Source organism: Fusarium coffeatum, assembly GCF_003316985.1.
Source record: "Fusarium coffeatum strain FIESC_28 chromosome Unknown BRIP53273_contig_63, whole genome shotgun sequence".
Taxonomy (NCBI): Eukaryota; Fungi; Ascomycota; class Sordariomycetes; order Hypocreales; family Nectriaceae; genus Fusarium; species Fusarium coffeatum.
Window position 1 is genome coordinate 1 of NW_022157859.1, and position 68,564 is coordinate 68,564.

The 68,564-nt window shown below is 48.8% G+C and overlaps 17 protein-coding genes across 17 annotated transcripts; 3 read left to right on the forward strand and 14 right to left on the reverse strand.

The window, feature by feature from the left end:
- Positions 1 to 496: 496 nt before the first annotated feature.
- Positions 497 to 1,165, reverse strand: FIESC28_02934 (uncharacterized protein; the record flags this gene model as incomplete). Its single annotated transcript, XM_031157083.1, has 3 exons — positions 497 to 660; positions 714 to 860; positions 916 to 1,165. The coding sequence occupies 3 exons, from the start codon at positions 1,163 to 1,165 to the stop codon at positions 497 to 499; spliced, it is 561 nt and encodes a 186-aa protein (XP_031018792.1).
- A 1,423-nt stretch (positions 1,166 to 2,588) lies between these two features.
- On the reverse strand, positions 2,589 to 3,950 carry FIESC28_02935 (uncharacterized protein; the record flags this gene model as incomplete). Its single annotated transcript, XM_031157084.1, has 1 exon — positions 2,589 to 3,950. One exon carries the CDS (start codon positions 3,948 to 3,950, stop codon positions 2,589 to 2,591), a length of 1,362 nt encoding a protein of 453 aa, XP_031018793.1.
- Positions 3,951 to 5,460: 1,510 nt separating this feature from the next.
- FIESC28_02936 (uncharacterized protein) lies at positions 5,461 to 6,859 on the reverse strand (the record flags this gene model as incomplete). The annotated part of the gene is made up of 2 exons (XM_031157085.1): positions 5,461 to 6,663; positions 6,716 to 6,859. The coding sequence occupies 2 exons, from the start codon at positions 6,857 to 6,859 to the stop codon at positions 5,461 to 5,463; spliced, it is 1,347 nt and encodes a 448-aa protein (XP_031018794.1).
- A 1,465-nt stretch (positions 6,860 to 8,324) lies between these two features.
- Positions 8,325 to 9,912, reverse strand: FIESC28_02937 (uncharacterized protein; the record flags this gene model as incomplete). Its single annotated transcript, XM_031157086.1, has 3 exons — positions 8,325 to 9,491; positions 9,544 to 9,651; positions 9,748 to 9,912. The coding sequence occupies 3 exons, from the start codon at positions 9,910 to 9,912 to the stop codon at positions 8,325 to 8,327; spliced, it is 1,440 nt and encodes a 479-aa protein (XP_031018795.1).
- Positions 9,913 to 14,743: 4,831 nt separating this feature from the next.
- On the reverse strand, positions 14,744 to 16,195 carry FIESC28_02938 (uncharacterized protein; the record flags this gene model as incomplete). Its single annotated transcript, XM_031157087.1, has 1 exon — positions 14,744 to 16,195. The coding sequence occupies one exon, from the start codon at positions 16,193 to 16,195 to the stop codon at positions 14,744 to 14,746; it is 1,452 nt and encodes a 483-aa protein (XP_031018796.1).
- A 4,956-nt stretch (positions 16,196 to 21,151) lies between these two features.
- FIESC28_02939 (uncharacterized protein) lies at positions 21,152 to 21,628 on the reverse strand (the record flags this gene model as incomplete). The annotated part of the gene is made up of 1 exon (XM_031157088.1): positions 21,152 to 21,628. One exon carries the CDS (start codon positions 21,626 to 21,628, stop codon positions 21,152 to 21,154), a length of 477 nt encoding a protein of 158 aa, XP_031018797.1.
- A 4,769-nt stretch (positions 21,629 to 26,397) lies between these two features.
- On the reverse strand, positions 26,398 to 27,487 carry FIESC28_02940 (uncharacterized protein; the record flags this gene model as incomplete). The annotated part of the gene is made up of 2 exons (XM_031157089.1): positions 26,398 to 27,189; positions 27,251 to 27,487. 2 exons carry the CDS (start codon positions 27,485 to 27,487, stop codon positions 26,398 to 26,400), a joined length of 1,029 nt encoding a protein of 342 aa, XP_031018798.1.
- Positions 27,488 to 27,971: 484 nt separating this feature from the next.
- On the forward strand, positions 27,972 to 28,773 carry FIESC28_02941 (uncharacterized protein; the record flags this gene model as incomplete). The annotated part of the gene is made up of 3 exons (XM_031157090.1): positions 27,972 to 28,054; positions 28,388 to 28,635; positions 28,694 to 28,773. The coding sequence occupies 3 exons, from the start codon at positions 27,972 to 27,974 to the stop codon at positions 28,771 to 28,773; spliced, it is 411 nt and encodes a 136-aa protein (XP_031018799.1).
- A 505-nt stretch (positions 28,774 to 29,278) lies between these two features.
- Positions 29,279 to 29,698, reverse strand: FIESC28_02942 (uncharacterized protein; the record flags this gene model as incomplete). The annotated part of the gene is made up of 1 exon (XM_031157091.1): positions 29,279 to 29,698. One exon carries the CDS (start codon positions 29,696 to 29,698, stop codon positions 29,279 to 29,281), a length of 420 nt encoding a protein of 139 aa, XP_031018800.1.
- A 786-nt stretch (positions 29,699 to 30,484) lies between these two features.
- FIESC28_02943 (uncharacterized protein) lies at positions 30,485 to 34,952 on the reverse strand (the record flags this gene model as incomplete). The annotated part of the gene is made up of 2 exons (XM_031157092.1): positions 30,485 to 34,634; positions 34,690 to 34,952. The coding sequence occupies 2 exons, from the start codon at positions 34,950 to 34,952 to the stop codon at positions 30,485 to 30,487; spliced, it is 4,413 nt and encodes a 1,470-aa protein (XP_031018801.1).
- A 915-nt stretch (positions 34,953 to 35,867) lies between these two features.
- On the reverse strand, positions 35,868 to 37,093 carry FIESC28_02944 (uncharacterized protein; the record flags this gene model as incomplete). The annotated part of the gene is made up of 2 exons (XM_031157093.1): positions 35,868 to 35,915; positions 35,969 to 37,093. The coding sequence occupies 2 exons, from the start codon at positions 37,091 to 37,093 to the stop codon at positions 35,868 to 35,870; spliced, it is 1,173 nt and encodes a 390-aa protein (XP_031018802.1).
- A 2,485-nt stretch (positions 37,094 to 39,578) lies between these two features.
- Positions 39,579 to 40,238, reverse strand: FIESC28_02945 (uncharacterized protein; the record flags this gene model as incomplete). The annotated part of the gene is made up of 1 exon (XM_031157094.1): positions 39,579 to 40,238. The coding sequence occupies one exon, from the start codon at positions 40,236 to 40,238 to the stop codon at positions 39,579 to 39,581; it is 660 nt and encodes a 219-aa protein (XP_031018803.1).
- Positions 40,239 to 44,671: 4,433 nt separating this feature from the next.
- On the forward strand, positions 44,672 to 46,006 carry FIESC28_02946 (uncharacterized protein; the record flags this gene model as incomplete). Its single annotated transcript, XM_031157095.1, has 1 exon — positions 44,672 to 46,006. One exon carries the CDS (start codon positions 44,672 to 44,674, stop codon positions 46,004 to 46,006), a length of 1,335 nt encoding a protein of 444 aa, XP_031018804.1.
- A 181-nt stretch (positions 46,007 to 46,187) lies between these two features.
- On the reverse strand, positions 46,188 to 46,916 carry FIESC28_02947 (uncharacterized protein; the record flags this gene model as incomplete). Its single annotated transcript, XM_031157096.1, has 1 exon — positions 46,188 to 46,916. One exon carries the CDS (start codon positions 46,914 to 46,916, stop codon positions 46,188 to 46,190), a length of 729 nt encoding a protein of 242 aa, XP_031018805.1.
- A 1,298-nt stretch (positions 46,917 to 48,214) lies between these two features.
- FIESC28_02948 (uncharacterized protein) lies at positions 48,215 to 48,796 on the forward strand (the record flags this gene model as incomplete). The annotated part of the gene is made up of 1 exon (XM_031157097.1): positions 48,215 to 48,796. One exon carries the CDS (start codon positions 48,215 to 48,217, stop codon positions 48,794 to 48,796), a length of 582 nt encoding a protein of 193 aa, XP_031018806.1.
- Positions 48,797 to 56,032: 7,236 nt separating this feature from the next.
- Positions 56,033 to 56,489, reverse strand: FIESC28_02949 (uncharacterized protein; the record flags this gene model as incomplete). The annotated part of the gene is made up of 4 exons (XM_031157098.1): positions 56,033 to 56,136; positions 56,214 to 56,230; positions 56,298 to 56,404; positions 56,472 to 56,489. The coding sequence occupies 4 exons, from the start codon at positions 56,487 to 56,489 to the stop codon at positions 56,033 to 56,035; spliced, it is 246 nt and encodes an 81-aa protein (XP_031018807.1).
- Positions 56,490 to 64,898: 8,409 nt separating this feature from the next.
- Positions 64,899 to 66,810, reverse strand: FIESC28_02950 (uncharacterized protein; the record flags this gene model as incomplete). The annotated part of the gene is made up of 3 exons (XM_031157099.1): positions 64,899 to 65,116; positions 65,525 to 66,433; positions 66,495 to 66,810. The coding sequence occupies 3 exons, from the start codon at positions 66,808 to 66,810 to the stop codon at positions 64,899 to 64,901; spliced, it is 1,443 nt and encodes a 480-aa protein (XP_031018808.1).
- Between the last annotated feature and the right edge of the window lie 1,754 nt (positions 66,811 to 68,564).

Genomic DNA, 68,564 nt, shown 5'->3' on the forward strand with positions numbered 1-68,564 from the left:
AAAAAAAAAAAAAAAAAAGTAAAAAGAGGTCCGACGTGACACGCTTTCTCTTTCCTCAAACTGCCTGCCCCCCGATTATCTGTTTGTGATTTTCTGTAAGAATGCCTCCCCACGCTCCCTTTTATTTCCCCTGTCGCGTCACTCCAATTCTGTGCATAAAGACAGGGCGGTAAATTAAAGCAAGATATGATAACAGTCGGGTATTTCAGCAAATTCGGCGGTGTTTGGTGAGGAGATTTGAGGGTTGGCGTAGATGAGTCCCCCCTGAGAGGAGGGCTGCAGTGATCCAGAGGGTGATGTAGGCGAGATATCCCATTCCTTTCCCAGCGCTGTATCAAACATAATGAACGATTGGTGGCCGCCGAATGTTGAGATATCGGAATCGTGGAGACAACGAGGGATCGGGACGGGAAGAAGAGTTCGGGATCGATCGGGATAGAATGATTAGAAAGTCCTCAAGGGTGATACACCAGACAAGAACATCATGGCTTCTCGTCTACTTCTTGGCCGGTGTAGGAGGAGCCTTGACGTTGTTGCTAAGCCACGCCAGACCTTCCAACAGACCCTCACCTGTGGTAGCGCAGCTAGGCACCACGTACCACACCTTATCCTTGAGCTTGGAGAGCTGAAGAGCCTCGGTAACTTCCTGAGGCTTCATAGCTGCGAAACAGTTAGCGCGCGCGACCTTTGGTACAGAGGCGATATGAACTTACCCTCTGCCAAATCTTGCTTGTTGGCAAACACAAGTAGTAGACTGTCCTTCATCTCACGATCGTTGATGATGCGGTGAAGTTCTTGTCTAGCCTCCTCCATTCGGTTCCTGTCAGACGAGTCGATAACGAAGATAAGACCCTGCGTTCCTGTATATCCTCATCAGTACATCACCTCCTTGAACTCTCGAAAGCTATAACCTACCACTAAAGTAATGTCTCCACAGAGGTCGAATCTTGTCCTGACCACCAACGTCCCATACGTTAAACTTGACGTTCTTGTACGTGACAGTCTCGACATTGAAGCCGACGGTGGGAATGGTAGTGACGTCCTGGCCCAGCTTGAGCTTGTACAGGATAGTTGTCTTTCCAGCAGCGTCGAGACCGAGCATGAGCAGGCGCATCTCCTTGGATCCGAAGATCTTGCCCATCATCTTTGAGAATTGACCGCCCATGATTGCGGTTTGTATGTGTGGTTTGGTTTCGGAGTATCGCTCGTGGGGATGGGGTGATAACAAGGGAGGGATTGTATCGTTGGTTCGTTTTTCGATCTGTTCTCAGCGCAATTCTGTCAGCCTCGTCTTTTCTTTTGATGATAGCAACAAGGCCAAAGCTTCCCCGGGGTAGCGGAAGAGAGGGACAAAGAAACGACGTGTCAGTTCCAACGGTGTCGTTGTTGACGGCCAAAGAAAGGAGGCTCTCGCGAAGCTTTGTCTGCCCTTGTACCACACCCGTTTGTCTCTGAAAAAGAAGATCTCGTACATACACCTTATTCGCTTCTCGCTCTCGCTCGCGGGTATCGGATCGTAGGATGTGGTTGTTTATTTTGTTTTGTTTAGATTAAGCGGTTTCGTAATAGTTTCCCTTTGCCTGGGGGTTCAAGGTTGGGTTGTAGGGGGAAAATATCCGTAGTGTAGTAGCGTTGTCAAACAAAAAATGGAAGAGACAAACTGACGTGACCTGACCTGGACCTTTGGGGTATTACAGTAACAGTAACAGTAACGAACCAAGAGAGTCAAGTCAAATGGATCCCATCAAACAATCTGTTGTTACAGTGGTATAGTACAATCACAATCTCTACTTTTTTTCTCCCCCGTCAGGGGAAACGGACAGGACCAAGCGAAAGCGGCATGCTTCCTTCCATTCTCCGGAGTGCACAACTCACTCTCCCTCTTTCTCCCCTGGACCTGAGCCCCTCTCGGTCTAGCGTCCAGCACGGGGCAACCAGGCGGGCGGGGACTTATTGATAGCCCAGTGCTGCTACTGGGCCAAGTCACCTTATGACGAATGAATAGGCCCCTGAGCCCCCTGCCTGGTCCCTGAAATAAGATAACGGTAGACTGTAGTGTAAGGTACGCGACCCGCTTTCTTAAATGGCCTGGCCTCAAAATACAGCCGCCATAAACAGCCAAACGGTGGGTGGCAGCAGGGTGTCAGAAGAATTGATCGTCATAACCAAGCATAAGAGATGAAATAGTTTGGTTATCTTATGGCAATTTAGAGAAGTATTTAGGCTACTTTATTTTAGTAGTATAAACCTTAGAGGACATTTCTTCTGTTACCCACCTGGTGGATACCTTAACCTCCGAAGTAATAACACATGCGCATATCAACAAGGTAATAATCATCAATGCTTGCTGTCATGTTTATAATAGCGCATCTATAGTCTTATAAGTAGACCTGTTTCTCGGATCTCATAACGTCCGCTACAACGTTCATTAAACGAACAAACGCATAGTCTATATATATCCCGGAGCATAACGCGGCAACTCCTCTTGCAAAAAAAGCCTCCATCCGTACGCCCTCGTATGACTCTCATCACAGCTTTACCCAGATGCAGTCACGTACCCAGGTGCAGTTATGTTTAGCCTTGGCAGACTATGCTCTGTACTCAATCACAAATCGCCTCTCAACCTGCTGCAGTGTTGATGAGTCGTTTTCCCCTTCGAACTTGAGATTGACCTTGCCATCATTGTCCATGCTGTGAACCTCCGCTTTATAGAATGTCGTCGTGTTGGGGTATAGCGCCAGCACCACTTTGCCCGACTCCCAATCTTTGAGTGTGGCAGCCTGGCTTTCAGGTGTGATGGGAATCATGCTGCTGGCACTTGATCGATACTCCTTCTGTTTGCTTTGGTCTTCAGGCTCTATATCGAGGACCTTGTAGCGTCGACTTTTGCCTTCACCCATCACCTGTGCAACTTCACCCAGGATCCAATCTGATTGTGAATCACCACTCAGTGCCTTTGGTTTGAATGCGACTGCGTCGCCTTTCTGAAAGACAACTTTGGACTTGTTGTTCCCTGATCCGACACCGCTACCCACTGATCCCTGAGGCTCGACACTATCGGCCTTGGGCGGCATGCTGTCGCGGTCTCGTTCTCTTTCTCTCTCCCGCTCACGGTCTCTGGCTCGATCGCCGTATTTCCGCGAATTCCCTCCAATAGGGCTTGGTACGGGTGAGTCACCTACTCCATCAAAGTCGTAGAGTGAGGAGGCTGCTGCTGTAGTATCTCGGGCTGCCCTCTTGCCAGGCCCTGCTGTTTGCGCGTCCTGTTGTTCCTTGGCGTGCACCACGGCACGCAACACTTTAAGCTGCTCGATTGTATTTTTGAGCGATGCCATGTTAGCTTCGGAATGCTTCACCCCTGTCCGACATAGCTGCTCCATTTCCTTCAATGAATCTCCGGGGATCTTTTCCAGCTCCATGGCGCCAACTTTCTTATCCATGTTAACAAGCTCAGTAAGACTGTCGTTCTCCGCGTTGATCCCCGAGACAATCTCCCCCACTTGACTTTTACACAGCTCCCAGATTTGCACTTCCTCTCCGTGGGTATTGCCATTGTTCCGGTTGGACGCCCGCCCGCTGCGGTTTCGTTGTGACATTTCGCGATTTTGGCGCTCCAGTGGCTTCACCGACTCTGGGCGCGGGGTATTGGTTTCACTTCTGCCCGGTGACGACCGTCTGGGCGTGCCCACGTCCGAGGTAATATCCCGACTATGGTTCTTGGTCCTCGACTTTGACGGTCGGTTTGGTGTAGAATCTCTGCTCGAAGGATCCTGTCGCTTGGAGCTCGATCGTTTCGGCTCGGGAGTATTGGAGGATTGCCGCTCTTGAAAGCTATTCTCTCTTGAATGAGTACCACTTCGTCGGGGCTTGAGAGGGATTTGGTAGTAAGGGCCGAGGTCTTCTTGGAGGTTCTTGAGTTCGTCCCGCGCAGGCTTCTCCCTGTTAGCCATCCTGCCCCGATACCACCCGCCTAAACAGAATGTTGCGATAAGAATCAACCCGAGGAAGGAAACATTTCAATGATGACAAAAAACCAACAAAAGTAGATGCGGAAGCAAAAAAGAAGCCAAGAGGCGTGCTTTTGGGGATATGCATACGGAATTCATCAAGAAAAATTGACTAACCTGAGTTTAGAGAGGCCCGAGTGCTCTCACAGGCCGAGGTGGGCAGAGGCGGGATGGTATGGGGAAGGAAAGGCGACTAACACAGAAGGCGCGTCGCAGTCGAGAAGTGATCGGCGGGGGAAAGAAGAAGTATTATTGTCGAGTAAAAAGCATTAGTACATGTGGATGTTAGAAAGATACTTTGCTGCGTCAAATAAAGCTTAATCGGGCTTGCTGGGTAAGCGGGTATCGTAGATCGTGTCTGTCGTGATGGTGCATGGTCTTTCTATAACAGTCGAGAGGCTGATGATTCAATGTTAAGCTCCAGCCTCCTGCGGCAGAAACCATGGAAGGCGGTGAATACCCCGGTCGGTAACAGAAGCATTGTCCTCTGAGGCTTAGGTTGCTAAAATAAAGTAGCCTACGTGCCAGTCTAAGCTAGCATAAAGTGACCAAATAATTCCGTCTCTTATGCTTTTGGGGCCAATTCTTCTAATACCCTGAAGACACCTGAGCTGGGATTGACCATTTGGGATGAGAGCTTCTACGCCTAGCGGGGTCGAAACAGCAATGGCTGCAGGTGGGCTGTATTCTACAGTGTTGTCGTCCAGTAAGGGTAGGAAACGTAATTTTTTCTTGAAGCATGAGGCTTCTTAAGCTTTATGCGTATTGCTTGCTGTTAGAAACGAGGGCTCAAATTGCCATGCAGATGGGTATCAGAAGAATCGTCCTCTAAGGCTTAGGGTACAGAAATAAAGTAGCCTAAACGCTGGCCGAAACTGACATAAGATGGCCAAAAGTATTTCGTCTCTTATGCTCGGCAGTCAATTCTTCTGACGCCCCGACGGCTGCCCTCTCATATGCTTTTGTGTTGATCAGGGTTAACCTTGGACTTGTTGTCGTCTGACTTTTGTATCTCTGTGCTGAGCCTTGGTCTCAGTCATAGGTAATAGATGAGATGTAAGAGACTCCTCTTCACCATAAGACGCAGTCGCACTTCAGGCATAACGAGAATAAAGCATTTTACTCAAGAGGAACAAAGGCCATCATAGAAGCGTTACTTAATTAAAATATCTACCACAGCCCTGATCTCAAACACCAATTTGCACGCTCCCCCACACATTTATGCGATCGAGGAACTGAGATTTCCCCTGCCGCTGTTGGTCGCCATGATTGCTCGCGTGGTTGTAAAGGGTCGTCCTGGGGAAATAGATCGCACCCGGAGTACTCGAACCGCGAGTCTAAACGGAGATGACTGAATGAAGTCCGTTTCTTGAGACCTTCAAGCAAACTTTCACCACAGCCCCGATCTCCAACGCCAATCTTCACGCTCTCTCGCACAAGCCAGAACACCTCTCTATAGCTTCTGTTTCTCCGAATCATCAATCTCACAGAACGCCTTGAACGTCGTAAACTCATCATCCTCTCCACCCTCAGACTCAAGCACCAGCTCAGCGCTGGCTCCCACGAAGTACACATAGCCCTCCTTCATCTCCTGAACCGTAGGTCCGACAGAGATCTTGCCCTTGCCGCTCGTGCAGATGACAATGCTGGGTCCGTCGATCTGCTCAAAGGTGGCTTTGGCGCCGTCGCCCCGGAGAAGGGTGCGCACCACGCTGAATTCTTGAATAGGAGGATCGTAGAGTAGTACTGCTGAGCCGGAGCTGTAGCCTGCCCTGTTGAGTGTTGCGTAGGGGTATTCGGTGGGTCTCATCTTTTGCTCATCGATGGGTGCGAAGTTGTAGGTCAGCATGTCGACCAGAGTTGAAACGTCTTTGAACTTGGGTGTGAAGCCGGCACGGACGACGTTGTCGGAGGCGGCCATGCACTCCATGATGTCGCCAGAGATGTAAGCGTGAATGTCATCAGCGACCAAGAACAGAGCCTCGCCGGGCTCTAGTGTGACGAAGTTGAGGAAGAAGAGCACAAAGCAACCAATGTCATCACCGAACTCGCCGTGCGTTCGCTTGACAAGCTCAGCAAGCTTCTCACCAGGAGTAGCAACGACACCTCCGCCAGCGAAATCAGCACCCTCCTTCTCAGCTTGCTCAGCCAACTTGGGCATCTGCTCAGCAATATCCTCCGCGGAAGAAGACATAAGCGCACCAAAGACCTTCTTCAGCAACTTCTTCTTCTCATCCGTGACACCATGCTCCTGATCCTTGGCCACCTGCGCAAACTCCTTGGCAGCATCATCGCCTACGAGCGCGCGCAGCGCAGGTACCGTGTCGAGGAAGTGCACGATCTCGGGGAGGGGACGGAAACCGCAGAGACCTTCGAAGGGTGTGATGGCGATGGCCATCTCTGGCTTGTGGTTGTCATCGGGGTAGTTCTTTGGGTCGCGAGCGTGAAGCTGTTCGGCGAGCTTCTTGTTGGGGTGGGCCTGGATGGAGAGCGCCTTGGCTATCGAGAGGACCTTGAAGAGGAAGGGAAGCTTGTGGCCGTAGTGAGAGGAGATGGTTTGGGAGAGCAGTGACTGGTTGTCCTCGCAGAGGTCTAGGAGAGTTCGGCCGGTTTCGAGATCTTTGGAGGGGTTTGAAGGGTGAGTTCCCATCCAAAGCTATAAGACGAACTGTCAGTCTGGTTCATACACAGCTCATGGAAATGCTCACCTCGGCGTATGGGGACTCAGACTCGATCTTGAGGTCATCAGAAGGCGTAGCAGCTGCGAACCGCGCAGCGGCAGACTCGTTACCCTTCTTTCCCCAGGCGTACGAGTTGACACCGCATTGCAGACGAATGAGAGGAACGCGCATGTTTGCAAATTGAATTCGACTGAAATTGTAGCTGTATATCGTAGAAGGCGCGTAGTCTAAAGTTGGTCTAAAACCTCAAATCGCAAGAAAGAGGAACAGAAAAATGGTATCAGTGATTAACTGTCAAATTGGAAGAAAGATGATGACACAAGCCTCGGTCTCCAATGACGGAGTGGAGGGGAATTATCAGCGATCACATTACACTCTAGTTACGTTACCTCACCAAAACTTCAGCGGAACCCCGCCAGTGGTGCAGTTCAGCGAATGTCCCCTGTAGCTCTACCGGAGTAGCGCCGCTTCTACCCCGCTGTGGGCCCTGGAACATCGACAGCCAGTTTCCTATTCTGGGTGCTTTTGAACCATGTGATCGTGAGGCTCATTACACGATATCAGGGGTTTTATATTGCAGCTGAAAGTTTGTAATTTACGTTAATGAATATCCAATTATTATGCTCGTATTGCGTCGACTACATCCAATAGTTCAAATCACATGTCATGATCAAAAACTACCATGTAAAGATATTTTATTTCGGGAGCAAGACTGGTAAGTCGTGATGCTCAAGAGATGTGTATTTCATGTACAGGTGCGTCGTCGTAATCTTGGAGATACGACGTTGGCTTTCTTGCTCACATCGAGTAAAGCCCATTCATAACTCCTTCATTATCCATCCCATTATCCTTAGTCTCAACACCATTTTTCGTTGTTGCCAAAATCATGTACAAACAGACTTATGCACCAAAAGAACACCTGTTAACAGACCATAAACACCCCCAATTGCCCTGACGCCAAAGTCTAAAACCTCATGGAGAGTATCAGGGCCCCAAGCTGTACGTGTCGTGTAGACACGTTGACAGCTGCGTAAATTTTTTGCTTCTCCCCGTTGTACCAAGACTCCAAATGGACAAAGTGCCGGATATGAATCCCGAGGACAGACGCCAGAGTATGTCAAAGATAGAGCAGAGCAATACTGCATGCATACTTTGACGACCAACCATGCAATAAGATAGAGAAAGAGAGATAGGAAGAACAGACATAGGGAGAGGGGGAGAGGAAAACACACTAAAGGTGTCGGAAGAGGGGGACTCAACCGCAAAAGCCACAGTGATACAAGACCAACGCTCAACTTGCTTCCCCGTCAAACGCTGTACTCGTCGCTGTCGCTGCGGTACAATGGTTCAGTGCATCGTGAACCAAACCTCCACTCTTGGTTCGAGGGTTCATTCCGAAAGCGGGACGATCGAATAGTTCATCCGTTTCTTGTCGTGACTGATAAGCGAACCGCCCCTTGTTCCGATCACGACATGTCCTTCGTTTTCGTGCCTTATGCGGCAGTAAGGCAGGGTCAGACCAGTAACAATGCTTGACGCTTCTAAAAAGTCAAATCTCAAAAGACACAACACACTGCAACTCCTCAGGCCAAAAGGCAAAGCAATGTACAGAACCAACAAGCCCATGCTAGAGACGTCAAGCTCGTAGCGACCCCGCACCCTTGCGGTAGTTGACTGTAGCATTGTCTGGTCCAATGTCACTAGGCAACATGTAGGCTGCAGGTGAGTGAGGCAGATAAGACGCAGCACCGTGGCCCAGTGAGAAGGATCCCAAGCCGCTACCATTGAGATGTGGCAGATCATACCGGGCACTGGACGAAGCGGCCGCTGCTGCTGTTACTGCAGTCGTCGTGTCCGTATAGCGGTACGTCATGTCGGGCCCGGGACGCAGGGAGTCGGTCGACGCGAACAGAGATGCATCCGAAGAACCAGTATGCGAGTAGTGATCATTGCTTGAGCGACCATACTGAGAGGCCATCGCAATGGGAGGATACGAGGGCAGGCAGCTCGAGGTGGATGCCATGCTGGAGGACTCGTAATTCCCGGTCGTGTAACTCGACGTGGGCTCGGAAGTAGAGCTTACAGGTGAAGTGTCCGAGGTCGAGGCTTGGGATGACTTGCTGCTGCTATAGATGGAGCTGCCCGAATCGTGCTTGTACAACGATCCAGTCGAGCTGGACATCGAAGACCGACCCACTGGCATGGGAAGTACCCTGTCGCCCATGTTGACGCCCGCTGCCATGTTCTGCATAGCAAGGCCCTTAGAGTCTGCCGCCAAGTTCTGGTATCCGAAGCTCTTGGGTTCAGGTACCATGTTTTGATAGGCAAGGCTGGTCGAGTCGGTCGTCACCGGGGCTGGTCGGTGTACCAAGCTCGTCACATTATTCCCACTGCTGTATGCGTAGTCTGGATCCGTGTCCACACACAGCGCCGACTTGCCAGACGTTCCAGAGGCGATCCTATAGCTCATGCTGTAGTCTGCGTCGTGCACGGCGGATGTGTCGTGCACAGGGTAGGATTGTGGATACATGGCAAGACCGTAGCTCTGATCATCGGCATATCCATTACCCCAGGGAAGGGGACAGTAGGGCTTCGTCTCGTACGCAAGGTTGGCGGGAGCACGGTAGGCGAAAGCTTCACCAGCTTCACTGGTGTAGGCTGGTAACCCATCTGGGTCAGAGAGAGGGTGAGTCGTCACAGGCACAGACGAGATAGCAGAGCTTCCTCGGGCCTGATACTGTCGAGAAGCATCAAGGCTGTACGTGAAGTTCTCTGTCTTGTAAATTGTTTCCGTTGATGCCACCTTAACGAGTGTAAGCCATAGCCAAGACGTCTCTTCTTATAGTCAAACATACCCTGAGAAACTGGCATGGTTCGTAGCCTGCATTTTTGCAATTCGTACAGGGTTCTCCAGTACCAGTATCACCGCTGCAGCGAATCTTCCTCTTTCGACAGCGTCCACACTGAATCTGTTGTTAGCCCGCTACACAACTATGTAAGTCTCACACACACCACACACACCAGGTAAGAGTAAGGGATAAGGAAAGTTATTGACATACTGCTACTGCGATACGTTTTCGCTGAGGTTCATCCCTGTCGCTCATGATCGTTCGCGATTCGGTATGAATGGGATAACCAGTCCCTCGACGTTCTGGATAGGATGGATAGATGTTCATCCGAGTTCCGTATCGTCGGACGACTGGATAACAGTCTGGAGTGACCATTGTTTGTCCAGTGAGAAAGGCCTAGAGTAAAAGCGAGAGACAAGAGTCTGTATGAGGACTCAAGGGATGTACTGATCAAACTCCGTCATCAAGTCAAACAATCCCTAAGTCGACTGAACAAAGTTTTCCTATCGTTCAAGGACAAAGCCTGTGGCTGACAGCCGTTCCCGGTTTTCAAGCACTCGTCCGTCGGGACTCTCGGTAAGGAAAGGGGTCTATCCAATGATAGATGAGGCAGTTGGTGTCGATGCTCCGGATAGTCAAGTCAAAGATTAGAATTAACGGTTCTTGTCAGCTTCAATAAGGCAAAGTTGCAAGCAGAACAAAGATTAACAAGACCGGAAGAAAGAAGAGATCCAAAGACCACGATATCTGCAGTCGTGGTATCTTGTTATAGTCGGTACTACTGACTTATACCTGGCCTGGCCACTTGTATGTCGTTTGTTGCCCAAGCGTAGCTACTACATGTCTTCCTCCAATAAACGGCCCTAATTGTTTGCAGCACACAGGTCCACCAGAGAGTGTTGATCGAGGTACTCCGGTGGTCCATTCCTGTATGATGAAAACAGACCCCTCGTACAACAGATGCCAGACGTTCTGAAAGCCTTTTTCAAAGTTCTGGCCGATACGTAGCATTGTATGGTTGAGATAATCCCAGTTATGCGAGGGTGGGTTGAATGACTTTCTGCAGGGTGTCTGCATCATTTGGTGGGAGTATTCATTGTCTCCCCCCACTATGGCGAGCAGATACAAACGGGCTCCCATCCCGAAAGGGAAACCCAGATCTATCGATCGGTTTGAGGCTTTTCCCCAGAATCGTATTCAGATATGCAGATTGAGTTGGTGAACCAAGACCAATTCGAATCCAAAACAAGCACCGAACGAGGAACGCCTGGCTTGTAGATGTTGAGACACAGCTTATAGACCTGACCACTTGAAGTATACAGTTGAGGTTGCAGTTGCTCTGCCACACTACACAAGATTTGAAGCGAGACTTCGGTCGGCTGTGCCTCTTGAATCGCTAACATGACAAAAGCCGAGATAGAAGACGACATTGTGATGCTCATTGTTTGCCAGCCGGCTCTTGTTCCTGTCTTGGAAAAAGGAAGCACCCAAACAACATGCAAAGGCGAGGCCGCCTAGGGCCGCATATTAACAAACGGATTTTCCTTAAACGCAGTTATGTAGACCCCACAAAGGATACAAACCCGTGATGGGCAGGGCCAGGCCAGCAAATGCAACAACGAGAAGCTTCATGACTGACTAGTCATGCAGCCTTCGTCAAAGTGGAGGCGCAGGGATTCCCTTCGGCTGTGACATAGTGCAAAGTCTCTCGTCAAGAGATGCTGTAAATTCACTGCTTGTGTCTTTGTTGTGTAACAGGCGTGTCGACAGAGCTCGGTCCAGAGACTCATAGTATCTTACACCAAGCACAGATGTCTTCACCTTGGAAGATCTGGGCCTCATTCCCTTGTCATGTCTTGTCTGAATATGTCTTGTGCATGGATATTCAACCCATGTTCTTATCATCGATGAAGCAGCAGAATACCCGGTACCTGGGTGGTGGTGGACTTACAGGCCCTTCCTTGTTGGTGTGGGCGGCAATATCCAAGCTTAGATCGACGACGATCTCGGTAAGCTACAAAACCAACGTTTCGTCAGCAGACAAACATCTGCTTCAAAACGTGGCCAAGCAAGCTTCCAATGCTATCGCCATCCTTGTAGACTTACAGGCGGGGCTGCGGCGCAGAAACTGACTGGACGCAACTCTCAAAGGATGTTCAAGTCTTTGAGCCACCCATTGACCAACATGAAAAGCAGGTCATTGAATTCCCCCTATGTCGAGCAAGCTTCAGAGTAGGTAGTAATAGGCTTTCTTCCCAACGACCCACTCGACGTGCAGACACTTCGTTTGCAATGCAGTCAGAGTCAAGAGCTAGTACTGTATAATGATATACAGTACATTCCCAGCACAGCAAACGGTCATGACTGAGAGAAGAGCACACCGCTGTATTCCTCAATGTGCAGAACGCTACAGAGTAGAGCCACAGAATTCCCCTTGAGACCTGCGGGACGGCCCCAGCCGCCGTTTGCTGATGCGTCTTAGCAATGCAGTATGCAGGACCAAAAAGCAAAGAGAATAGCCCTCACCGCACTAAATGACATCTAAACGGTGCAATTGGTGCGAGAGTAAATATAGAACCAGACTAAAGCACCCGGCTGCCCGTATTGAAAACGGCCAAGAGAAATTATTGCAGAAGGATATTGGTACATGTCGCAGACGCCATGTAAGCCGATAGGAGCAACACTCCGCTAAGATGCGTCCAGAAGAAACAAATCCCTGACGGCACGTCGATAAGCAGATTTTCGGTAAAAGCGCCACACGCGAACCGATCGTTGATGCAGGACATCGCTAACTAGATGAGAGGATATTGTTTACTACCCGCTCCCATGGCGTCAAACCATATCTGTGTGTCTTGCAGGTATCCAACTGAGAGTCCTAAAGCACGCTTTCCGCCAAGCGAGCGTCCCAAATTCTCTCTTCTAGAACATGCTTTGGCTTGAATGGCGTCGTTCAGGTACGCGATGCGCAAACAATTAGACACATTCCCTTGAGAAAACAATGCAATCTAGCTTGGCGATAGTTCAACCTCAGGACTCGTTCTGTGCGAAGAAATCTTTGACTTGACGAGACAACTTAGACATAATTTGAGATATGTTTCATTGCGTAGCTGAGCCAAGCAGCCGTCCTTTTGAGTCGGGCTTGTTTCAATGGGTTCCATAGCAAGCCCTCTCGCGTCCAGGATCAACCAGCTATCGTATTGAACCTCCATCTTCCCTCCCCGGCTGCATACAGCGAGAAGACTAGCCTAGTCAAGCAGGCTCGCTCCTCTTTTCCCTCCGTTTTTGCCTCGTGCTCATACCGTTACCCCACAACATGTGAGAAAACACTCCGTCCCCAGTCAAGGGGAGACGGTCCTTGATGGTACAGCAAGCGCAGAATCCAGGCGGAAGATTCTTTCAGGGTACATCCCGAATAGACATGCTGGCGGCCGAACTGTCATTAAAGGATGTGACGCTTGTAGATGCGAGCTCCCGTTGGTGTTGCATATAAGCGCACGCAATTGGTTGAGAGGTCCAGGGGTCTCACCCTGAGAGTCTCTTGTGACGCTTAGAATCACAGGCAAAGGACATGGATGACCAAAACGCTTTTCAGCTAGGGCACTATGCCCGTGATAGCATGAAAAGATCTGTAACGATCCGCAGGGGAGCTCGATTTGAAGATCCGGGGGTTAACACACATGCAAAAGAAGGTTCTGAAACCGTTTCTTTATCCACAAAAGGAACATCACCAGGCCACTCGGTCTTGATAGATTCAATGTCGCTTCCCGCTCGACTGAAATCGCAGTCAAAGCTGACGCCATGCACTGAAAATCGTCGACAGGGTCTTCGGAGCTTCATAGTCGTACATCTTGAGGGCTCTAGCCTCAAAGTGGCCATGCTTGTGGCAAAAGCGTCGGCGTCACCACATAGACGGAATTCAGGTTGACCAAGCAAGCCCCAACTCCTTGCTACTTGAACGTAGCGAGTCAATCTTAGAGGCAGGTATCACCAAAGGTACAATGATGCAACTGTCAGAAACAACATTGCTTCTAGCCCGGCCATCGGTGTTCGAAGCCCGTAATTCGTGAGATTGAAGATATCGGAATACACTCTGGTGTAGCATGACCAATTGTTCTTGTCTATCGATACCAGTGCCGAACCCAAGCGATTTGAAAAGTGAGAACTGATATCCATCGACATACCCTTGTCATCAGCCCCGAATCTCAGCCCAGACTCATCTACAGAATCTTTGCCGATTGAGACAGCTCAGGTGACAAGGCTTAGGGCTTGACGCCTGTCGATTATCCCAAGCTCGACCGCATCACGCCATGCGCGGGGCCGTACATTAGACTTCGATGTGGTGAAAAACATGGCGGTTTCACCCCCCGGGTGCCTTACGCAGTCGACCTTGAAGTTGTGTCCGCCGATGTCTCTGGCGACAGAACAGGAGCAGTAACCGTAGCCGAGCATGACGGGTTTCTGAACCATGTATAGACATTAGTTACAGCCTTCTGTGCTCGAACAACCAGCTCTCCAGCTAGCTCGTACAGAATAATTATTCGGACGTAAAGCCAAACATGCTGTGGCGTGCTAGCTTGCAATATCTGGTCCCTGTTGACGAGAGTGGATTACTCCGCAACAACCGTGATCTGTTGAACGTCTCGAAAGAGAGCTGTCATGTACGACAACATCTGAAGCATTGGGGAAACAGTAGGGATGCCGCCGGCAAGCGATGCCATGACAGTCTAGAGATGGGGGGCCCTGGAGATCTCATCCAGAACGACACTTGTGGTCGCTCAACAGCGGGAGGCAGATCCTCTCCGCCGTGAGTGCTTGTCGGTCAGATAGTCCGGAAACGTCGCTCATGAGTAAATGTACCCAGTGGGGGCTCGGCTGAACAGTCCACATTGTCTCCCGTTGCTTGTAGGAGTAAATAGATCTTCCGTTGAAGGACCGTAGGTGAGATGAAGGGAATTTTGGTGCTCACATATCACAAAGTAAAGAAAGAATTCAGGAGAGACTCGCCTTGATGGCAGCAACTGTCAGACTCGTGTTGTCAGGATATTCCATGCTCGTGTAATGCCACACAATGCAGTGTATATGATATTAGTTGGCGCATCCAGACCATAAGAAGTCGGAATGCTTGCCGTCAAAAGTTTTACGCTGGGCAGTGCCACTTCTGTGGGCGTTGTACTGCTGTATTCCGTTTCGCAATCCACCGCATCCCTTATCTTCTGGGCCTACGGTTATAGTCATCCCGACCGTATCGATCCCCTTCTCTGCCTCGGTCTCGATGATCGCGGTCCCGGTATCGGTTTCTATCTTGATCGTGACGGTCCCTATCTCTTCTATCGCCTCGACGATCGTCTCTTGGCTTGTGATGACGGTCCCGACTTCGGTCGCTTGGTCGCGGGCTTCGACTTCTACTTCGTCGGCGTGATGGTCCTCCGTCACCTTGTGGTCTTGGTGGTGGTCCATCCTCCTTCTCCTGCTTGGGTCCATCCCGACCTAATTTGTCCTTCATCTCATCTTCGTAGACCATCTTGTAGTTACCACCTGTGGCCTTTTCACCCTCATTGCGGTACTGGCGACGCTTCTCAAGCTCGTCAACACCTCCCCAGCCGCCTCGGCCTGCATTCGTTCTGCGTTTGTTGTTGGCATCCTTTCGCCAGACATCGCTGAGCTTGCTGACACTCTGAGAGAAATCCACGTGAATACGTCGGTCGTCAATCAGAACTCCCTGCATCTTGAAGTAGGCGGCTTCGCAGGATGCCTTATCTTCGTATTCAATGAATGCATATTGTAAGCTGTCGCCCGTCTTTGCGTCTCGAATGACTTCACAACTCAAGATCTTGCCGAATCGACCAAAGATGAGTTCCAAATCTTCGTCTCCGGTAACGGGGTTCAGTTTGCAGACGAACAAGACGTTCTCGGGAGGCTTGACTTCGGCAAACGGCAAATCTCCCATCATTTCCAGAGTGAGAGCTTGTGCCTGAGCCTCCCGATTACGACGTCTTCTCTCCAACTCTTCTTCGTCGACATTATCGTCTGCGTGCAGCGCTGCCTCATCCGCGATTCGAACGGTCTTCAATTGCTGGTCGGTAGGGGGAGGGCTTGAACTCGGTTCTCTCAAGCCAGGCGGATCGGCGTATGGATCGTCTAAAATGACGGTGTGCTTGATACGAATGTCGATAAGCGGGTGACCCTTCTCGTCCACAATCGCCTCGTTGATCTTGTCCAACACCTCAAAGCCTTCGACGACCTTTCCAAAAATCGCTGCCTTTCCATTTAGGTAGTCCGTATCCTCGCCCAATGTGATGATGAACTGTGAGCCCGCAACACGAACATCAGGGTCGGACTGGAGGGGCGCCGTGGCCATGCTAACTGTTCCCTTCTCCAAGTGTTTCAATTTGGGGTGGAAAAAGGCTGGGAAGGTTCGTTGCGACGGGTCGCCGGATACGTGACCCCATATCGAGGAGCCTCCATCAGAGTCTTTCGAGAGAGGGCCGAGGGGGTCGCCAGTTTGGAAGGAGAAGTTCTTCTGGACGGAGTGAACAGGAGAGAAGTTGTAGTATTTGACCTTGCAAAGCTTCAGAAAGTTTTCGCATAGCTTTGGCGCATGATCGACCAAGAGATCGATAACAATATCGCCAGAGCTGGTCTCCAGGAGAACCGACATCGCGGGCAATCTTTTTCTTTGTATCCACGCGGCAAATACTGAGCAGATATGCGATTGAGAATAATACGTTCGTAGGGAATTTGTCAAGTGTGAAGTCGCGGTCTTGAAGAATCAAGGAATGAGGTAACCGTCAGCCACTGTCGCGAAGCTTCCATTGAGAGATGCGACTCTAGCTTGGCGCCACGTGTGGCGGTGCGTATTATATAATCACACGATGGCTTCAATCAACCCAGACCATCAACGCTTCAGTGCAGGCGCACGGTCAAGATCTTGTGCTCCGTAATCCACTGGTAAATCTTGCTTGATTGATAAAATGAATGGATACTACAAGTTCTACATCCTTCAAACATCTCTCCATGCCAATGATTTCTTTGTCATGTTTTTGACCATGTTTCCTGCACATGCTAGGTATGGTACAACACAGGAGATCCATCGTTCTCCAATTGCCGACTCTTGCATTTCAAGAGCTATAACTCAACCTGAAACACTCTCTAGCGACCGGCGTCTTCAAATATATTGATTTCTATCTAGTCCCTTTCCGTCAAATCCCCACCGTGCGCGCCTTTCACAGGGCGATCAATCACCAGAGCCTCAACTACTAGTGGGGACTTACATATACGACCTAGGAGCGACAAGTGCAAACAATATAAGAACCAGAATAAAGACGAAGAGCAAAAGTGATAGCTGACCCGACTTCGTGTCAGCTTTAGACCAGGAAGTTTCTTTAATCACCTTGAACAGAGATGCCAATGACTTATTTTGTAGAACTCAGTATCTCTAGTCCTCCCACAAGAGACGACTTAACTAACTCTTGTGCCCACGGTACTGGAGGACTGGGTCATCATCACCGTTCTCATCCCCCGTTCCCCGAAATGATAGACCATACTGTAGCGACAACTCTCAGATGAAGAGAGAAAGAGTTTTCTGCCGAGTTGGACTCGGACTTGTTATTTATATGCGTCTGGATTGAGAGTTTGACCCACTCCAAACTCTTGCAAATGTTGTTGATCAGGTGAGTCACACAGTAGACTTTGAGCAATGTTTATCTCAAGGCATTGCACACAAATACTGCTTTTTCAAGTCATTACCTTTCGTCCATCCTTAAACTTTGAATGAGGACTGCAAAGGCATCCATGGATAGATGTAAGTGAGGTAGCGCCCCACCTCCACACTGCGGCCAAGAGGTGTACCCACTGCCATTTCGGGCAATCGGGTGGGGCCGCCAGTTCGATATAAAGGGAAGGCATCACCATCACCAGGACGCTTTCCTCACTTTTCTTTCCTTCCACAATGTACCAGAACAGGCCAGGTATAAAAGAGAAATAATAGAAAGCTTTCAGTATACCCAATGATGAGCCATATCCCAGTAGCGACGACTTACGGGCTTGTATGCCCGCCTGGTGCTAAAAACGCTAGGAGGTCCATAGGGAGGACCGTATCTGAGGGACGACCATGACAGCGGAGTTGGCGAGTTGGCGGTGGTCGGGGGCTTCGGCCTCATTTTTTGCTGATTCTATATCTTTTTGTTTGCATGCTCTGTTGCAATTGTTTTATGGTGCTTCGTGGACGCCATCGACTTTGCAGTGTCGTCGAGGTACCGTGTACTTCGAGGTACTTGTTCTCATTCTTTCCCAGATGGCTCAGTGGTCATGTCCGTTCTTTGCGCTCTGGCTCAAATGAATGTTCAATTACAGGGTTCACTGTCTAAAGGCACAGAAATCAATGCATTCTGAGTTCCATCGAATCGGTTGCATTTAAAAGTGCATATCTAGAGGAGACATGTGGAAAATTTTGGCGAATTCTCGACCGGTGGTTGTGTTACACGCTCAAATCAGCATAGGTACGCCCATCTATAGCCAAGATATGTGTGGGCGGAAGTACCTCGTCTTGCGACCGGACCGTACGTACTACGGTCAAGAATGAACATCAAAGTACAGTCGTCCTTAGGGAGGACAGCATCTCTCGTCAAGTCAGGTTCTTGACATCTTGCGCTTAACACAGGACGTACTGGAGGTATCAAGAAAGATATTGATACCGCAAGAATGATCGAATAGCCTACAAACCGATAATAGGGCTTGAGTTCACATGGCATAGAACAGCCACTGCATCAATTTTCAGTTCCAGTAACGGATAGCCGATTTGGCGAAGAATGTTAGATACCACAGACTTCAAGCATACCTATCTACGGCAAAGGGAAGATGTTTCTAGGAGCTCTGTAAGTAGGGTATAAGTCGTGTGGTGGTCCTCATTGGATTGTGATGGATGTATTGGACAATCAGCGAAGACAATTCAGAGAACCGAAGGTGCTAGACTGTCTGTTCGATGCTAGCAATTGAGGGTCACTATATGGACCTAAACTACTCAGCATAGCTTATACTTTGAGTTTCTACTCCCAAGACGTGATACACAAGTGGTAGGTGTAAATCAGGAAGAACATTACCCATATGCTGTGTGTATCTGGTTCACCCTGTGGAAGAATACAGTGTGAGATATCCCCAGAGCCTCATCCAAGTACACCTCTTCCCGTGAATCCAGTGGACCAAACCTCCAGTTTCGAATCCTTGTTTGACTCAATCAACGTCAGACTCGACCCGCAGTTAAAGTACAATTCTCCGTAGTAAAAACGTCAGAGGGCACCGGACCGCTTATATGACGTTCAATCCACAAGACCCTTAATCCTCTGTTCCAAAGAAAAAGTTTTTCTTCTTTTTGTCGCAAACAAAAATCATGATTCTGGGGTTACAGTATGCGTGGTACCTTGATGATCGACGGGGAGCAAAATGTCCGGGAGCATCAACACCAAGACACATGACCAGCAAGGATTATTCTTTATCAGGGACACAGACGCATCTCATTGGGAGAGTGAACTTCTGGAATAATAATCCTGGAAGCTGTCAACATCATTCCCAACGGCGTGGATCTCGATGGGAAGTAGTTGCCTGAAATGTTTTATTCCCGCTACGTCATATTGGAATCTGGGGTTTGACAGCTGGGGATAGCATCATATTGAGGAAAGAAATCGCCGATGCCCTATCACATATGGCGACAGAGTTCTTGGCTCAGTGGAAAGCAGTCGTCTCGGAGCGTCTTCCGTTCGCCGGATCGACAACTGGAAATCATTCCCATCACAGCGGTTTGTGTCGCGTGCTGGTGTTAGTGACGTCTCGGGTTGCGACGTAGCAGAAAGCATGAGCGGGAGCGCTAGGGAAGACTTCCCGGAGGATGTGTCAAACCTGCTTTTGGGGATATCATAGTTATTTCATTTCTACGGTTGAGTTGACAGAAGGATTGGCTGCTGGTGATAACACTACCCAATGACACAAAGGCATCCAGTGACTGTCGTACAGTGAATAGCTTACCTTCTTCAATAAGCTTAAGGGCAAGTCTTCTACTAGCGTTGAACTTGGCAGTTCGTCAAAGGGATGTCAGTCCACCATCATGACGCTTCAATACGAAAACTTTTACAGCTTCACGATGCATCAATGACTATCCAGCTGGAGCTTCGTCCCAACCAAAAGTCAAAGCTCAAAGACTCTATCACCAGTGATGTAACACATTACTACACAAACCACCATACTCACCCTACAGCATCATAACCCGCTTTATGAGATCGCCTCCCAAAAGCCCGTGCTGTAGATGATCGAGAAAACCTGCTTGTCCATTAACGTCACTGTCCCTGACGGTTAATGCTACAATACCCCAACAAAACACCACGGCTGCTGCAGGCAGGCTCATCTTGACCGAAAACGCTGTTGACCTATTGTAGTTTACCTTTTCTCGGTCTGCAAATCCTTGTCGATCGATAAGCCTGGACCGTTGCGGCGGTGAAGTTGTGTGTGTATGTGTGGTGGTGGCGAGTCGCAAACTCCCCGATCGTGATCGATACAGCCAAATCGCAGTGGTAGTTCATATCAGAGACATTATTTTTTTCACCTTAGCGCTATCAAAGCAAACGGTTTGTGTGTGTGTGTGCAAGCGCCCGGGCGCTTAATGACCTTGCTCTCCACTAGGTTAGCGAGTGTGCAAGAGATGATCTTCATTTCCCCCAACGGGCTTCTGATGCAGCAGGGGGGGCAAAGACGATCGCAACCCAAAGATTATAGTGGAGTAAAAGACGCGTGTTGTCTCCTCTTTCTTCACGAGCGGGGCCGGCCGACATGATATTGGAGGATAGAGACAAAGGGTTCGGGGTAATTAATTCTAAGTTGATGTTTTGCATATTTGGAGTTTTACATTCTTGGAGGTTGGGAGTGTTACCCCAGGTGATTGATACCCGGAATGCATTCACTTTAGATAAAACATAAGAGAGATTCAAGTCACAAGGAATAGAGATGAGAAGAGACATGTGTTTGTGGTTGCGAAATTGCATGTATATGCATTGACGTTCAAGCTAATTTGACGCTGTCGCTAACTACTGAGACCGAACTCCTCTTCTCGGGAGATCTTCATGAAAGATAAGAATAGGTAAATAAACTTGTGGCGTTTATTGTGGCCTCGTATTCCAGCGTGGCTCTTGAAGAATTGTAAAAATGAAAGGGTTGGTATGTAACAAATAAAGCCACGGGATGACACCGTGATATGCAGATATGATGCTTTCAAACACCATGAACAATAGACAAGAAATGAAGTTTGTAAAGTTGGGTATGGGCGAAGAAAAAGAAAACAAAAGAACCCCCAATGATTGCGCTTTTCCAAACAAATGTTCCTGACCTTTAGCCAATATTGTGAACGCGAGCTTCTCTCTTTTTTTACTCTTCCCGAGCTCGGATCAATTTCCATAACGCCTTCGCCAATGCCAGCCAAAGCAATAAACCCGAATAATTAGAATTAATGAATGCCAAGTTTGGTTTGTGTGTTGTGGAGGCGTATGCGTTGCCACCACTAAACAGTCATCAATCCTTTAACACGACGACTTGCATATTGGCGTGTGGATGATGTTATACATGCGTTACGAGTCTAATCGCCTGAGCTTCTGCGCCTTCGGCCGCTGCGAAGCTCCTTCTCAGTCTCCATGAGTCTTGTCTGTACCCATGTTCTGAAAGCCCGGTCGGCGCGCACGCTGCTGCAGTTGAGAAGCTCAGTGAGGGTGCGCTTGATACTCTCGTTGACTTCGGAAAGGCGCTGCTCCTCGGCAGAAATCTCGTAGATGGTCTCCTCGTCGGGAATCGTGGTGAGTTCATTGTGGTTCTCCCAGCCGCTGCAACGGGCGTGGGAGCGCGAGTGGTGACGGCCACTTCGGGAGTGCCGCTTCGGCGAGGGTGGTAGGGAGAGCGATGATGATGAGGATCGCGTTGGTGAGGTGGATGGTGAGGAGAATTGAGAGCGGGTGCTAAACTCGGGACGGATCTGGTCGAGGCGATCGCAGAGTTCTTGGTGTTGCTCTGTTAGAAGCATGTACTTCTGGAGAGCCATGGTATATGGTTGCGCAGCCATCTTTGTTGTTGTGGAATACGAAGCTGGTGTAGATAAAGAGCTTGTTGATGTTGATCGGTTGTGCCCGGAGAAGAAATGGGGTCTGACGTCTAATGACGAGACCATCGAAGCGATTCTGTTGTTGATAGAAAGAGGACGAAGAGAGTTAAGGAGTTTCGCGATTTACAATGCTGTCGCGAAGCAGTCAAGTTTCGGGTATTCCGGTTTATAAAAGAAAAAAGTTCTTATGACTCTTTCTTGTGTATCGAAATGCAGTGACTATATGTGAGATGTAGGTACTGTATGTCGATCGTCGGATGATACGTCGTGGTAGCTCAAGGACCAATGTTAAGCTGGTATTGGAGACGTGTGGGTGGTATGGGGGGTAACTGCAAGGTCCACGATGCAGTACGAATTGGTAAGTGATGAGATAGTATGTAAGACGAGATAGTATGGTCTCTCAAGTGATGAATGATAAGGATATAGATATGGGGGAGGATAGGATCAAAAGAAATGTCGACGGGGGTGCGTGGTATAGTTATAAGAAAGTTGCTTCCCGTCACGATAAGAAATAGTATGATGATGCTACGGGGGGCATTGGATGGGAACAAGGTCAAGGCAGGGTGTGCTTCATTAATAAAGATATGGATCCATTCACATTCACACTCCCAGAAAAAGAATGGACACTGGTTAGGTTAGTCTAGTGTGTACGGGAGGGGTCAGCAAAATAGATTGGACTGAATTTAAGAACAAGATTGGGGACAAGAAAGAATGTACAGTGTACGTGGGAAATGAAGGAGAAGTCCCAAGTGTCAAGCAGCGAGTCAGCGCCAGGAACAGCCATGTCTGGAAGTACACCGGTACAAACTCTGGCTTCAGTTCCCTCCCCTCTTCTAGTTGTTCCCCCCTGCCCTAAACTTGACACCCCTGTATATTTTAAAGCCCTTGCTTGTCTGCAGTAAGTTTGGTTTAGTTCTTACTGTTTGTTCTCCTCACTTATCTACTGCAGTAACTGTGACTGTGTTCTGTCTATCTGATGTAATTATTCTGTACTCTTGATAGTCAAGTTACTGTTCCTTGATGTGCCTTGTTTAGACAGGTTAGCCCCAAAGCCACAGCGAAGGGGGGGACCACTGTACGGCCCCTTCTATTGGGACACCAGTAAACCTAGGCCTGAAGCCTGTCCTGAGCCTGAGCCTGGGCACAAGCTTTGATGGTGGATCCTCCGGGCGATGTGACGGGATGGGATGCGATGGTGGGTGTGAATGTGAATAACGCAGCCTTTTTTTAGACTGTCCATTCAACACAGTGCACTTCTATCACAATTCCATTCGATCAATTCTCACCGGGTTCAGAACTGGGTTGGGTTACTTTGCTGAGTTGTCGTCCGGCAACTTCTACAATTGAGACATTCACATCCAGATGCGACGAGTGGCGTCTAACCGATGTCTAACCCATGTTCCAAAATCTCAAGACAACATGGTAATATCTCATCATCATTTAAGACAAAATATGAAAATTTTATATCTCTCAATCACCCCGATTTGGGTTCGATTCAACCTGAAAAGAGGCCCTTGCAAGCTTCCTTGATAGCGCACGTAGTCAAAGTGGATGTGATGGAGACGTTCGAAACCCGGCTTTCACGATACTTCCCCGGCTGAGCCCGGTCTGGTCTACGGAGGTTGAGCGAGGGTAACAGTAACAGAAACAGTAACAGAAGTGAGAGATATCTTGAAGCATACACGATACAAGTTTAATTCGCTTGTTTCGCACAAATATTGGTTCTTGGCGGTGTAGTTGTCTCCCAAATAGAGGGCATCACCCGAAGAGTTGTTTATCTACAGTACTGCTTACAGCCACCAAAAATGTTCTAGTCGTGGCGTCGGCGGTTGTAAATGGGCACCCGTGCTGTGGCGATTGGTGTTGAGTTCTTAGCATTGGCATTCTTAATCTTTGCTCTAACTACTTTCTCACCCCCATGTCCCCATCTCCATCTCTGTGCGTCTTTCCCCTCGAACTGCAAAAATAAAAAAGAGCTTGGCTCTGGGGTCACCGCCTGACCCCACGTGCAGGATACATCTGCAGCCGGTGAAAACAAGAATTGCCTGATAAGTTAAGAAGAAAAAAAAGAACGTTGCAGTAGCTCCAAAATGTGAGGGTCAGTCGTGATTATGCCATCCGCACAAGAGATATCGAATTGGTACAGGGTCTGCACTGTGCCGCTGAGCTGGGGTGATAACAAGGCAAGGTAAATAGGGCAATCCAATCGATAAAATGCAAATGCAGATGCAGATGCACAATCAATTGCTCCAAGCTTCTGGTTTGGTCTGGTTACCGGGCTGCAACCCCTCCTTGTTCTGTTGCAAAAGCTCGTACTCTTCCAGATACAGCTACGGCTACAGACGGGAGTTGATAACGGACAATGTTTGTGGAGTGATAGGTACCTACCTACTGATTAACTGCACAGTATCTGCAGGTCCTTTTGATGATTGTGACAGCTACTCTATGGAGAAAGGGAATAGGGAAGCTGTAACAATGGACTGTACACGCGTAATGCAATTCCCCGTCCTTGGAAAAGTAGTGGACTTTGTTTTGCACACCCTGGTTCAATTTTATCTCACGATAACGATTCGAGGTGTTGGCCCCGGAACGAACAGTAAATTGAGTCTGTCGGGTACAAATCCCTGCTCTTGTTCCCGAAATAAAGCAAGCAAGGGAATGTTTAAGATGAGATGAAGAAGCACACAATTGCTGTGAAATATTATACCTTTCATCTTCATATTCATCTGTACTCTATTCATCCATCTCAAACGCAACACAGGGATAGAATATGTATCGGTTGATTTTCAGGGGTGTTTCCCTTTACTTTCTCGTCGTGATCGACTTGCTTGCATAGCCGATGCCGACACGGTTGGTGGGAAAAGACGACATGACGTTTCATATCACCTCATTCAACTTAACGGAATAATAAATAATGGAGTTGTGACTATCAAATGAATCATCACGCTCGTCAATACGAAATCATAACCCCGACAGCAAAAGGTTTTGGAGGCCTGTTTCTAATCGAAGCTCCCCAGCTTAAGCTTTCACTTTCTCTGATCTTCAATGCTGGCGTGGCTTGGTGCTGTTGATCCTCATGCACTTACGTAGAGCCGGAAACAAGACAAAAAGCTCCCCGCCGAAATATGTCTGATCTGATCTTCCTTGCATACATAGCATCAAACGTTGTCGAATTGACTCTCAATTGCTATTCGTTCTTGTATGTTTCGGCAAATCACAACATTTGTCTAGGGTAAGAGGAATAGCATGTCACTCAACGCTACTCAGCAAAAGCTTCTTTTGCTTTCAGAGGGGTCAAGTGACGCTGATTCAAAGCTTCTATTCGGATTTGTGCTACTGCGCCACGTAGAGAGTTTCGCTGATCGAGGTCGTATTCTTGATTTTGGAGAGGTTGCGTGTCAGCCTGGTTTTTGCAAGACAACTCATCTCCTCATTGTCATCATCATCAAACCAACCTTCTCGTATCAAAAGCTCCAACAGTCGTCCAACGGTTTGAAGAGAGCACAGTGTAAAGCTTCTCCCCTTCAGTTCATTTGATCAGTACCTCAAAATTGACACAGTCCTACTATACTACGGTACTCCCCGCTACTGAGGCCATAGTTGAAGACGGCGCGACAATTCAACTATTGGCATTCTGAATAGCGCTGTTCCTGAGCGCGCATTCCAGCCCACACTACCAAATCGTTGCCGAAACGCATGTAGATATCATCATTCAAAGCGGCCACTGACCCTGTGGCTCTCTCTGCCTGCCCGTCCCAAGGGTGCCACGTTCTTGGCTGGATGAATTCGACAAAACTAGCCACACCCTCATCTGACCAACACAAGGGACAACGCCCAGCAATCGTAATAAGCACCTGTTTGCCATCAAGCGGGGAAGAGGCCAATCATCAGCCCAGATCGTCAGCTTGTCAACTTCTAGATCGTGCCTCTTCCAGCCAACCACCCCTTCGCTCTTCCCCGCAACGCAAACCCAATTGCCTCCAGGGGTCGTTGGAGGCTGAGCGATGCCGTCGCCTCTATTGACTCCTGAGCCTGGAAGGTCCCTGTGGCATTCAGTGGTGTTTGTTGTCCCTGAGATGGCGATAGAGTTGATGTCAGAAGTTGCCGGGTATCCATGCTATGCAATTGGCTTGATTAGGTTCCTGAACGAAGTTCATGATACTGCAATGCAAGCATCAGATCACCGAACGATGCGCTTATGCAAGAGCAAGAGTCTGGGTATGATCCCGATTGACAGCTGAGTGGCGTGACTCGCCCCGAAAACATGTTTAAGACGCTTAAGTGACATCGTGACGGCGCAATTGCCTGTCCGTTGCATCCGAGTGCTACAGACTCTGATACGTCCATCAGTAAGCCTCTAAGAGTCGAACCCAGCTAACCAACAGCCACAAAGTGCGGGGCCACAACCGCCTACCCTGAGCTGATTATCAGTTGAGTGGCATGACGATTCATAACCAACGTTCCGGTTTCCGCGATATATCGGTTCCAGTGAGCAATAATCGACCAAGAGTCTTCTTGCGCTTTCTTTCGGATCTCCCGATGCTTCATCATGCCGCATTCTGTGTAGGCGATTGATGGTGCGACATTGATGGGGTTTTCTCCTGGCCCAACTTTCTCAACTGGAATGCAGAGGAGTTATCCCTTGAGCCAACTTCCACCATGGCCCTATATTCCGCTCAACACTGGTATAAAAAGAGTATGGCGCCTTGCTAGATGGTCCAGGAGTCTGGTTAGGCTTTGGAGACTTTGCAAATGTGGATAGCGACATTGTCATTGTAGAATGGCCCCTGTTGGTCTTGTTTCTTGGGAATTGGAAACTCCAAAACCCCTACGGCGAGACCGTTGGCTTGGCATTGGTCGAGAAATGCCTGAAAGGTCTTTTCGTTGCGTTGAGTCGCCGAGATGTAGACCTCCACGTGTGGATGAAGTTCAAATACTTCGATCAGAGTTCCAATCAGAGCTGCTATCACGCTCTTGTCGTAGGTAATGTCGGCGCCAAGGACGACATCAATAGGCCGTCCGCCATTCCATTTGTCTTCTTCGGTGCCCATAAGGGCGTGGCCCCATTTGACGTCCATCGGCGTTACCTGAGTGGAATCCTGAAGGTCATTGAGGAAGAGGTTATCGGGTAGGTTGTTGATCACATCGTCGGACCCATCTGATGCAATGACATGCTGAGAAGCGAGATAGTTCGCGCATACAATGGAAAGATATCCTGTGCCGGCTCCTAGCTCCAGGACTCGTTTGCCTCTGACAATGTGCCTATTCTGGCAGAGATACGACCCAAGATGGAGGGCAGCTTCCCATGTGCGCAGACCTGTTGTCCCCGAGCCTGAGATGAGAGAGTGGTTCTCAAGGAGGGTGATACGAGGCTCCCAACCCTTTGGGTCAGGGGAATCATCGTCACAAAGTTCAGAGAGATGGTAAGTGACGTAAGACTTCTGTTGGGCAGATGTTGCTTCTGAAGGCAATGGGTTTGCCAGAAACATAGAGAGGGCACACATCAAGTCGTCAGATACTCCCTTCGCAATGTTAGTAAACATCATGATGTTGACATAAAGTCAAATGAGGGGCATCACTTACATACTCGTCCCAGTCATCAATGCTAGCTTCAATCCGTGCCATGAGTTCTTTCAGCACTCGAAGCTGGAAACGTGGAGGGGGACCATATCGAACAGCACCATCTGCGAATAATCTCGCATAAAACTCATCTTGAACTCGAGAAGTCTTCAAGAGCGCCGGCTCGGGATAGTCTAAATCGGGTTGTAGTTGTAAGTACTGATGGCAGAACCGGTCAACTTGTTGGGCATTTGACGACATATTGCAGATCTTGGCGAAGGGAACAGTTCATATAAATATCTCTTTTTCTCGAAGATTTCGAATATGCTACGTAGTAGTGGTTGTGATCGGACCATCTGGAGCCATCGCAAGCAACAGACAGCACCATTGGGCACATAACAGTGGTCTGACGAGTATCTCCACCAAAGACTGGAGTTTAAACTTGGCAGACTTGGAAGAATGTCCAACTTGAGTGCTGTCGTATGTCCGGCTAATTTCCAGATCTATCATCCGAAGATTCCCCGCAGAACAGTCTACACGTGACTTTCAACGGAAAAACCCTGTGCGTTCTTGCGGCCTTAGAAACGGGGCCAATCGCGCACAGTTAGGGTTGGACCAAATTAAGCGACAAAGCGGAATTTTCGACCCTTCCCAGTGTGACAACTTCATCAACGAAACGATCTCACCCAACGCCCAGTCTCTCCACCGTCAACACACCCAGAGACCATCACGACAATCGGCAAAAATGGCGGACAACGACTCCCCCGTCACCCTCCGAACTCGCAAGTTCATCCGCAACCCTCTGCTGGGCCGTAAGCAGATGGTCGTGTGAGTGACAACCCTGTGAAATTGATTCTTGATGACAATTATCCTCGTTGGTTTGTCTCTTTTCATCGCGCCCATTATCGTCGATGCTTTGATATTCTTTTGAACCCGTCTCTTCTCCCGCTCGAACTCTCCCAACGCTGTTCTGCAAAACGATTATACGCTACGCACGATTTGAATGTCGAAGAAACACCGTTCAGCAAAATGGGACATGCGGGCAAAGAAAAGAAAAGCATCGATGAGTGGCCGTGATGGAAAAGCGATTACTACGGGCATATTGCTGTCAAATTTTGCTTGTTGGGAACTGATGGGCTGACCGGCGATGCGTTTTTACAGTGACATCCTCCACCCCAACCGTGCCAACATCTCCAAGGAGGAGCTCCGTGAGAAGCTCGGTTCTCTCTACAAGGCCCAGAAGGACCAGATCTCCGTCTTCGGTCTCCGAACTCAGTTCGGTGGTGGCAAGACCACCGGCTTCGCTCTCGTCTATGACTCCCCCGAGGCCATGAAGAAGTTCGAGCCTCAGTACCGATTGGTGCGCGTTGGCCTCGCCACCAAGGCCGAGCGTGCTTCCCGACAGCAGCGTGCGTACATTCATAATGAAAGTCTACAAGGTTTAGTCTGGCTGACACTCGATAATAGGCAAGCAGCGCAAGAACCGACAAAAGACCCTCCGCGGTACGGCGAAGGTCAAGGGTGCCAAGGCGAAGAAGGACAAATAAACGAAGATGGCTTTGGCTTGTGTATATCCTCGGGCTGGTTGGGGAGCAGCTGCGGCTATGTCTGTGGCTGCGTGCATTCGGTGGTCATGCGGGTGCGTCCATTTACGGTCCATCCTCGTCGGCGTCGGCATCGGCATAGGGTACAGGGACTTGCTGGCGGACGCGGGGGCTATCTGGACTCGACGAGGAGGATTGAAGGCTACGCTTTCACCTTCCTTCCTCAATACACTAGCATGAAATCAATGGTGTTTTTCGGGTTTCGGACCAAAAACAAAAATAGCAACGTCTCTGGTTTTCACGCGGTTCTGGTCTTCTACGTTTTTTGGTGATAATAATGCATGACTCATGACTTTTTCACAGTTTGAAGGTATACACGATAAGGGGAAAAGAATGCTTCTAATCAATTCAGATCGCCGCCCAGCAGCAATCACAAGGGTATCAAGATAAAAACTCTATCACAAAACTCCAGACTCCACTCAATGCATCTCCATCTCCATCTTCAAAATCACCACCATGCTCGAGACAGCAACATGGCCAATCCCAGAGCGATTCCAACAACAACCTTCCACCCCACAATCTCTTCTCGTCGACCCTGAGCAGCGGCCTTGTACACAGGGATATGCCAGCCGCAACGTTCCTTGCCGTCTCTCGTCTTGCATTCGTAGTAAGTTGTCTGCGCCCAGCCCATGCTCGCCAACTTCTCGGCTTGATCGGGCGCTGCGGTGACGGGAGGGTTGAAGACAGATGGGTTGGAGTTGTCTCTGTATTGTCTGTCTTCTAGAGGCATGTCCGTTGTATCGGGAAGAGCGTGCGATAGTGTAGATGCGGGCTGAGCTTCGGCGGTTTGTGTAGGTAGACAGAAGCTTGTACTTGTCCAGCCCAGGATGGCCAGGAGAGTGAAAACGAAGTAGCGAAAAGGCAACATGATTGCGATATAGGGTTGGTGTTGTTTGTGTAGTCTTGTGTATCTTGTGTATCCGTCTAAGATGGAGATATCTGCTGGTAGAACTCTGTAGGTTGATCTCGTCGTTATATATTCGTTCCGAACCAAGTATTTTACAGTATCCCTTGAACAAAGACGAGCACGGCAGTAAAAGTCACAACTCACAAACCCCCGAACAAAGGGAAACATCCTGAACAATATATTCTCTCAACCCCTATGAACCAAGAAATAACCACGCGACAATAGCCAACAGCTGCAGCATTTTATCCCGCTCATGAGACACTAGATCAGGGACAAGATACAATTTCGGTGGTGGTGATGGTGGGTTGTTTCGCTGCATCATCTGCTCGCTGGGGAGGTTTGGTTGGCTGACATGGACTGGCTCGTGATGCAGCTTTTCCCTCTAACCCTGCGCTGAGACAGGCCCACGACTAAACATCGGTTCGTGATGCTCCTCACATGAGACGTTTGAACATTTGGACAAGAAATTGTTTGAGATTGATGAATCTTGGTTTTTTGAACTTGTTTTATTTCTTTGTGCTAGTGCCTTTTGCACCATGTTCATCTTTTGTCCTCAGCCAAACGCTAGGCTGTGATGCATGTTCCCCTAACGCCATGTTCCTAGTATTACACTTGAATATATGCTTTGACGCGCATTTACCTAATCGCGTATCCCTTTTCGCTACCTTGCTGATGATGCAATGATGGATGATGCAAAACCCCCTTTCATTCCTTCCAGAGCTTCCATAAACTACCTTGCCGTATCTGTCAGAACTTGCGAGTTGCCTTCCTTCGCCCCCTGATATGGCTGAAAGCACTAGCTGGTGGGAGAGATGTTCGTCCACGGGCTGTAGGAGCTTGTGTCGTGGTGGTCGTTTTGTTCTTGACTTCTTTCGCTGCCGCTGCCGGAAGACTCTTGCCTCGGCTACGTGTCTTCACTTCGCTGTGATTCTTCTGCACCCAACCTTCGCCTTGAGGCAGAGGACTATCATCATATGTTTCGTCCTCATTATCTTCAGCATAATGTTCGACATACGGTGGGCTGGAGCTGGAGCTCAATTCGATAACCTGGCTGCCATCTGGTACCATAAATTGTGATTCTTCTTTGATCTTTTGTGACGATGGTGCTGCGATACGTTCAGTTTCGACCACCTCGCTCTTGATTGACTGCTGTAGAGGACTCTTCTCTTGTGTCGCGCGTTTAAACAAACTGCGTATAGATTTGTTGCGATCATGAGAACGATCAGACTCGTCCTCTCCCTCGTCCAATTTTCGCATCGCCTCTTCGTACTCATCATCTCGTTTTTCTGTTTTCAAAAATCGCGGCACAGACGGTTGTGAGAATTTTGCTGGGCTCTGTGTCTGTCTCGCTGTTGCGAACATTTCTTCTAAAGAAGGAAAAGGGCTGCTACTCCTGACCGAGATGGCGGAAATCTGAGGGCTTGGTGTTCTTTTGTGAGGTCCATTGTCCACAACTGAATCTTCAATGCGCTCCTCAGGGAGATCTTCAAGACCACTGACCGATGGTGGCTGTCGTCCGCTGCGAACGCTGCCCGCAGACGAAGGTACCACAAGTAGTTGGTGATCCACAGACACATTGTCTTTCTTAGGAAGTGATGGAAGGTCTAGTGATGGTATACTATCGGGAACGATAGCATCCCAGCCAGCCTCAACAGTCGGCATTGGCTCGTCAAGGTCGTTTGTGTCTTTCGCTCCATCCGCCTCATTGCCTATCAGTTCCTCCACATTATTCTCTATAAAATCCTCCAAAGCCTTCGTCAAAGAAACTTCTTCTATTGTTTCTCGTAGTTGACGTGAAGGACTGTTAGTCATATCACTCAACCCCTCCATAGGTCGAACAAAACTGCTGATCGGGCTGTTATCTCCAGAGCCCATAAACTCTAGCCGCGGTGGCTGTTGGCCAGAAGGAATCGAGATCGATTTGTCGGTCCCTGAGGGTTTGTCTGCGCTTGCAGCTTCTCGATCCTTCAAATCGGCCTCCACCTCTGCTCTCACTTTCTGTGTATCTAACTCCTCAGCCATAGTCTCATCGGGGTGTGTTGGCGCGCTAACCTTATTGTTCGCCATGGAATCGTCCTGTGCGGGCTTGGCATGTTCCTTCAGAAGTTCTTTGCCCTTGGCAAGTGTTTCCGAAGAGTCGTCAGACGGCGCCGGTTGAACCAATCTCGGTTCAGACATCTCTTCCCAGGCAATTTCTCTTCGTCCATTGTCCTCCTCGCCGTCATCATCTTCGTCCAGGTCCGGCACTTCAAACTTGGCGTAGACTCGTTGGCCTGTATGCTCATCGTACTCTTTGTCGTCTTCGTCCCTGTCTCGCTTAGCCAAAAGAACATGAAGGCAGTTATCTTTGTCGATAGACAAGATGAGTCCAGTCATGGATACCATCTCAGGTTGCCATTTCGTTGCTTTTGACATGAGCAGCTGCTTCCAGGTGATGACCATACCAGACTTGACATCGGACAATTCAAGGCTGGGAAGAGTGCTAAGATCCGAAGGTAGTGTAGGGAGGTCGTCCATCTCTGTGAACTGCGTATCCTGCAGACGAGGCTTCGGGATGTCATCGTAATTCAACACGATATCCTCGTCGTCGTTACCATTTGCCCTTGTTTCAGCGTACGAATCTTCAGTGATCTCCATCTCGTCATATCCTCCATCATATCCTCCCTTTCCTTTTCGCTTTTTAGACTTTTTCTTCTTCTTGTGTTGGGTGTCTTCTTCCTGCCACTCTTCATCGCCGTTCCATTGGGAGTCTTCCCCATAGTAACTGTCGTCGAAGTTCTGAGAGGCCCTCTTTCGCTTCCTCATGGAGGAATACTGTTGTTGAGGATCCCATCTTTGGACAAATGGAAATGGTGGTTCACTCAAAACAACGCCCTCCTGGCAGCATTCGACCGCTCGATATGAAATGACCTTTCGCCAAGCTTCAGGGTCTTCTTCCTCTTGCTCCGCCGTTGGCTCAACCCCGTTCGCCTTTGCTTCCTCCGTTTGAACTCGAGGGTTTTGCAGTGGCTTCACATCCTTCATCAAGCTCTTGCGGAGCTTATCCTCTTCAGCTTTAGACTTGGGGTTCTTTAGACCAAGAGCGCCAAACAGCATTCGGCGCCCAGCTCCCATATCGACTTTGTGGCGACGTTGGGGAGAATCTTCAGCCGGGGCCGCATCTTGGGTTGTCGCAGGTGCTGGAGTTTCCTTCGTTTCGACTTCGACAATCAGGGGTTTGGGGTCTGTGGCTGTCGTTTCTTCCGGGGGGCTTGGGACATCTTCGCTCTCGTCACTAACGACACTCAAAAGGGCGCGCTTTCGAGCCAGAAATTCAGCATCCTCGCTTGCCGCTCCATTGGTAGACGGTTGAGATTGGGTATCTTCCAAGGCTTGCATGGCTCTCAGTCGCTTGAGGTCACGTCTTCTAGCGTTCCGCTTCTTGGTCTTGGCCAGCCCGGCACCAGGCGGTTTTGTGTCTTGAGTCTTGACATCGGGAGAAGCAGCTGCACGCGATTGCTTTACCTCGGCTGTTTTTTTGGAGGAGAGTTCCTCGGGCTCTGACTCCGAATCAGAATCACTTGAACTGGAGTCAGAATCGCTGGAGCTGTCACTGGAGCTGCTATCAGAGTCCTGTGCCCCAGAGACATCCGTAGCTTTGGCAACCTTAACCAATTTTGGGGCGACATCTGAGTCTGAGTCGGAGTCGGAGTCGGAGTCGGAGTCGGAGTCGGAATCGGAACTGTCACTAGAATTTGCATCCTTAGGCTGAACATCCAAACCATCGTCTGAATCGTCGTCTGAATCGGAATCGTCTGAATCGGAATCGCTATCAGAGTCGGAATCTTCCTTAGGGCTGTTATGCGACTCTTCGTCGGACTCAGAGTCAGAGTCCGAATCAGAATCCGAGCTACTAGAAGAGCTCGAGGTGTCATTGTCCTCATCCACCACACTGATCAAAGATTTCGCTTTCGCTTGAGTCGGTGCCTGCGAAGGGCTCTCGTCATTCACTTCTTGTATCAACGGTCGTTTCGAGTCCGCTTCAGGTTGTCCGGGAAGTCGCAGTGTCGGTTCTTCGACCTCTTCGTCAGCTTCCTCGTTCTCTTTCTCGGCCTCATCACCATCTTCTTCAGGACCTTGTTTCGAAGATTGTGTAGGGTTGAGTACGGCACCGAGAAAAGCGATTTCTAGTACTTCGTCGTAGCTGACCGTTGGGCTGTTGGTTTTGGCAAGGATCCGATATGTTTCCTTCAGATCGTGGTCGTGCAAGGCATCTTGCATAGTCGACATGCTGGTAAAGGGGAAGGCGGCTCGTAATGCTGTGATCTTGTCGAGCATCGAAAGGTCGAACAGAGGCGCAGGCGCTTCCGTTTGCGCATTATCCGCAGGTGAAGAAGTTAACTCCTCCTGCTCAGATCCTTGCTCAATCAAAGCATTATCCTCTTGTAGAAGCTTCAGCTCATCAGCAAGATCGACATCTGGCTCATCCTCGTCGCTAGTGTCAGAATCTTCGTCTTCCTCGACCACGGGCTCTGCAAGCTGGTCGTTTGCAATTTGGAAATCGGTGTCGTCGTCCATCTCCTCATCTTCCTCTCCAAGCTGATCGGTATCGACGAATCTTGCTCGTAGGCGTACACTGTCTGGTTCCTCCCTATCTTCAGTTGGCGAAGAGCCTTCAAGCAAGAGCTGCTCTGACGCAGCTTCCTCATCCGTATAAGAATCGTCATCTTCCTCTTCTTCATGTGTAATACGTGCTCGTTTTCGCGGTGGTAAATCGAGCGCAGGGCGATCGCGCGGTGGCCTCAACCAGGGCCTACCAAAAGCCAGGCCATCGATAAGATGCTTCCCGTCGTAAGATATTTGATGTCGTCCGCTAAGTCTTCGTCTCTTAAGGTCCTCGGTGGAAAGCGATCTAATTCTGTGTACAACTGTTAGCCAAAGATCTTCATATGTAAAGGAACTGCAAGTCGTACAAAACTTGGTCATCCTCCTTCAAAACTTTGCCGACAGGCTGAAAATGTAGCAGCTCGAAACTATCGCCCTTGCCATCCGCTAGCTCGACGACGTAGTCCTCTAGACCCCAGTCTGCACTCTCGAGCGGTACGACCTCATTGACGAGTGCGAGGAGCTTCGATACGGTAAGGTCGTCGTTTGCGATGCAGGGCCAGACGAGTTTGACTTCTGGGACGGCGTGTCTGCGGATGATGAGACGCAGGCGAATCGTCTGAGAAGACATAGTGTTGGTATTTGTAAATTATTATGATCGCATCGCTATAATGTACGGAGTAGAGAAAAAGAATGAATCTGGGAAATCGGTAGGTTGTTGAGTTTGCGCGAAACGAAATTTAGGTTGCGATTTGGAGCTTGACGCGCTTCTAATGTTTTGGGCTACTAAAATAAAGCAGCCTAAGGGGCAGCCTGAGCTAGCATAAAGTGACTAAATTATTTCGTTCTCGGTGGTCTCATCGGCCAATTCTTCTGACACCCTGACGAGCGGCAGCAACCGCCCCACTAGCAACGACCGTTAGTTTGCGATTGACAGCCAAAGCTGCAACCAAACAAAAGCAAACGACTTCAGCTTAAAGATGTCTCTATCAGAGTGATATTGCAGCTGTAGGATTGGGAAACATAGTGCCGCAATCAAGACCATAAAATTATCTCTACAATAGACAGTAAATATGTCATCAGTGGATAACAGAACGACTGCTCATGTAACGTTTATCATAACCAGAACCTCAAGTTTCAGATCCATCCCACATTCAATTTGAACCCAAGCAGTAGAGCTTCATTAAGCCTATTCACTGTTGGAGCCAAGATTCTATGCGTATGCAACACCTGAACGACAAAACGAGGTCTCAAGATGCCTTTCATGACACCAGCCATGATGACAACAACTCGCAAACTCGCCAGACACAGACACATGAGACAGAGAAACCGAGATATATAATAGTTCCGAGACCTGTTGAAATGTGGTTTTTGTCTACCATACAGCATACATCAAGGCTCCACCGTACAACGCCATCAAGATCAATCCCCAAAGAATGAATAAACTCCATTGAGTGCACTGACGACAAAATAGAAGCCTTATTGAAGTTGTCTCTCGCTTTCTTTCTTGCATTTCTGGTATTTATATTTCGTTCGCGCGTCGAATCTAGTGTGGCACTGATGCCATGTCCAACATGTGACCCATCTTCTCAATCTATAATCATCAGTTAGCATTGCTCTCAGGAGAAATGAATCAGTGATGCTCACCTTTGTCTTGAGATATCCCTCCACCTCCTCACTTCTGAAGCCTCCACGGCCCTTCCATGACAAAGGCACCATGGCCACTCGCTCCTTGACCACAACCTCTCTATTAGGACCCTCAACCGCTCGGATCTTATCAGGGTTATTGGTCAACAGTCGAACCTCTGGCTGTCCAAGATCCAACAACATAGCCGTAGCAAGACCATAGCTTCGAGCATCAGCAGGATGTCTCAATAGCAAGTTTGCCTCCACAGTGTCAGATCCCAAATCTTGGAGGTTGTACGCCTTGAGCTTCTCGCCGAGACCGATACCACGTCCCTCCTGTCGTAGGTAGATAATGATACCGCCAGCCTTGTTGCCAGGCAGACTCATCAGCCGCGCCGCCTCGTCGAGCTGTTCACCGCAGTCGCATCGCGCTGACCACGCTGTCTCACCTGTGTAGCACTCGGAATGAATCCTCACCAAAGGAGGCTGATCCGACGCCTGCGGTGGCTGCTCTTCTTGAGGGGTCGCTGGGCCGATGCCGCTGGTTGTGCGACCGGGGAACAACCTGCCTGTGTATGCGCCGCGCACCATGCGGTCCATCTCCGTCTCACCCTCCCGAACAGCATCTAGACTCTTACTTCGGATATTCTTGCCAAACACGATAGCAAGGTGCTCTTTGTTGTCCACATTATTGGTGTACAGATGCAAGAACATTTCTGTTCCTGCCACCGTGGGAATACGGGCGCGAACAATGCATTCTACCTCCGGGAGAGTCGGGAGCAGCTTTGGCTTCTTTGATCCGCATCCTCCGGAGGGGATGGAGCTGTCGACAGGGACACCGCGAAGGCCAGCCGTCGTCGGTGTAGCAGTGCCAGGTGTAGAAGGGGGCGTGAAGGAGGGAGAGAGCAGTGATGGCGGGGGTTCTTGGCCGATCGGGGTCTCGGGATCGGGGTGGGCGGAGACGGAAGCGGAGGCGGGAGTGGAGGGAGCGGGGGAGAGAGATAGTGAGTCTATGGACTGCTCGAGGGTGTCATTGTGGTTGTGCGCAGAAGTGGAAGCGTCGGCTGTTTCGGTCTTGGGTGAGTAGAAGGAAGGCAGAGCTGAGCTGGAGCCCGCCGGTGAGCCTGGAGTCGCATCGGACGGCATATTCTGGCTTGAGGCGGGCAAAGGACGGCGCCGCGATCGGGATTTGGAGGGGTTCGGTTTTCGGTTTAGTTCGTGTGTCGCAGCGGCGGTATGCGCATTCGGTGGGTGAGTGAGGCGATAGAAGCAATTAAAGGTATACAGAGAGGTCGCGTGTGGTCTGTTGTGTGAAGCAATTGAGTAGAGTAAGCGCAATTCTTGTGTATGTCGATAGTTTACGGAACCATGACTTGACTTGGCTTGATAGAATGGTGGGGTTTGCTTTAGATTCAAGGGTACAAAATGGGGTAAGTCTCATTAGTCATCAGCTTCTACAGTATTTCCATCGCGCGCGGGCTGGAAATATTTCAATGTGCAGCGGGGTTGGACCCTTGAGAAGTCATAATATCCGCCTCTGCGGTAATAGATGTCAGCCTTCTACGTAAGCAATTGGTGAGATATATCCACGGTCTGTACCGTGATTGTTTCAATCGCAATTACATATCAATATTCAATTGTATTAGTGTCGGCCGTCGTTGCCAGCGGGTTATGCCAGACTATGGACGGTACTGTACTGGGGATAAAGAATCTAGAGAACCTCGGCGAAAGCGGCCGAGGCCGGCTAGTGGGGGCGCCGTTACTTCGGTCAGCATTTCCAATCCCCCACTGAATCTGAGTCAGTAGCCGAATCCGCGGATATTTACCCGCTTGTGATAATTGTCCTGGCTGTCGGATATGGGATTCCAATGGAGGATAGTAACTATGAATTCGCAAAGTAGTTGGATACGTCATAGGATAGTTCCTGGTCTCTTTGGCTCTTGTTATGGTTATGCCTCCAAGTTCAAGGGTAGATGACATGTAGAAATGGGAATTGATTTACAGCAGTATCATCACATCAACAGGTAAATACACGATAACCTTAAAATATGGCTTTTAGTAATTTCCAATGAACATGAAAAAACGAAAGAGAGTTACATGCCACTTCTTATGACAATGAAAAGCCATTTACCTGCTGTCATCCGTTGTCGAAGACCTTGAAATGATATACTCTAGGGTAAGTTCTCTTGTCAAAATGCCAAGACCAACTACCGTTATCAAGATAACGGTTCACTGCCGTTTTCACATGATACCCTCACAACAGCAAAACTCACAAACCGTCCACGAACCCCTCACTCCAAGTTACACTCCCACCACACCACATTAAAGACAAATAACGGCCTGGCCTGGCATGTCATCAAAGAACAAACATGAAACACAAAACATCCTGGCCCAAATGCAGGTACACGAGCCTAACCGCCAACACTTAGCTGTCACTGCTGAACAAATAGAAATACTTCTTTGTTCTCGCTTTCTGTTCCCCTGTTTCATATCAAGCCAAGCGGCACACGTAGCTGTCACTTCCCAGATCTACTGTAAGCACGACAGCTCATAATGATACAACTGCATTTTAGACTTTCAGCTCCCGAGTGCTACCCTCCCCCCCTGAATTGAACTGCCGAATGGATGGCGGTGTGATTGACCTCTGCATATGCGGTCTGAGTTTATTGAATACCTCACTGTAGCAATTGCCTTGGTCAAATGTGCATATGTACAGCGAAACAATCCAAAGAAAACATGACGTTCTCTAATCCCTGCCGGTCCGACTTGTGCCTGTTCTTGCACGTGGCTTGTCTCCACTAGGTAGTCAATGTTGGCCTTACACGCCTTGGAGGAGCACCGCATGTTCGTGCGTCTGTACTGTGAGAAAACAAGGCTACCAGGGGTGACCAAGCAAGGTGACCAAGCATATGGAGCTGAATGGGCCTTGCAGGGCTGTCAAAAAGCCTCAGAGGGAGAACCTGAAGCAAGGGCTGAAGGGGGCTGGGGCCATGGCTTACACGGCCCTCGTCAAGGGGTCATTGAAGGCCTCCAAAGACTCAGCCTGCTCTGCAAAAAGCACGATTGAGTTAATCGAGATTCTGAAAAGGATCAGTTGGGGATGCAAATATGCCACAGTATGCTGTTGAGAAAATTACTTCATGGCACTCTGTCATAGATCTGTACCGCTTTGGCCCCTCTCAAGGGAGGCTTTAAGTGCTGTGACATAAGAGGCAGCTCAGAGTTTAATGGATTGCGAGCGAAAACCACGCAGGAAAAAGCAAGTAACCGGTAAGCTAAAAAGCAAAGTAAATGCAGTCAGCAAAGTGCTGTCTCAGATTCTAACCGCTGAGGCTGTGATATGAGATGAATACCAATGCACAAAGTGAGAAATGAAAAATTGTATGAGACTCAAAATTGAAGTAATTCGTAAAATGTATTTGACTTGAAGGGTATGTATATACATGTAAAGTGTAAAAATAAGCAAAAACAATCCTTTTTTCCTTTATATCCTGTGTATCATTCCAGAGGTGTTTTTCATATCATTCGTAAAGAGTGATACGCCCTTTTTCTGCGTCTAGGTTGCTAGGGCGGGCGATTTTTCTATGGTGATCATCATCATGGCATAAGACATCTAAAGTGAAACCTGCATTTACAGAGCAGCGGCCTTCTCGCCGGTGCCGTACATGATGTTCTCAACCTTCATCTTGAGCTCCTTGACGGATCCGAGACCGCTGGGGCACTCGGGCTGGTTGCTGACGGCAAGGTTGAGGTGGCACTTCTCGTTGACGCCGTGCTTGCAGACGGGGTCGTTGATGTTGTACAGCTGGTAGTTCTGGGCGACCCAGCTCTTGGGCTCGCTGAGGCAAGAGGCGACGTAGTTCATGGAGTTGGCGGCGGCGAGGGGGAGCTTGCCGTTGTCGAGGATGTCCTTGCACTTGGAGGCGTGGACGTACTCGTAGTTCATGGCGATGCCACCGCCCATCTGGGGGTCCTTGGCGGCAGACTTGCCGAAGCCGAGGTAGTTCCAGGCATCGTAAGAGATGTCGTGGGCACCGCCGGAAGAGTCGATCTTGAGGAGGTAGACGGAGCGGCCCTCGTTAGAGACCTTGACACAGATGTTGTTGCAGTCGACGGAGCCGGGCCAGTAGGCGACGCGGTTGGTGTCGATCTTGCAGCCCAGGACTCCGATGCTGGAGGAGTACATATCATGGGGGGTGATGCTGGCAGAGCCGGACTCGCCTCGGGGGAGAGGGTTGGCAGAGACCAGAGCAGCGGTAGCCGCGATGATGGTGGTGAACTTGGCGAACATTTTGAAGTATATATTTACTTTTTGTTTGGAGACTGGCTCGACTTGATATAATCTCAACGCACGGCGGAGAGAAGTACTTGACTTGAAGGAGTGGGCAAGTGAGTTTTGAGTGTAAGGACTGATCTCAGATCGACGGCCTGCCGAGTGAATGACGAAGAAAGAGTTGGAAAAAGGAAGGAATCTCGTAGTGAGTGTCTGTGGTGCAGAGTAAAGAGAGTCTGTATTGGAGGTGGATGATGGGACTTTATATACATGAGAGGGAGTGTCAGTGTCCTTGACTTCCTGGGGCCTTATCCAGGTACAAGGCAGATCTCGGGGAACTGAACCCATTGCATTGCAAGGGTGTGCGTGTCCATGTCTTCGGGGAGACAAAGCCTGCAGATGCCAATGTGCTAACTGCATATCGAGGCGAAACAGAGAATTCTACCGACAGTAACTAACTAGACGTCTCGCGCCGAGAAAGCGACCGCTTGGATTAGTGAGTTGGAGGGAGTAGAAAGTGGAACTCGGGGCTTGACAGCAAGCAAGAGTCAGAGTCATTGGAAGACAAACTGCAGTCATGATTCGCGAAAGCTTGGGGCATTGGGCTAGTTGGTATGGAGCAGGTACATGTACTGTAGTCTTTGTTGAAGTTGTCTCCAGACACCAGAACCACCCACAGACCCGCCCGGCTGGCTGCCGAGCGGATGTACGTACCGGGGTCATGCTAAGGTCTTGGGTGTGGTAGACCCAAGGGCAGCCAGTCCCGGGACTTGTTCCAATGGGTTCCGGAAAATGTCTCAACAGCTTGTTTGCCAGGCACGGTGCGTTAGTCAGGGACCCGGCACGGCGGCAGACGCATGCACTCAAAGAGGGTAAATCACTGCCATTTGATCCACGTCTTGAAGGGTGTCGTACCAAGAGTTCTGACTGGTTTTGTGCCTGACACCGTGCTTACATCCCTTGCCTTGTACCTGAACGAATCCCTGTAAACTCTTAATTCTTGTGCTTCTGGGTGTCCTTCCAAGGCAGTCCAGTCCTGGCTCTCAGTCGATTCGTAGTCGATTCCTTTGAGTCGCGCTGCATTGGTTCAAGTGTGAGTGGATTAACATACTGTCACTTAAACGCGCTCCGTTTTCCACGAGTACAGAAGTACTTGCAGTAGTCTAACAAGACGGACCTAAACTCCTAGACGGAGGAGAAAACGGAGCAGAAGAAAAACTCTTCTCTACTGACCGGCCCCACGACACGTGCATATTGCTTCGCGCCACCATCTAGACCAAGTGAAGTGAATGCCTCATATGGATGCCTGACAACTCAACTCAATTGCAAAGCGCTTTCATGCTGGACGGGCACTGTGATTGAGGAGGAATACGTACCTGTACCTAGGCGGACACCGTCAAAAATGGTTGTTGCTGGCGCTACACAACCAAGAAAGTTGTCCAAATGCCTCACAAGTTTGTATGCTGTGGAACGGTGGATCAAAAGAATCATATCCAACCAAACAGCTCCCACAAAATCTAGGACTTTTTGAAGCAATAATTAGTTCACATAATCACATCAGGCTCTTGTTCCCGATGCCTCTGAACACTGACCCAAAGTAAAGATCGTGATTACCAAGCTTAAAGGGTCGGGGTTAATCTCAGATTGATGTGCTTCGCTTGTAACGCCCAGGCGACGGCAGCGGGAAGCCGATAAGCTTGTTTCAATTTTCGGTTGCTTTGTGGAGGAAACATTCCAATGCTGGACTGTTTAATTAGACAGGCAATCAATTAAACAAAAACAACAAAAAAAAAACGAGGCATCTATTGGCGGGAGGCTGCTTGTCAGTTGAGATGGATGGCTTCACAACAGCACCACCAACATTGAATACTTTGACCACGTCACTGTAAGACAAGGTAATTTGATCCAGTGCCTTGTACTGTAAGTCAGAATGAAGACATACTCCCACTCATCATAGTGGATGAAAGGTTTTCGTCATCTGTTGTTAGTCCTGCAGGAACTCTGGATTACCCAATTGGTCAAGCCGGCTTCTTTGTCATTCTCTCCGAGCTTTCTGCGCTCTTTCTTTTTGCATCTGCTCATACTGTGCGCAAGTTTTCTGCACATTCGTAAAACTGTGCCTTGTCGCTGTGGATTTTGTGCGATGGGGGCCATGAAATCAAGGTTTTCAAAGAAGCACTTTTTAGCGGCTTTCCAGATGCTCGGTGTCTGCCTGCGGCTTTAACAGAGACTTGCAAAGGGAATCCACTCACACATGCACCTTCACAAATGCAGCAGTTGATTCCTTGTGTATATCAACCAGGGTAAAACAATAATTAAGAAGAAAATTCTTTTCTTAATTCATGATTGGGTTGAAGTATGAGTGAATCGGTCGTGGCTGAATCTCGAAGGGCGGACCACGAGACCCTTTCGAGACTTTGATCGCGGAAGAGGCACTCGTGGCTAAACCATCCACATGGCTTTGACACTGACATTGTGGTTGCCGATATCCTTTGAGTTCTGTTTGACTCAAAGCCTCTGATTCAATCTCTGAAACTCTGCGGCTTTGTTGTCCAGAATAGAACATTGCATCCGAGCGTTGACATAAACCGTTTCCTTTGGAACATTCGTTGTCGCTTTCTTCCGTCGGTGACATCTTCCCGTCCCAAGCACACACGTTTTTTCGCCTCTGCCATGGTTCTTGGTGCCCTTCGAGAAAGTCCTTTCTTCGGCCAAGATAGAGTTCAAACGTTCCCCCAGCCACCCCGAACCCATGAAGAACGTCCGGTTCTGTCCGGTTTGTACATAATCACATTCTTCCGTTATGTACGCGCCATCACAGGCGCCGTTCAATGCACCGTCTGATACGCCATCGTTATACTCTGGCTAGGCTCTGAACGGTTGCCTGCTCGTCTGCGCACTTTGTAGCATTTTTTTCTCCACTTGGTTCTCTTGACAGAGTCCGGTATAACTTCGAGTCAGAGTCTTCCTTTTTGTTCTGGATATTCTGATTCGACGGATGGGGCTTTCGCATGGTGGCTGTAAACATCCGGTGGTGGACTCTCAATTTCTCAACATAATACTCCTCACCTTCCGGCTTTGTAAATTCGACCGAAGATGTTAGTTCTGGATACCGATCGGTTCCATTGACATTCCTACTTCATGCAGGTGAGGTGATTCGTAGTGAAAATGGCTTCCCCGACAGTCTAGAATGTTGCTGGTCCGATAACGCAGAGGATGGTGACATTGAGATCCTGCTTTCAGCATCTCGCGCATGTCCGTCGGTATTGCTCTGCCCTGCTTCATTTCTCGAGACACAATCATCAAAACTGCTGTTTTTGAGCACGCGATAGTTACACTTGTAGCTATGCATGTCGGACATTTCTGAATACGAGTCTGGGGTAATATGGACACAATCCGGTGTTTGAAGGGCCGTTCCGATGCAAGAGGGGAACTCCTGTATATCATCTCCACTGATGTTCATCTGGGGAAATACGAGTTGTAATCCTCCGGCCTCGTGTTGACTGCACTTCGGACAATTTGATCGCTGTGGATCACAAGAGATCTTCACTTGCTATGGTGGGAGAGCGTAGTCATGCCTGCTATTCTCAACGATGAGTTCACAATAGTCATTCCGCGATCGGTGTTTTGGCGCTTCGCAGTGGTGTCAAGACGCAGCAGGTCCTTTTGTTTCCCTGTGTTTCCAGCGAAAAACATTACTCGCTTGAGGTGCATGTGTGTGTGCCTTCATGTTGAGCTAAGCAAACGACCGGTGAGTTGATCCCTCGACGGGCTATCGGAGCGTCCTGTTCACTATGATCTGGTTTCTCACGAGACTAACCTTACATCTCTTTTGCCGGACGAATTATGCTGCAAGTTATATTGCCATTGCAGCCGATCTTGGTGCAGACAGTGCATAGGTAGCGAAGACAAAAGCCCAACACTTGCAGAGGAAAATGCCTCCAAGAAATCTTGCTTGCGTCTGGGTAGAAACCTCAATATCCAATCACGGCAGTTGAGCAGCATAAAGTTCATGCGAAGTTGAATCAAGACAACGTCAGTGTACTGAGAGATGATGGAACCGGAGAGATTGCGAGGTCGAAAATTTCTCTGAGAGTGTTAGATGATCAATGACGAAGGAAAGAATATGAACTCGTCTGGATTCGTATCACGCTGGCATGAGCACCAGAGAGCGCTCGTGATCAAGGTCGTCGAAAATAAGCCAGTAAAAACCACCGAGATATTGCAGCTAGCTGACTGTGATTTTGTCTCCAAATTGCACCATTTAAATTTCACTTACCCTACGGCTCAGGTCAAATTTCCAAGGTGAGGCAGGTGAAGCCCCACTTCCCTCGGTGAAGCGCTGAGCTTCCGCGATAAGATAAGCCAAAATTTTAGAATTTTTCGAGATCTCGCAGCATTCTTCAATTCCATACGACCGCGATAGCTCGCAAAACAGCCCAACCGCAAAAATGGCGCCAATCGACCATGCCGCCGCCAAGGCCGAGAAGAAGGCGAAAAAGGAAAAGAAGCGAGCCCGCGAAGAGGAAGCCGGCGCCGATACCGAGCGAAAGCATAAGAAATCCAAGAGCGTCGTCGCTGCAGAGGTTCCCGCGACTGAGCCCGAGAAGAAAAAGAAGAAGAGCAAGAAGGATAAGCACGACGATGGTGCTGTCAAGCCATTAGAAAGCGAACCTGCTGCGGTCGAGGAAGCTAAGCCTGAGAAGAAGCATAAGAAGAAGAAGCACGATGCTGCGCCTGAGGAGACAGCTGCTCCTGTAGAGGGCGAGAAGAAAAAGAAGAAGAGCAAGAAGAGCAAGGATACCGAAGAGACAGATAATTCCGAAACTCAGAAGCAGACCGAAGAAGCTGCGCCTGTTGATGCTGATGCTATGGATATCGACATGCCACCTCCCGCCAAACCATCAAAGTCCAAAGACGACGTCTACCAACCTCCCGACATCCCCGCGAACCCTCAATTCCCCTTCTTCACCCAGACCGTGTCGCTTTACGAGCCTCTATTCCCCATTGGCTGGGCGCAGCCCGTCACCAACTGCCAGTACCAACATCTGCAACACCACCTGAACAAGTATGTGCCTTCGCTGCGCGGTGTTCTCCTCGAGTATAAGAACGTCGCTTTCGGCGAAAACCCTGGTCGCAATGGCGCTGCTACGACTGACGAGGAGCCCGCGACTGTCATGTCCAAGGCTGAGGCTGCTGTTGGTTGGGGATGGATCACTGCTGATGTAGATCTTTTCGTGCCAAGCCGTGGTGCCTGGATGGAGGGAAGTGTCAACTTGCAGACCGAGGGACACATTGGTGTTGTTTGCTTTGGAAAGTTCAACGCTTCGATCGAGGCTCGTCGATTGCCTCCTGACTGGAAGTGGGTTCCTAATGAGTCCTCCGAAGCTCAGGGCTTCGAAGAGACCGCCTCAGTCATCACCGCCGACGACCACGGTGTAGTCCGCCAAATCCACAGCACCGGTTTCTGGGCCGACGGCAACGGCGATAAGGTTAAGGGCAAGATTCGCTTCAGAATACGCAACTTCGACGTCGGCACTAGCGGAGACATCAGCTATCTGAGTTTGGAGGGCACCATGCTGGACAAGGCTGGTGAGAAGGCCGTCGTGGCCGAGGAGGCTGAGACCGCCAGGATGCGACAGGGCAAGAAGGGCGGCCAGCGCATTCGCAGAAGACAAATCCCCGAGTTCGCCATGACGCGCTTCGCCGTGGACGAGGAGCAGGAGCAGACGGAGGCGAGCGACAAGGAGAAGCTTGAGGCGTTGGCGCTTCCCGAGGATCAATAAAAGCAAAGCATGGGACTATAGGGAGCCAGGAGTTGTGTGATACCTCGATTTAATGATGAACACTGTTACCAAAAAAGAACAAAGCATTGCGCTAATGCTAAAAGATCGCTGCCTTGGATCATACTACTATATATACAAAACTTGACCAAACCTGAACGCCGATTCGTGATACATAAAAGGCTTATGCGGCAGCCTTGACCATAGGCTCCCAAGGTCGAGCCAGATTCCACAGGTATACTTCTCCCACGGGCTCTTCGCCCAATGCCTTGACGAGGATATGCTGAAAGAGAGGAGCGTTGGAAAAGAGCGGCGCAACAGGGGTGATCGATCCTCGATCCCATCCAGCAGAAAGACCCTGCGACCAAGCAGGCTGTCGAACGAAATCCTCGACTTTATCGTGATAAGCGTCCCAGTCGTCGGAATGATCATTAACGACGACCTGGAATCTCACGCCCTGAATATCAACTGTAATGCGTTGCACCATACTCGGAAATCCCGTCTGCGCACCCGAGCTGAGGATCCAGGTATAATCCGTCTGATCACCGTTACTCTCCCAATCATACCAGACTTGAGTTCCCGCTTGTGAATAGTCATTCAGTACAAGACGACCTTCAGCATCGAAGCTCAACTCGCAGTGTCGTGCGTCGATTCCTGGCATTGTGGGAAGTACGACATCGCACTTGGATGGGTCAGAGCCTAGAACGAAAGAGCCTGGACGTTTGGGTGGTGAGTCGAAGGAGAGCTTGATGGCGCGGGAGGGACGGCTGCCGAGGAGGTTTGGAAGGCGGGATGTGAGGGTTTCTGAGGATGTTGTTTGGACGGTACGGGAGATGTTGCAGGCGAGGTAGGTTGTCTTATCGGCGATCGAGTTGCGTGCCGTAGGGACCAGCCAGGCGATGATGTCGGACATTGTGAATGCTTAAAGATTGAATGTGGTGAAGGGAGTGTAGTTGCGGTGAGATGTGGTGTAAGTGAGAGGATGTAGTGAGTTGACACTAGATAGTGTTTTTGACGATGATATTGCAAAGTAAGAACGGCTCAAACGAGAGAAGCCAAATGATCAAGATTGTATAGATGATAAAGTAAAAAAAAATATAACTGGAAAAATCACGCTGAAAAAGACTGTCGAGTTTCCATTTGATGCGTTGTCACCGCAGTTTATATCCAAAGTCAACACTTCACCAAACAACGTTGCGCCGACAACCACTGGCCCTCAATGCACCGCGTCCAACGCGACGCGACGACCTACGAAAAGCTCAGAACGATATATTTTGGAAAACAGTTGTTTCGTGGTGGTGTTTGAGTATGGGAGCACGAGAGCCAATCATTTTTGGTAAAGGGCCGGGGTCGTGTTGCGTGAAGATGTATGAGCCACTAGTCCAAGAAAGTAGTATTATAGTGAAATGGGGAGTGTTAAAGAGATAGGCAGCTGTTGTGCTGGTTTGTGGGTTGGGTTTGATGTGGTCTTTTGCGAGTGGTTGTTGTCGTGGAGTTGGGCCCTGCATGCATTTGACTGACTCATATACTGTTTTGTTTCGCAGTTTATCTGATCTTAAACCTCATCGAATGAAGACAAGTTGCCACTAGAAGACCTGAGGATTAATGCAACTTGGGCATGTATCTTGAGGATATGTAGCATGTTCTGGACAGATCAGGCAGTCACTCTCCCAGACACTTTGCCTTATCTGACTTCTGTGACACGAATATGGATTATAAGAGAGTTTTGAAACTCAAGATGGGCGGCTATATCTTTCTTTAGGTAGAGAGGAATTAGAGACGGAGCAAAGCGCTTGTTCGGTATCAAGATCTCCAGTCTTCTGATTACTCCTCCTCTCTTGGAGGTGAGGTTAACTGACCACTGAACACCAGCTTTGCACTTCAATGCACACAGATCAGATATACCATGTAGTTGAGCGAGCTTGAGATTCCAGCCATTGCTTGGATTAGCTCTGTGTCCATATAACAAAAGGGTAGTTTGGTGTCACAATCGTCGTGCAATTCATTATATGTGTATACATACAGGGTAGTCAGCTTTCCACCAGCCTTATACCCACGTATGACATGAGGATCAGCCATCTCATCTCATCTCATCCGACCAGACCGAACGCTCATTCATCAACTACCGACTAACACAAATTACATTGCACTCAAACACATAACGCCATATCACACCGTGAGGGTAACACAATCACACAAAAACACCACAGAATGGGCTCCTCAGACATCCCACCCCCCTCAGCACCAACATGGCTCGTCCCAGCCTCAACAGCCTGCCTCTCAGTCGGCATAACCTTCTGGCTTTGGGCCTACATCCTCATGGTCCGCCGCAGTCTCGCAACCCACGCTACACCCGCGCCTCTCCTCGCCCTAGGTCTCAACCTCGCATGGGAAGTCGTCTACGCATTCGGCGTATGCGAAGCACCCATCGAAACATTCGGCTTCACCTGCTGGCTCCTCCTCGACATACCCGTGCTATACTCCACTCTCAAGACAGCGCCTAGATCGTTTGCCTCTGCGCCGCTTATCGCACGTAACGTACCGCTGCTGCTGATTGTAACTTTCATCGCGGGGCTGGTGGGTAATGGCACGTTTGTTTGGTGGTGGCTCAAGGAGCCGCATCGTGGGTATGGGATCAAATGGGGTAAGACATGGAAGGGTCTTGAGGCAAGGGATACTACTGAGTTGGCGTTCTGGTCGGCTGGTGTGGCGCAGATGATATTCAGTGTATCTGCCTTGGCTATGCTTCTGCAGCGCGGTCACTCTGGCGGTCAGAGCTATGCAATCTGGTGAGTATTTCTTTTCTTCTATATGCATCAGGGGCGTGTTTTCTACTCTATCATATTCCCAAGTGTTTGAAAAATTGCTGCAGATTGCGTATCAGGTGGGAGCGGTCTATTGAAGCACGACCACGATAAGCAGTTCCGACAGTATGTGTTGCCAGTAGGATTTGCATCCGCCTTTTGTCTCGTGACGTGAAAAAGCAATTGGGCAGCAAGCAAGCAAGCTGACAATCATGCCTACAGGTTCTGTCGTTTTGTAGGCACCGTCATGGGCCTCCCTGTTTGCTGCATCCTGCTGTGGTGGTACTGGCCAGAAGCTCACGGTTTCGTATTCCACCCTCTTGCCCTGTTCTTCGTTGGTACATCAGTACTGTGCGATCTTGCATATCCGTTCCTGTTGGCCTACGTCCGAACTACGGAAAGGGTTCTACCCGATGGAAGTTTGGTGGATGGGAGAAGACTAACGGAAACGGAGAAGAAGCATCAGTAGGGCGGCAACGGACGCTTCGCGGCTAAGCGAGGGAGGAAACATGAGCTAAAAAAGCAAATATAGTCTTATATGCAGTCACTTTAAGTGAGGGTCACATCTTGGCAATGTTTGTGTCATAGATTGTCTATCACAACTGAACTGAGACTGCTTGCTCCTCGAATATCCACGGACAAAACACTCCGTCCCAGCTTTATTCTCGCGCGTGCTTTAAATCTAAAGAGCGACATCGCGAAGAGCGTCTACAAACGGTTGATCAACCTGTGGCGCCCGCACAATGTAATTTCAGATCTGACTACCTCGGGATATTTGCTCTGCTATGACCAGTTCAGGAAGGGGGACCCAACAAGAGGGTGACGGGACGATCTCATAACCGCTTTAGTTAACTTGATATCGCGGCAATCTGTTGTCTATCGGTCAAGACATAGCGACTGGGTACAACGTGATGAGCGCATAATGCAGCCTTCCCGTAGCGTTACGGAGATGAGGCCAATCGAGCGTGGCTTTTTATGAGATATGATAGCATCAACAGCTATCGTGAATACACGAGGGGTAAAGGAACAAACAAACACCCATCACATGACTATGAAACGATGTAGGCAAAAGCCAGGTTTCTCCCTGTTTTCTCCAGATTGGACATGTAACGTTGACTCTTTCCCCCTTGATAAATGAGGAGAGCTGGTTAACTAGGATTTCGAGATATGGTCCAACCAACACACCAATAGCAAGCGAGAAAAAAGAGCAAACTGGGTGGACACTTGTCTCGCGATAACCCGATTCCTAGTAAAGAAAGCTCATCGAGTGCGCGATGCGACCAATCGTGACTCAATCCAGTGTATTGGTAACGAAAGAGAAGTTGGCAACTCGCAGCATGAGTATGGCACGGAATCGTGATCAGCGTGATATAACTGCATTGTCGCATCCAGCATCGGCCGCTCATTATTCGTCATGTTTGCTTTTTCGTGCTTGTTGTTGGTCCCGAGAGTCCGAAAGATTGAAGCGATATTTTTCGGGATATCACAATACATAGAAGTTGACGAATGTTCCAAACTGTTACCCTGATAAGTGCTGCTGTTGGTCCATAGTGTTTCAGTGCAGGGACGCTCTGTAAAACAATTGCACCAATAGACGCAACTCCTTTATAGAGGGACACCATATGTCAATGGATGCCAAAGTCACATGGTCAAAGGCTTGTGCGGGTGCAAGCATCTCGAACAATGGGCTGGTTTCGATACGGTAGTAGGGGGCTTTCAGGGGGTGGTCTCCGGGGAGTAAAAAAGTGTCAGTGTCAAGAGCTTGCATCTTGTCCCGCACAAGGACATGATCACGTTTCGCATGACTGAAGAAAAGAAGAATTGATCTTCATTTTTTGACAGCAGGTGAATAAATCTCCGTAGGTGTTTATCGATATCCTGGTGAGGCCTTTTCTGGAAGAATAACATAACCGGGAAAAGGGTGTCAAGCAACCCAGACACGACACTTGTCGGTTGATAACTTGGTACAGTAATGTACTGTATCTCTGGCATTCAATCACATCATGGCCAGGTTTCAGTCAGTTCCAGGGTCCTTTTGTTAAAAATTTCCGCAATGCATGTACACCGGTCGGCGAAAACACGCACGTCAAGACATTTTAGGACGACAGATCTCGGTCTTGTGCATGGGAAATCGACCGAATGTGGAGAGATTGGAACGTTCTGAGATGAAAAAAGCCTGTCAAATCAATCAGGGCCTTGAAATAAATGAAGGTGAAGGGTGTAGATATCGACTGCATGTCGACGGTTTAGGAAATAGGAGATGCTCCCGTTTGAAGGTCGAGTATGAAGGTACAGGATTATTATGCATTTACGCGGGTCTAATGCAGGTGTCATGTCATGTGCTGTGCAGAGCTAATGCAAATAACCGGCACTTGGGGGTCCTGTCCTGGCCTACGATCTTCTGGCGTCACGTCAGCGTGGAGCATAACTGTATCAAGCTATGCTGCCATCCCGACTTGAAGCTGTCAACTGTACATACCCGGTTAAATAACTTAACTACGATCCAATATTACCTATGATGCAACAGATATTCATGGTTTGAATCCTGAAAACTGACAGAGTACTCATGTTGAGAAGGACGCTTTGATCTGACACAGGCTCCAACTCCAGCCTCTCATTTGCCACTTGACATCAACCAGAGTCATTCTCAATCATGCACCCCCCTAACCAAGAGCCTCTTTGGATCCAAGACACGATTTACCTCCGCTAGACTTGAAGATCATCAGGTCCAGAACTTGGGAAGGACAAGGGAAGCCCCTGGATAACCGGGCCTCCAATCCCTTGAAAGAAGACAACTGTACAGTACTGTACTATGTATTTTGCCTCTTGAGTCTTGACCAAGTATGTACTCCGTAATGTACTGTAAATCACCCCGTCACCGCTATTGAGGCACCGACAATGCCCTTGACATACCGAAGACTTTCGGGATTTCTTCGTTCCCAAACGAATGAAGCAGGTAGTCAGCGACCCTGTTTCCATCCTCGCATGCTGGCTGGGTTGCTGCGTCTGCAATTGGTCTCTCCAGACTTGGGGGAGGTGGCAGGGTTTCCATACCGGTGAGCCTTTTCTTGTGGGGTAGATGGCCTCATAGGCGGTTCTTGTTCATCTCCGCGTTGTTTTTTGGCTGTTGCAATTGGCTGTATGCACTGCCAGTGAGTGCGTGCATGCAGTCGATCCTGCAGCAGCCTCTCAATTACCACCCAAACGTATGATGAAGTGTACATGATGTGCCCGAGTATTAGGACACCACAAAGTATGCGATGCAATGCAGTACATCTCATGCTCAATATCGGGCATTTAGAGAAACCTAACCTAACCTAACCTAACGGCTCATCGGGCGCATCATCCCACGTTGGCATAACCATGGCAAGCACAGTCAGTCTCTCCAAACCTTTGTAAGCTTCGTTACCTTCCCATTATCATGATGACTCCGAACCGCAAGTAAATTACTGTAGCATCTCGGTCAGAGTATCCATGATCTCCTCCGGCCCGAAGCCGTCTTACTGTCTACATTAGTTCTCCGTTCCCGAGAACCCGCCATCCCGATCCTTGCCTGGCTATAGAATGCTGTCTTTAATGTCAAAAAGACCGTCGACATGATGACACCCTCCTACCGAGAAGGCCCACGGCAAGCGAAATCCGCTGTTTCGCAATGGTAAATGCCTCGGCGCGGCTCTTGTAACGTTGAAGCGATGGATGCGATGCGATTCATGGTCAGAACCGTATATCACACCGGATTGAGGGCCCTGCATGTGAAAGAGCAACGCTGCGTGACATGCATCGCGGCTTTTTATTGCAAACGAGGTTGTCTTTCGTTCCTTTCATCTTATCTGGTATTTCTGATTAATCTCTCACAGAGATAAATTCGGAAGGCGCCTTTTATCCAAGGTGTGATCGGTCAAGATAAGGTGTGACTGTGACCGTTGACCTCCGATAAGCTAAGACTTGGCATGAGGGACCTTGACCTTCCCGCGCTGTCGAAGGATGTGTCTGGGGAATGGGGGTTCCCATGTTTGAGGTCTATCATGACCCTTGATAAGTACTGTAGGAGGATGAGGCTGAAAGCTGAAGGAGAACCGGAGATGCAGTATTCGTAGGTCAAAGTGTAGGCGCACTTATCAACAGCCAGCCCAGCCTTGTACCGCTCTGTCTGTATACATGCCTGTATCTGCCCTTGTCTGTATAACTGCCTGTATACATGCCTGTATCTGCCCTTGTCTGTATAACTGCCTGTATACATACCTGTACCAGATACCTGGATCGACAGCGATAACAAGCACAACCTCTATCACAAAGACGCATCTCTCCTTCGTCATCTGATTCAACCGCCAAGTCTGCACCCCACGGTTCAATCGGTATCTGTTCTCTTTATCGACGTCAACGTAAAGCAAACATTCAAGCCTTCATACGATCTGCCGATGTACACACCCTCAGCTGAAAGGACATTCATTCTCGAATAAAAAGAGAAGGCGAAGACCGATGGCTTGAGCACGTGTTTGTCTCAGTTTCTTGTTCCGCTGGCAAGGATATCAACGCCGCCTTGTATTACAATCGAGGACATAAACGGCAGGTAGAAAAGATGAAAATGTCAGAGTTGCAGTTACAATCACAGTGTAAGCGATGGAATACTCCGATAGCCGCGCTTTGCGTATGAGCTTACATAGAGCAACAGCGCATAGACCCTCATGTTCTTACTCATCGTCATCATTCTCTTGGTTACACCAGCTAAAACAAAGACCATGACGCTGTACGTCCAAGCACACATGAAGCTTGTACTCGGAATGTCTTCCCCGTTTAGAGTATCTCGTGTCTTGTCTAAATTAACTAGCCAGCCACAGTAAGGCTGTTAGCCTCAAACTCTGATGAACCGTTGCGATGCGATGCGAGGCGAGGCGAGAAAAGAGAAAACTATTCCGTACTAGTTTCCGAAATCATGACCAGGACAGAAGATCAAATTAAAAGCAAAGACGAATGTACGTAAGTGAAGCATTTAATTTCCTAAAAGACCCTTCTAAAATGTCTCACAAGAATGGCGCGTTATGAGTTCTCCGTAGACCAGCAGGGATACCGTAGAAGCGCCAGCGCGTTTATGGACAAAACTGCCGGGAATGAAGAAAGAAGCCACAGGTACAGGCGTTGATGGTGGGAGACAAGGTTTGCATGGGGGATGGATTCAACGTGGGGATTATCGTGGGGATTATCGTGACCGTAAACCTTAGAGAAGCGATCTGAGAGTCAATGAGAAAAGAGAAAAGAAGCGTAGTGAAGCTAAACTTGTGTGTGATATCTGCATCTATCGCAACACTTTTTTACTTTTCTTTTGGCGCTATTGTGATGCACGTGTAGAAGTGAGACAATATCAAAGGGTGCCTCTCCACCTGCAGTAAATATACGTATCTCGAGATACCGAGGGTTTATGCTACAAGTTACTGTCAGTTATCGTGCTGTATCACATTAGACAGGCAGGCGTATCTGATTTATCAAGTACCATCCATCTCAATCACATGACGGAAACTCCATGGAATGAATGTCTGTGTCCCCTGGTGACATTTCCATTGGATTTCCACTGCCCTCATATCAAATCCCCGGCCGGCAATTCCCACGACAGCGGCCCGTAGCCGCTAACCCTACGGGTTCTAACGATGCCACTACTCTCCTTTAGTTTTCCTATTCCTTTTCTCTTTCTCTTCCTTTGCCGCAGTAGATATTCCTTTTCTTCTTTGTTGGTCTGGCCAACTTACACCGTTCCAGCGTCGATCTCTATTCTGCAGGGCGGCTCGCAAGAACCCGGATGATCATCGTACAGTAGCACCGCCTGGCCGGCAAGTACTAGTAGTCGGGTCTGATCATTTCGTACATGACCCAAAAACTTGGCAAAGTCAAGATCATCACCAAGTGCCGAGATCTTCTCCCTCGCCAATTCACTGAATGTCTCTCGCTAATATGTATGTTATGTCCAAACAAGTTTTAATTCAAGAGCGGTCTAAGTAGTAGTAGTAGTGATATTTCCCTGCGCCAAACAATATGCAAACAAAAACTATCCTTTTTCTTTCCTCCAAGGTAGTTTTCTGTTGTTGTAATCTGTTGTAAAGGATAGGTGGTTGACACAATTAAAACAAACGCCCATTGTTCCTGTTTCCTTGTTCCTTTCCCCCTCCCGTGATATCTTTGCAGAAGAGTAGAAAATGTTGTCTTTCCCATGAAATGCCCGGTTATTTCCCATCCTAATATTTCCTTCCATCCAATGCATGTTGTAAAAATGAATGATTCAGAACAGCGCCGATAAATAATAAACAATAATAATGACAAGACTCCCCTCTTTGCGCCCGATGTGGTTGGTTTGGTTTCTCTCTTGTCTGGTTTGGTTGCCATTGCTATCAATCACCAAGGTTTCGGTTCTGATGCGCGTGGTCATCAGACCTCCTTGTCGTGCAGGACGATCAAAAGTAGCGTCCTTGTTTGAGGCTGGTGATTGGAGATGGTGGCGCCCAAGTGAATGCAATGCGTGTTGCATACACATGTAGGCTTTAATCAATCAGACTGTCGTTGATTGATTTATCCCGTCCAGTTGAATCCAGAGAGTGAGATTTGAGGTCCGAGGTCTGAGCTCCCCTGTAATTGAGGTTCAGTTCAGTGGAGGTGGCGACTGCAGTGCACCTGCACCCTGTGAGCTGTCGGGTCGCAGTTGGATCGACGCCCGACCTGGGTCAACCCTCCTAAAAAAGGTACCAGTATCCAGTATCACCCCCACTTCTGTCGGTGACTACCACATCGGCCAAAGAAATAGGTTTGCACCCAAGAGCCGAAATAATTCTTTTCCCTTTCCGATAATAAAATAGTAATGCTTTGCTTTCCTGCGCCTGTTGTTTCAAGGTATCTGTTGTTTGCAATCAAATAAAATAGACTTTTTTGTTGGATTTTTTGGTGTTTGGTTCGTTGATTCGTTGGTCTTGGTTCCCTTTCCCACGTTACAAGTCCAAGTGGGGTACAATGTCTCACTTGAGTCGACCATCCAGCACGTCTTTTAACTTGCAGATGAACCGACTCGTGTAGACGGGCAGACAAGACAGGAACATATCCTGTCTCACCTAATCGGGTTTTTCGTATACGTATGCGGCGGGATATGAATGCGAGAGTATCCGTACTGTCGCCTCATTGGATATGGCAGGTCGGCTGCCGACATATCGGGGACTCGACATGAACCTGCGGAACGCTTCGTTCGTTCTCATTGTGCGCGGAGCTGAGGAGAGTAGGACATGCGTGACTCGGGACGCTGGATGAGCTTTGCCCAAGGGTGGTTGCTTGGTTGTTGGCGTTCTCGGCAGGCAGCTAGATAATTAATTAGTAAAAGCACTCTAAATAAACTTGGTCTTGCAGCCAGGTGGATAAGTTATCTCAAAACATACCACAAATGTCGTCACCCCTGTTAATCAAAAACCGTTAGTAAAAAGGAACCGGTGGATAAGATACTTGGGTTTAGTTTGACTCACCAGTATTGCTTGCTCACAATGGTGGGCGGACATCGACGTTCAGTCTCGATGTACTTGGGACACCAGGATTCTACCAAGTGGTAGTGGTGTTGGCAGCTGAGTTCTTTCTATAAGAGTATTAGAATCCATCATCCATCCCTCATGATGCCCATGGGCTCATGATATACCACTTACGTAGATGTAGTTGCACATTGTGAAGAGTGGACCAAGGGCGTCTCGATTCTAGTAAATCGGCGGTCGAGGTATGTGCAAACGAGTTGGATGTCGAAAGAATATCCCTTCGATCCAAATTTCCCTTCAATATATAGCCGAAAGTCTGTTGTATCAAGTGGTGATGACAAAGTAGAGTAGAGTAGGTTGGTGGATAACAAGAGCGGCGAGAGGTAAGGTTTAGTATAGTATGGATGGTAGTACTTGTATGGAGACGGAAAAGAATGATTGATACACGGCTGTAACGTCGACGTCAAAACAGCCTCGAGGGAAGGTCAAGAGTATTTAAAGACAAGACAAGATGGACCCAAAACAACGGAACAGAAGCTAGTTAGTAAATCCCTACGGACGGGGATCCATGGGCTGGGCTGAAGGTTGTTTATTATAAGTCCCAGTCCCAGTCACAGACGCAGTCCCAGAGAAAAAAGAGCCCTTCCCAGTTCAGTTCAGTCCCCTTCCCATAGCCAAAGAACCCCTGTTGACAAGAAGACCAGACAACCATTTGTAGACCGGTACGTAGGGGGGAGGGGGGTGTGTGAATGGGAAAGAATTTTGGATGGTGGCACTGGTTCCGAGAAACAAGGGGGTCTGGGGTTTTGGTTTTGGGAGCTGAAGAGCGGGAGGGAGGGCGTGTACAGTCTCTATGCATCTATCGAGGGTGTGAATTTTGAACTACCGGGGTGTTTGTTCTCTCATGTCTTAATCTAAGGCGAGCAAGACAACAAGGGCAGAGAAAAAAAAAAGTCCCCCTCTGCCCTCTCGAAGCCGCTACAGTTTAGTACGGGGGCAACACAGACCAGCCTACGAGCCCTTCAACGCTTCGGCGACGGCGAAGTGAGGATGAATATAGTGGTCTAATCACGGAGCAAAACGAGCAGAGAAGCAAAATGGAAGGAAAAAGGAATGATGCAAAAGACCCTGAATCTATCTGACTGACTCACCGAGCCATGACCGAGGAGAGAGCAGAGCACTGTTGCGCAAGAGGTCTGATGCTATTCGCAGATTTGTGTCATATTAAACTTTTTTTGTTTTTGTTACATGTTATGTTGCTCCTCTCTCTCACCCACCGCCGGCATATTTGCTGGCGAGTAAGTTGGCGTTGCGTTGCGTTGCTTGCGTGCTGTCTTGTGCATTAACGAGGAGAGCACGAAACAACGCTCTTGAACTTGGACCCTTTCCCCCACCACCGCAGCAACATATATCAGACAACAACAGAGACATCCATAGATCAAATATCATATTTCCTCGTATCAATACCGCCGGCAGTTACTACACCTTACCTTGATGGGCGGAAACCAAACTCATGTATCAGGTTACAGCACATACCTACATACATGCAAATTTGAAGCTATTCCCTCTTTTGCATACCGCAGAGACAAAACAAGGCTCACATACAGCAAGATTGGGTACTCACCGACAAGAGAGAGTCTCTCACCTGGTGGAAAATGGAATGGATTCTTTTGCATCCATCTCCACAGGGCTAAGCGCTGCCCGCCAGACCGCGCCCTCGCGAATGCCGGTGAGACAAGTCCAGTTTAAGAGGGACCCTTGGTTCAAGAGAATAATGTATCTTATCCGCCTCGTTGAAAGAGCAAGGTAAGAGATATCCACAACGGTAGAGACCGCCTCAAATATTCTACTGCGGCGCTTGCTTGAATTATTCTATCCTGTACCGGATCCGTATGTAGACGAATATTTCTGATTGGGGAGATGCCATGGGCGGGCCGGTGGCACGTGGAAGCCTCAAAAGAGAGGCCCCCCTCTTCTCTCTCTCCCCTAAAGCTAGGCCTCGTCTAGGTACAGTTACCGTGGCCGTCCACTGAGTGTTCCCCCCGTGTGATCAGCTAAGCTAGCATCCAATCCCGCCCAAAGATCCCACAACGGTTCCGCTTGGAATCACCGTTAATTGAGATTGATTGCTTTTTTGGGGTCTATGTCTACTAGTCATGACACAAAATATGATATATTCGTTTAAGGAGTCATTCGTGTCATGATCTACCTCCTTCCGGTGCATCATATTTGCTTTTTCCAAACGAGGGTTCGTCATGATCTACTGGATGAGCAATGCTGTCTCCATCAGATAAGTCGAGTCAGTAGGTAGAGGTCAGGATATCTCACTCAGGCCTGAGCCTGGTCTGGCCTGGCCTGGCCAAACCCATGGAACGTCAATGCACTGCACGTACTGCACATCAACGCCGGAGCGAAATGGAAAGATTTTCTTGACCTGTGCTGTTTCTCTTGCTCGCATCTCTAGCACCTGCATCAGCGGACGGACGCACGGTTCATAGGTAGTGTCACTGTTACTGTTACCCTTCATTCATGACATGACATGACATGACATCTTCATACTACAGAGTAATATGAGTCTGTAGACAAGAGACAGTTTGACCCACCATGTTCCATGATTTCCTTTTCCCTCCGTTCTAGACGTTCAATCATCCATGAAAAAGAATATTACGCTTGGACAGTTGACGCCATTGTCCACACCTTCATGTCATGGCCCCCCTGGTTAATAAAACACACATCCCATCCCACTCAAGTACCGTTCCCGTCTATGACTTTGACACGCAGCACCACTGCCGAGGTCTTGTATCACAATTCGGAGGAATGACTTCTTTTTGGGACAGAAAGAGAAAAGACAGAGACTATCAGTCTATATGCATCATTAGTCTCTACTCGAGCAAGGTTGAGACCGCTCATGCATTGCATAGCATTGGATCTCTCTTTTGCTCCACTGCACACGTGGTGGGATGCCGGTAGAGTTCCCAGTCCCAGTCTAGTCCTGTCCAGTGAATGATACTCCGTACCGTCTGGGCTGTCACTCTACCGAAACAGAGTCTCCGCTAGACGGGAGATGAGCTTCATCAAGATGAATGACGCTGGACAGGGCATGAGAGCCAATAGACCAGACGATGCCATGCCATGGTATTCGTAAAATCTAATGAGATGAGCTGTGTACCAAAATAACAATATGTACTGTCATCACCTGTCACTCACTCCGCATTTGCATACTTTCCTAAAGAGGAACCGGTCAATACGCTGGACGACAGCCTGAACGCGGGTCCTTTCTGCTGTGCTGCATCTCTTCCCTCTCCATCTGCATGCGCATGCAGTGCTTGCTGGCATAACAATACAGCCTGTAAAGAGACCACATTCCCACCAATTGATTGGGCGGCTAAAGCAGTATCCATGTCACATCTCAACCTCAATACGTACATATAGCACACACCCATGTTAACCAATATCTCGATTCTACGATGGATGGGATGTCCTTTTCGACCACGGCTCCGATACAGTACTGGACCGTCATAACCTAAGCGACTGGACCTGGTTTCAAAACTTTTCTATCCCCATTCCCCCTTTTTTTGACAAGATGCGAAACTGCGTCATGGTTTAAAACTGCCGCTACACTAGTTGAGGAAGAAAAAAGTCCTTCTGGAAGGATGGCCATAATTTCCACCACTCCCCACCGCCCGACGCGAAAAGAGCACACCGCTATCCAATCAGCCCTGCTAAACCACACCTTCTTGAGTCTTCTCACGGTGCTGAGAGTTAGCTGTGCTCCTAATAGCTGGACCTGGACCTGGACCTGATCCAGTGGCGACTTGATGCAAGGGGATAGGCTTTACCGACTGGCTGGAAGGAGGCGTCATGGGCTGGAGACTTCGACAAGAGTTTAGAGTCTTGTGCCGGGCTCTAGGATAGTGTCCCCGTTGCAAGCGTCTTTACATGCTACCAGTAGACTTCATCATCTTCAATGTTGTGTATTAACTATACCAGAAATGACGTCCACCGAGATGTCATCTCATGTCTCCTTGGAAATGTCTTCAATTTCGTCTTGATGAAGCCGTCACCAGTCCGTCAAGTCTCCAGGCTCATTCTCTGGTCTGAGAACCCCCTGGCCTCTGACGCCAACCCCTAGTTCCTGTCGCGTTGTTCTCTTGCAATTCACATCACTCGCCAAGCCCTTCCACAACAGGGGTTCAACCAATCAACAACGTCCCAGCTTTCTTCTTTGGCGTTCCCAGGACGCGGGCTCGGGCCTCGGGATGTTCTGCTTCTGGTGCAGCGGGTGTGACAAGCCCCCAGCCTGTTTTGCCTTTTCCTTCCTTCTGTTCTGTTGCGTCCCTGAAGTGCAGGTTGCCTCTTTTTCTTTCTTTTCTTTTTGCGGCGTCTTTCGCCATAAACGTCTCTGTTGATGCAAGGATCATGATGACGAGCATTCTGGAATCTGTGTTCAGAGACATTGTCTGGGATCTGGCAGTTGTGGTCATGAACCAACAGTCCAAACGCCAAACCGTTGACGAAATTGAAACTTAAAACTAAAGCCCTGCTTTTGCTTGTTTGATTGGTGAACCTAAACATACGCTGTAATCTGCAGTTGATGTTACATGTGTCGTCGCATCCATTTCCATCGGAGATCTTAACTACATCATTTCCTCGCGTTTTATTTCCCTTTTTGCGGAGGGAATGCATACTGTTCATATGATCCTTATGCAACCCTTCACGACGTGACCCAGACCGAAGACTACAAGACGTGTCAGTCGCGGCCATTGTCTCGGAGCACTTTTTTTCTTTTTTTCGCCCTTTCCTTTGCACCGATTGCTTGGTAAAGTTCCGCTACAGTGCAGTACCACCGTACCGTATCCTATCCTTACCCTGAGACCTGATCCTTCAGCCTGGGTACTCTGTACTAGTACTACCGTAGCAGAACAGCCTCCCATTCCCGAGCATACGGACTGGTAAACCCACCCGAAGCTCTCCAGGGCCCCATCCTGACAGGGACGCTGGACCGGGGATCTTCGTCAGGTCAGCGTCAGGTGGTTACGTTCATGTTACCAAGAGAGAGGTCTTCCTTTTCTCCTGCCCGGGCAGATCATATGGATCGAGTCCTTGTATGCCGAGGGATGATCTAATGGGGATCCTCAGTGAACCAGGGAGTTGGGAGCAGGACAGGACAGGCTCAGCCTTGGGTTTGAGAGTTCGGACTGACGGCATTCCCGAGTCTTTGGGTTGGCCAGGTTAGCGAAATCAAACGAGGAAACAATTGAGACAACAACTGCCAGACTGAGACGGTGAAATTAGCTCGGGCACTTCTGTACCGAACTAGACTACTGTCAGTCCAGTCACATCATACCCCCAAGCAAGCTGTAACTGCAACTACCGAGTATGCAATAACCAGAAACAGAGCATAAACATAACATGTACGGATACAGCTCCAAACGGTATGTGGAGTGTGCATTATTTTTTCCACAGCACTAATGTGAATGATGCAGACCAGACCGCCACTTGACAGCTGTACGAACGATCCATACCAGTTCAACAACGCATATCACGGAGTCTCGACACATCTATTTTTGATGCCCGAGATATTATCGGTCTGGCAAAGGGTAGGGAGACAAGTATTTGCCTCAACCCTTTGTGATCTTGTGAATGGTAGGAATGTTACGACAGGTATGGGATGCAAGGCATGACCCCAGACTTGGCAACCATAACATAAAATTTGAGCAAGGAAAGACTCTGCTATTCCTCCTTCGCTTCCATTAGCGGAACGCTACCGCTTTGAGAACGGAAGCTATCGTGCGGAACGGAACAGTCCTTCACTAGTTCACCGGTTTAACTACTGGGTGCGTCAATTTTACCTGACTGCTCATGCTAAGAAACCATGATGATAACATTGCAATGGGGGTTTACACTCTTTTGAATTGTCGTCACTTGATCGTGAGAACCGCATAATTCCTGCTTCGAGTTTGTTTCATGTGATCACTATCATATTATCGTATTCGGCGTGAGTTAATACTTCTCCAGACAGACTATATGTCGGGACCGGAGTCGGAACCGTAGGAACCATACCCTACACAAGACAAGGTAGAATTCTCATGGTGTTGCCTGGACTAATGGATAGGCGAAGGGACATGATATGCCTTTATCAGGATCACACGAAAGCCAAGCCAGACCATTTACCACGCCCAGCCTTTATGATCGACCTGGCGATGGTGTAACAAGGTATGAGCATTAGCACAGCAACCCACGGCGGTCATGGGCGTGCCGCTCTAGACATCAAGGTAATTAAACCCGTATGGTAAAGTATAATGTAGCTATGACTCTTCCAGGGCTGTCACGCTAATCGTCCACATCACGAGTACTAGACAAGCCCATGATCTTGCAAGAGGGTCAAGGTACCGAGACTGTTTCAGGGTAGTGTCCATTTATTCCAAGATAGAGTCCCAGTTATTCCAAGACTCGCACGATTATATCTCCCTCGGTAGACATGCACATCAGAAAGAAAATGCTGTCTCAGTCAAGATGTCTGTGAACTCATGGATACAGTTATCCGTACAGGTTGACCTATCGTGGATCAAGGAACATGACCGTCTTCACCCCCAGCCAAGACAATAATGTCCCTGGTCTGGTAAGAACCAGCCCGTTGGGAAATTGGCGAGATGTGATGTGCCGTTCTAGGCAAGTTTTAGAAAAGCTAAGCTACTCGATAAGTTTATCTCTTATAACAATAAAGTGATATTACCGTGATGCATGAAAGGGAAAGCATTGCACGGACATGTTACTGTTACTGTTACTGTTACTGTTACTGTTGCTGTTGCTGTTGCTATCGCGGGGGTGTGTATCTGGCAAGCATCATTCTCTCCCTGTGAGACAAAGTTCCCATGTCTTGATCTTCATTTCTATCTGTGCCTGACAAGGGGCTATGATTCTTGGAAGAGGGAGAAGATTGGATGGCAAAGTACACTGATCATTCCCCCTTGCGGCATATCAAATGCCGAAAAATAAGGGTCCAACCAGTTTGTAAGGGTTAAAGATCTGTTTGAGATGAAGATTTGGGCAGAAGAGGAGAAGAATCGAGAGTTGGGCATCAAGATCTTCATCAATTCTCGATGGGAAATATCCACTTTTGGACATCCCGAGGCAACGGATTAGTTTAGTTCATCTCATCCAGGTACGGATACTGTACAGGGCTCCACGACTGTACCAAACGGTTGGAGAAAGCTTAATTTACTGCATTTAATTCATTGAATCTCAAAAGAAGTCCATAATATCACGTACTGTAAATACCCAGAAGTTATGGTTTATGTTTCATCGGTAACTAGCTCTTTGCGTTAGATTGGGAATAGTGGCTCTTTTTACTTCGGTCTCGGAGTCTGCCAAGCTCCCGAATTATGAGACCATCCTTGTATTTCTAGAAGAACCAGCCTTTACTTGGCAATTCGTTTAGCGAAAGATACACTGATGATGTACACTGATACTGTCCATTCCCGTGACCATGATTGCATGTGGAGATACGATTGGTAGCTCAGGTGAAGCCATCATGATTCAAACACTATCACTTATCATATTCCGCTACCCAGAAAGCGAGCGGCCCGTGGGCACTCTTTCTTAGATGCATATATGCACGACTTACAGAATCACGATACGACAGCTTATCAGAAAGAAACATTTTGCGTATTAAATGAATCGTAGGTGAGTCGATCCTACTAACCACCGTCGACAGATCATATAGTCAAAGCGTGCCTACGTAACTATAGTGAGCTTTGCTGAACTATTTGTAGAGCTTCTGAGGCACAGCAGTTCGTAATGATACCCCTGCTCAGCACAACCCTGTTGTATATCAGGACGATCAAACCTCGACAGCAGCGTGAATTAACTTGACTTGATTTCTTGCTTCAACTGAAAATGGTTTATCATAATGAGATATTGCCGTCGAGTTAGACATCGAGTCTGTCTTACAATAGAGGATACGGGGGGGGAGGGGAAAGAAAGGAAAAGGTCCAAACTCTAACTAAAGGCGCACCACCCCCAATTACACCTGCAGGCCTCCTCTCAAACTGAGTTTGCAGGGGAAAGAATTACTAGCGATAGGTGCTTCGGATTGGGACGTAGTATCGGCATATGCGTGGGCCTCTCATCAAACGGCTGTCTGAGTCCGACTTGCCAATCAACCACCGAGGAGCTCCTCTCCGAAGGACGGCGGATGCATCGTAAAGCTTCCCCTAGCGGGCGTCTGTTTTGTTTTTGCTTCTCCTCAAGACCAAGATGTATGCCCATCAGCTTCAAACGTGGCGTTACTAGGAAGGGTACAGTAACCTGCCGAGAACTTTAATACGCCATAGACGGTAAGGTGTACGATAGATAACCCCAGGTATTCGCTGGAGATGTAGGCAATATATTGGATGGAAGGAGGCAGGGAGTGTATATTGGCGAGGTTGGACTTGTTGTCTCTTCTCTCATCTTCACATCTCCCGAGGGAATGCCGGCGAACAGAGACGGATGTTACGGGAACAGATAGTGGCTGGGCAAGTAAACGAGATGTGGGCGTGGGAAAGAACCCAGAGAACCTAGAGGAAGATTTAGAATTGGTAACTCGGTCCCTGAGGATCACATTCCTGTCTTGGAAGAGCTGATACTCGTCGGTTCCAGATCTCTGGGTCCGTTGGGCATCAACTGGGCTCTCACGATGAAGAGTTTGCCACTTGGGAGAGAATAATGGAATTTGTAGACGGGAGTAAAGAGATTACCATCGGAACGATGGGAGTTTGGGGAATCGCATGTGTAGTTTGAGTTAATGCCCCTGAACGTATCTGTAGAGTCCGGGACTGCGTAAGAATTGTAGAGTTTGAGGTTGGGTATGGCTGGTGTTCTGTTGGGGGATTGAAGCACCTCTTAGAAACATGAACACTGCTCGATATTAGGTGGAAGTTGTTGAGTAAACGCAGGTAAGTATTAATGAATTGCTTCTTGAGTCTCCCTTGCTTCTGTTCAACAAGTGAAGCCCCTATACTATCCCTCTACCCGTACACAGCCCGTACACTCATCCAGAACTCCCCCCAAGAACAACACACACACTCACGAATCTATCAAAGGTTCTATTTCACTCCTCAATTCCACCAAATGCTTCGCCAGCGCCTCCTCCCGATCCCGAAAAGCCTGAAAAGAAACATCCACAACCCCCGAGAACATAGACGATGCCGCGTTCCCAACCCCTGACCACCGCGCCGTCGAACCTCGCAGACGAGATAAAAACTCTTCTGCCAGTTGGATCGTGAGAGACATCTGCAGATAGGGGGATGACTCGACGGCGAACGAACCGACCGTCACGGCGGGCAGTTTCCAGAAACTGAACGTTGTGGTTGAGTTGGTTTGGGATAAAAGTTCGGTGTGCACGAGGGTAAACACTCGTTGATACATGTCCAAGAGGCGAACGTATGTTGATAATATGAGCATGGCGTTGCCAGGATCACTTCCATCGATGGTGGAGTGATGCATCTTGTTACCCTCGTTGGTAGACGGAGGTCTCTCGAGGATATCAGCGACTCGTCGCGTAAGCTTGAACATATCCTCGATGGGAAACCCCTGACTCCTGAACCTCTCATCAACAGGACGTCCCAAGAAGGGCCCGTTCTGAGGAGAAGGTAAAGCGGACGCGAGGTCCAGGAGCCTGGCGTTGATGTCGGACAACTGCGCCATCCAGTGAATCGGGGGAGCCTCGGGCTGCTGCAGCGGCGAGAGGTCAGCGTCGTGTCGGAGAGTGATCTGCCTCGGTCTAGACCTTTGCTTGCGTCGCTGAGGCTGTGACGCGCGCTTGTCAGAGGAGATGCTGTGTTCAGGTGCACAACTTTGACCTGCACTGGTCAGGGGCACAGACTGGTCACCCTCTGGTGCAACTTGATAAGAACCTACTTCTTCAGGTTGATGATAGAGGGTAGAAGTAGTTGATGAAGGATCCCAATAGACAGGAGGAGGAGGAGGAGGGAACTCGGGATGAGATAAATACTGAGGATTGTTTGTATAGAAAGCAAGCTGTTGGTCGAAAGTGAAGGCAAAGTCGGTATTGGTATCGACGGGATCAGGTGAGACAGGGACATGACTCTTAGACGTCAGGCTGTCTGTATGGGGTACTATTGGCACTGCTTCTTGATTGAGTCGGTTGGATCCAAGACAGGGACTGAAGAGAGAAATAGAGAGGGCACCTACCCGTGTCGGGTGAGACAAGACTCGGATCGTCCTGACTGTCGGTCCGTCGTCGTTTCGGAGAGCGGCGTCCAGTTGAAGTCGACAATGAAGAGTTTCCAACACTGTTACTGTTATTCCCAGAATTGACGTTGCCCAGACCCTGTTGCTGACTCTCTATCAGTTGCTGCTGATTCTTCCTATATCGCAACGAAGGACTCGATTTGCACTCGGTCTTGAGCCTGACACAGCGCTCGCAGGCTTCGTCGTTGTATCGTTTGCAGCTGAGTTTCTGAGCGTGACAGCGATCGCAAGCTTTTCGGATCACCGTCTCTGCCATGTTCTTCTTTTCACATTACATTCAAAAGGATAAAAGTGAGAGGTCGGGCTCAAGACATGGGGTGGTTTATAGAAAGGTGGACTGCAGTGTGGCACAGTAAACCGCTGGAAAACTAGAGGGAGAAAAACAAAAAAAGCCCTTGATGCATCAACTCGCCTAAGGAGCGTGTCGTGCTGCATCTCGTCTCCTGTATCTTGCCAGTGAGGCGGTTCCGATGATGTCGGTACCCTCGTCGTGAGACGTTGTCAGGGGTTGTTAATCCGATCTCATGGATCTGTGATGACCTTGCTGAGAATAGAAGGAGAGAAGTTGGGATGAGTTACTGTGTTCAATACTCAATCTCAATTCGCTTACAAGTTCAATAGACAAGTTACGCCTCAACACAGCCTCCAAGTCAATAGAACACTCCAATGTATTCAGATCTATCAATTCATCTCTTCAAACCTCAAGAAGCGGTGGCGTCTCGTCACATTTCCCTTCTTTTCCAACGTATCACAACAGCACGCCTTGTACATCCAACAGACCTCGAGGATTACTCATGTCGTGCGACACAAGTCACATCTTCCCAACCTACTTTTGCTAGCCCTATTATTTCGAGGGTTCTTCATTTTTCCGCTCACCGTAGTTTCGGACAGGAGGGCTGAAAAGTGATATATGACTTCTTTCCATTGGAAGATAGTCGGCGAGCTGCAGGTCTTGTGGTGGTGGCATTAATGGATTGTCTTGGTGAGGCGAGTAATTAATGATAATGACAGGATGGAGATGAGACTTTGAGATGAAGAGTTCCTCTTATTGGTGTTTGTGCTGAAATGAATCCCTACCTAAACTATCAGTATCGCTTGCTTGCAGCAATCACATCACATCATACCATTTCCGCAATCGTGATGCCCTGTACTAAGGGTCCTTTCTGACCCGATCCCTAGATCGGCTATATCCGATCTCATCCTATCTCTATAACCCTGCCCATCAAAACAAGGATCCATTCGATTCCGTCCAGCCACTGCCTCTATTGCTCTGTAGAGGTAAGGCCCCCAGCCAATGACCAAACAGGCGAGACATTGACAGGTGGCGTCCAGTCGTAACTCGAGCCTTGCCTGGGAACAGTATCGTTATTGTTACTGTCTCTCGTTACTTTTACTCGTGGCTACTGTAAGACGTCTCACAGCCCTGCTGCTATTCATCGACTGTATTACATTGCGCTCAGGTTCTGGTCGGCTATTTACCAAGACATGGCTGCTAACTTCCAGAATTAGATAGTGAAGGAAGATATAATTCTTGTTCGAGATGAGGGCAGGAGGCAGTTTTTGGAAGTGTCCATCTTGGGACTCTCTCAAGACTCGGCTGCACCGTCCAGGTCGATTGACACTCAGCGTTTTCGTACCCATGAAGACGTGATAGGCACTGAGAAGTACTTATCCAAGAAGAAGTTAGACGAATATATACTCTTTCATATTAAGCATACCGTTTAAAGCAAGACAAATGACAAAAGACGCATCTGCGTCCGGTCGGATTATCCATTGCAACGAGCTCAAAATGCTACGTCCAGCCCGGATAAGCCATACCAGGGTATACCGCGGCCTTATCTCACTTGACATGAGTAGAAATCATTCGCAACAGTTGAAAGAATGGCGTATACGCAAGGAAGAATGATACAATTGCCGATTGATACTCCGTTCAATGGCATTAGCGTCCTCGGATCCGGAAATGGCGGGGAACCCAAATGTTAGTGATTGTGTGAAGGATACGCACATACA